The 72,089-nt window shown below is 35.8% G+C and overlaps 1 protein-coding gene across 1 annotated transcript; it reads right to left on the reverse strand.

Moving 5' to 3' along the window:
• Positions 1-35,220: 35,220 nt before the first annotated feature.
• LOC129875852 (putative ABC transporter C family member 15) lies at positions 35,221-41,473 on the reverse strand. The gene is made up of 10 exons (XM_055951078.1): positions 40,470-41,473; positions 38,923-40,346; positions 38,749-38,835; positions 38,073-38,654; positions 37,795-37,959; positions 37,318-37,612; positions 36,604-37,124; positions 36,454-36,517; positions 36,114-36,353; positions 35,221-35,798 (listed from the first exon to the last, which is right to left on the reverse strand). Exons 1-10 carry the CDS (start codon positions 41,302-41,304, stop codon positions 35,695-35,697), a joined length of 4,317 nt encoding a protein of 1,438 aa, XP_055807053.1. The 5' UTR covers positions 41,305-41,473; the 3' UTR covers positions 35,221-35,694.
• Between the last annotated feature and the right edge of the window lie 30,616 nt (positions 41,474-72,089).

Genomic DNA, 72,089 nt, shown 5'->3' on the forward strand with positions numbered 1-72,089 from the left:
GTACACAAAATAGGTATAACTACCAAGGATGGGAACCAAGAATCGGCGATGTCAGGAACTAAAGTACTGTATCATTTCCAAACCTAGAATCTCCAAGAGTCAACGAACTAGGGGTGCCTTAGGGGTCGAAGCCGGTACTGGGAACTAGATACTTGCCCGAATGTTCAAAGTGGCCAAGAACGGGACTGAGTACCTGGATGATTGCCATAATACATCAGTGCTGTCTAGTTTGGGACTGGGTACCCATATGTTCGCCGTAACACATTGATATGATTGAGGCCAAGATGAGGTACCCGAATTCTCTTCATACTAGCAAGATGATAGAGGCCAAGGCTGGGTACCCGAATGCTCTCAAATAATTTAGAACGGAGGTCAAGACTGGGTACCTAGATGCTCATAAATAATTCATCCCTTGGTACCGAATATTCTCATTTCCAACTAGACAACAACAGTTCCGATAATCTCCTCCCTAATGTGTCAACTCATATGTCACCAAAACTTAAACTGGAGCCGAAGCCAAACAATCACGAAATATAGTATTGCTGATATATCTCGACAGCTATGACTATGCTAAGTGATGGATGATGGTGTTCTTAAGAGCAAGGGTATCACCTAACTTAGGCAAAACTACCAAGCACTAGCCTGCTATACCATTTTATAAGAATCCTAGTATGGTGTCCAAAGTAATATCCAGAATTAGAGGATGACATACCAAAATCCTAAGTTATGGGGGGAGAGCTGCTCTTGTGAAGTATGTGTTGCAGTCCCTCCCAATTCATCTCTTATCTGCTGTGATTCCAACTTCCACTATACTCAAACAAATAAAGTCCCTTATAGCAGACTTCTTTTGGGGATGGGACAAAGAAAAAAGAAAATACCATTGGGCATCATGGGAGACCCTCAGCTACCCAACAGATGAAGGAGGTGTTGGCATGAAAAATCTGAAAGATGTCTACCTAGCAATGCAATATAAACAATGGTGGATTTTCAGGTCTAAGAAGACTCTATGGGGGAGCTTTCTGAGGGCTAAGTATTGCCAAAGGGCAAATCTAGTAATCAAGAAATGGGACACTGGTCAATCAATTATGTGGAAACACATGATGACAAACAAAGCTGAGATTGAGCCTCATATACAGTGGCACCTTAACTCAAGCTTTTGCAGTTTTTGGTGGGATGATTGGCTAGGAATTGGCCCCCTAGCTTATCACAAAGACTGTCTACCTAGACTTAACAATACCACTGTCTCCAAGTTCCTGAAGAATGGAGAATGGGATGAAGAGAAGGTGAGGTAACATACACCACAGCATCTGATACAGAAGATTCTCAGTTTTTCCTTCAAGTATCAACCTAACATCCCAGATACAGCCTACTGGAAGCTGACCTCAGATGGAAACTTCACTTGTGCTTCAGCTTGGAACAAGATCAGGCCAAAAAGGAACAAAACCATGACTGACACTTATGTATGGAATAAGAATATACCTTTTAGGATATCCTTTCTTATTTGGAGAACTCTCAGAAGCAAGTTGCCCACTAATGAAAGTATCGAGAAATTTGGTCATGCACCTGTTCAGTGCTCTTTTTGCTACAGGTCAGGATGGGATAATATAGATCATATATTCATCTCAGGACACATGGCTAGACATATATGGAATTATTTCTCTGATTGTTGGGGTATACATCACAGCAGCAGCCTCATGAGGAGCACTCTGATGAAATGGTGGTTGGTTAAACCAAATAATGAAGTCCATAAACTATTAATGCAAGCTACCCCCATATTCATCTGTTGGAACCTATGGAAGAACAGATGTGCTAGCAAATATGGAGGAAAAATGTCAAGCAGTACTAGAGTGAAGTTCTCAATTATCAAAGAACTTTACATGCTGATCTTCATAGCTTTCCCTTACCTTATCTGGCTAAGTGACTGGAAGGAGCTAATAATTATGGTGGAAAGCTGCAGTCAGGAGCTGAAAATCACCCAAGTTAGTTGGCACAAACCAACTTACAATGTGGTTAAATTTAACACTGATGGAAGTGCTTTGAATAATCCTGGGAAAATTGGAGCTGGGGGCATCCTAAGAGACCACAAAGGAAACCTCCTTTATGCATTTGCTGCACCACTTGGAGTTGGTTCTAACAACCAAGCTGAGGTACAGGCTGCACTTCTGGGCATCACTTGGTGCATTCAACATGGCTACAACAAGGTCCTACTGGAGGTTGACTCTGAATTACTTGTGAAATGGCTAAAACAAGAGATTACACCACCCTGGACTATCAGGAATTACATCACAGACCTGTAGGAGCTGATCATAATGCTGGATTTCTTTCAATGCAAGCACATTTATAGGGAAGCTAACTTTGTTGCAGATACACTTTCCAAGCATAGCCACAGTGTAGACAGCATGGTTCAATTCTACAGTGCTCAACAGCTTCCTAAGGAAACAAGAGGATACTACATCCTAGACAAAAATGGGGATGCCAAATTTTAGGAGGACAAAACTGAAGAGGATCAAACAACCTCCTTGAATTATATACCATTAATAGTAGTACAGAACTCCCTATGTATAAATTCATAGTTAGGAGTTTTGTAAAGGGGAGAGTCTCCCTTGTTTATTGCCTTCCTAGAGCAATCAACCTACCCCTAGAGGTAAGGATTAGAGTAGATAGTTTCTTTTTTCTTTTCATTCTTGATTGTGTAGGTACCAGCAGATTTGGAAAATAGGAACAAACAACTGCAAGCCAGGTGAGGTTTGCTTCTTGGCATAGCAGCTGCAAAATGAACCAATGGATAACTTGGAGATGGCCTTGGAGCTGCAAGAATGCTGTAGAGATGCAGCACAGGAATCAGCAAAGGGATTTTTCCTTTTGTTTGTTTATCTGGTGCAGGTATCATGAAGCTTTGAGCCTGGTATTGGAGTTTCAGCAGCTGAGATTAGAATTCTTGGACCAACAACCTACCATAGACCTGCAGCATCTCAGCAACATCACTTGCATATGCTACATTACAGTAGCAGCAGTGAATGTAACTGAGCCACAGCAGCAGCAAATCAACAAATGCATCATGACACATCAAAAAGCCTCCAAACTTTGCAGGATTGCAGAAAATACTATAGGGATAAGGCCCAAGAAGTTTCATCACAAATGGACAATTGGAGACGTTAGGCGAGCGACCTTGAAAAAGTTAGCCGACTTAAGTCTCCAAATGGAGCACTCCACAACTTGGAGCCTCCAGCTTGTCAAACAGGCCTCCAAATGTTGCAAGAACATAGAAAATACTGTAATTACAAATCCCAAGAAGTTTCATCCCAAACGGATAATTGGAGACGTTAGTCGAGCGACCTTGAAAAAGTTAGCCAACTTAAGTCTTCAAATGGAGCAATTCACTACTTGGAGCTTCCAGCTTGTCCAAAAGGCCTCCAAATGTTACAAGAACACAGAAAATACAGTAACTACAAGGCCCAAGAAGTTCCACCTCAAATGGATAATTGGAAACGTTAGTCGAGCGACCTTGAAAAAGTTAGCCGATGTAAGCATAATGAGGAGGTTGGTGTCTATTTGTTTTTGGTCTTGTTGGCTTGTCTCTATGCATTTGCAGGTATCTGGAGATACATTAAAGCATGTTACAGTTGGGGACATGTTTACAAGCCACAACACACAAAAACTCCAACAACATGTAGCATACAAGGACAAACTACAAGTCCACAATGGACCTGCAGAACCACAGCACAGTGTTTGCTGTGCAGGAGTATTGGAGGTACTTTTCTTCTTGTTCTTTTACTTGTGCAGGTACAATACACAACTACAATCCCCAAGAACAAGTACTTCAGCATACAACCACTCACTAGAACATAAAGCAACATCAAGACAGACCTGCAACAGATGGGCTACAGCTGTAGCAACAGCAGTGGCAACAGGGATGTTTTTCTTTGCAGATGCAGGGATTACAAAGTGCATGGTTTCACTTGTAGATACAGCCAACAGCTACCATGCTATAACACCTGCAACAGCCCTCCTAGATTCTGTGCAGGCACACAAGAACCCTCCAATATCCAAGGCACCATCTGTTAAACCTCCTGGCAGCAGCAACACCCATCAACACTCATTATGGGAGTCTAATCTGGGAGGCCATTGTTCTTGTTTGTGTGGTTGTTTATTTGTGTATGCAGGCTTCTGGAACATCAGAAGATGCAAAATCCATGAAGCTGCAGTTGCAGATATCATGCCACAGAGTGCTGAAGCTAAATTTTCAACAAGAGGAGTTGCAACCAGCCACAGCACCTTGGAGCTCAGAAGATACAGCAGCAACCTTACAACTACAACAATCCAACACCAACAATCTTCAACTTCCATCTACTTACAATTGAGGAGCCCTCCAATGGGCACCACAAAACCCCCACACACTGGTTTACTTCCTTGGCTATTTCCTTGTACTGGTCCACAAAGAACCAAACAAAGGGAGACAGCAACCATTCATGCAGGGGCCTTCTTGCAGCAGCTCCAAATCATGCAAAATGCAAGGAAAAACACCCAAGCAACTGCTCATGCCATGGCTGCATCATCTACAAGTTACAATTTGCTGCTCTTCAGTCACTCTTTTTCTCAACAACAACTACAACATTGCTGGTTACTATAGCTCCATCCTCTTTAGCTGATAATCATGATTGCGATGTTGTTGCATATTTCCTTTGGACTTACTTGGTATGATAAGATGAAAAAGGGCAAAGATAAAAAGAGCTTCTTCACCCCATGCGAGATAGAAGGTTCATATACTTGTTCTGCTTCAATTTAGCTATGTATTATACGTAGTGCAGTTGAATAGGACTAGTGTAGGCTACTTTCTTGTTTTCTCATAGAAGGGGAGAGTCTTCCTCATTTATGCTTTCTTAGTCGACTTGTACTGGGAGGAGTCCTCTCATAGGTTTACTGCTTTCTAGTTATAGATAGCTCTTTATGCTATGGGGATGAGTTAGCCGACCTTAGTAGGTTAGCCGACTTATGAACCAACATAGGATCGGAGGTAAGGTTTATGCCCCCCTCTTTGTATTTTCTATTTTATTATTATGTTAAGGCTTGGGGGTGATGCTCAACCCCTGACTGTGCACGAGAGGTGGGAGCCTCGTGTAGGGTCTATTCCCATAAAAAAAAAAGTCTATCGGAGAGACGCCGGGGCATCTAAAACAAGTTTACATCCTATACTAAGTCCAACATACTCTACAGTATCAACAACATGCTCATTCAACTCTTCTTACAATATTAACAAATAACGACAAGAAACACATGCTTCTAAATACCTGAAAAACCTGATAAAAAGCCTAAAGCATGATTTCTAACACCTAAGATATACAATTAAACTACCCAACCCAAATTCCAACTATTTCAACATATTTTTATATATTTCAGCTCAATCTAAAGAAAGGTAAACCGTAGCCTACCTGTAGGCTGAAAATGCGAGCTCTAAATCATAGTGCCAGAGCCTTTCCCTTCCGAGCAGTCTCAGAACACTGCCACACTGTCAAAAATAGAAATAAAATGTCGATACGGTCATTTAGACACTAATTTCTTAATTTTTGGAGATGGACTAATTTCGGAGTCTAAAACGGGGAATATGGGACCCGCATATGGAATTCTGAATTTGACCCCCAAAACAGATTCTAAATATCACCTCAAGCTCACAAATTAGATTTACAACACAATTCAAGGTGGAAAAATAACGCAAGAAGATCAAACAATCAATTTTCATATTTTCAAACTAAGAAAACAAACAAGGCAACCTCTTTACACGTCGATTTCTCAAAACTGAAACTTTCCCAATCAAAATAAATTAAATCATGACGTTCCTTGTGAAAATCCCACAATCTAACCTCAAGAATCACTCAAAATAGAGTTATATTGACCAAGATACACTCTTCCAAAATTCAACAAAATTTGATTCTGAAAAATACTAAATCTGCAGTTAAAAATTGATTTCTTACTTCGAACGACATGCCAAAAGCAGATTCCAACACATCCACGATGTGCTCCTAAAAATTATCACTAGCGCACCAGATTTCAGAAATTACCAACTCCTTGGTTTTGATGCTCTTGACTCATCCAGAGTTAGAAAAACACAAACTATATATGGAATCTAATTAGAAACGATAATTCGAACTCAACGTCATTGTCAAAATTCTCATTAGAGATCGTTACAACAAAAGTGGATCCCACCTCCGAATATTAAAATCCACCGAGAGGGTCAAAATGAAACCGGAAGCCTTAAGAATAGAATAAAAGGTCATTCTAGATTAAACTCAACACTCTGGAGCTAACCATGCTGTCAGAGTTTCCATCCAAGCGTGGTTTCTAAGAATGTTGACCAAAGTCAAACCTTGACTTAAAATTCCTCAAATTCTCAACTCAAGGCTTCAAATCTTCGTTACAACTCTAAAACTAATTCCATAAAGTCTCCCAAGACAATTTCGACATTTCGAAGCTGCTGAAATTGATGAAATTCTGTTCCGTGACCTATAGCTCTGATTGACCCCATCACTTTTGGTAACCCAGTGCTCTATTGCGTGTGCTCGAGGTAGAAGTTTTTTTTATACCACTTTTTAATACTTAAAGCTTATGAAAAACTCAAAATTTCCAAAGACTTAACTTTTTATAGGATTTTCTAAAAATGAACACCAGGTACCAATCAGAAACGACTTAGGACAACTAATGGGGGGAGGGGGGGGGGGGTAAAATGGTCATTTTACAAAAATTCCAAAAATAAGCTTCAGGGTCATTACAGCTAGGAGACTTTGTTTTGGGTGATGCGAAGTCCAGCGTGTTTGGGAAGTTTGTGGCTATGTATTGTAGTGTTCGAGGATAGTTGGTACTCTCTATTTAATGTAATTTCCGCGTTCTAGCTGCTGCCCTCTCTATTTTCTTAAGCTTTAATGGCTATTTTATTGCATGGGCTGTTTCCTTCAATTTTGAGCACCGAATTGTGTCACAGTTTGAAACAAAGTTCAGTAAACTCAAATGAATCTTTTTATGGAGTCGAATTCGAGGTTCCCAGTGCGGGTACCAGAAACCTATTTTAGATGCAATTTTGGGGTTATCTCTGAAAAATGCAATTTTGGTGACAAAAAATTTGTATTGACATCATGATTAATATTTTGTTTGCGTGGCGACAATTGTAGGTGATTCAGAGGTGGAGAGCATTAATATTATGGATTCAAAGTGTGTGCGATCAGCTTAGAGGTAGGTTATGATCTCCCACTTTGACTAATCTTTATTAGATATTGTTTAGTATAAATTGCATGTGACTTAGGTTGGTATTTGATGAAATTAGAGTTATCATCCTCCTATTCCGTTCTGAGATTCTTTTAGCCTGTATTTAACTATCTGGAGCGGCGTCTCCCTTTTCTACTTTGGCTTGGCTACTCACTATCCGGTGCTACTACGGGGATGCTAAATGTTTATGTAAGACCTGGTGTGGGCCCAGACAGTGTATATGGACTTTCTACATCCCTTATGGGCCCCTCTAACTTGTGCACCACTAGACTGGATGAGGGAGCAACATGGGTCCCACCTGGAAGATCGAGGTCTGGGTTGGGTCTATATATTTGTTATTTATAATTTTGAGAGCCACCAATGATGCCACTAGTTTTTACTAGAGACTTGCATTCGTTAGCATCGCCTATCACCTGTATATTTGTTTGCTGTGTGGTCCCCCAGTTTTATTGGGGCCGGGGGTATGTTTGCCGTTGTTTGTACCTTCTAGGGGTATAGGTGTCTGATCGATTATTATTCTATTATCCTTGTACCTATATTATGTTGTGATTGTAGTTGGTCTATATGGTGGCTTAGTCTGGGTTTGTTGTTAGTACTCTCAGTTAGGTTGAGTTAGATTAGTCCTTAGGTAGCTATGTGATTAAGGTGAAACTTAATATTCAATTCTTGATTAGTTAACTCCTATGGTGACTTCTTGTCATGTATAAATAAACCTACTTTTCTGATATGCTCGTGGAGTTCACTTCAAGGTGACTAGTTTGCTGATAAGCTCGAGAAGTTTACTCTGAGGTAGCCCACAAACTGAATTTTGGTTATGTTTCACTCGGACATCATTTGTTGGCAACCTCGAGGTATCATTTTCACCTGTGAGATGATTCTTCTAGGATTCTACTTTTAAGCACTTGGCCATTGCATTGCATTATCTTATCGTATTGTGCGGTTATGAATTGCATGTATTTGGATGATGCTTGATTATGTATGCTTTTCACTCTCCTCAGTGTTTATTATTATTCGTAGATTTGTGTGTGTATATTATATGAAATCTTTTTGATCTTAGTAGGCCTATAATGCCTAGTAAGAATCCCATGATTTTGTACTAACACTACATTTTTGTATCTTTTACAGATGCAACTCCTAGTCTGATCCACCTTCACTGAGCGTAGGATCTCCCATGCCTGTGACAGACATGGATCATGGTGAGATCCTAGCATTTAGAGACTATCTTCTTTTCCTCTTTTATATTGACTTATATTTTTTTATTTTGGATAGTCAGTTCTTATATATATATGTAGTAGCTCCTGTATAGGTGACACTACTTTCGAGGTTAGGTCTTGTGTTAGTTTGTCATCTTGTCACTTTCAGGCCTCTTTTGTATATTTGTATCGTACTACAAATCTATGCTATGGCCCATTTTTATATTTTACTCCTATTTTCACTTACTTCTTATAGATATTATTAAATTGTAATCTTCTGCAACTTTCTAGTTTGAGTTTTGGCTTGCCTTCTCAGAGTTATAGTAGACGTCATCAAGATCCAATTTAGGATCGTGACAAATAGATTTAACAGCAAGACTCTTCCAAGGTCAATACTTTGCGATCTAGACCAATTATTTCTTGATGAACTCGACATGCTGACCAACACAACAACTAGTCATGCCATTAATGCGTTGTTGAATTCCAATTTGGTATGGCTTTGGCAATCGAAAATAGAAGAAAACATCGGTCCTATGATTACAACATCTGGCAATTAAAAAATATTATTAGCGTGAAACTGAAAGTTATTGTATGTTTGAGCAATACCTAGAGTTAGTAAGTTTAGATCTGAAGGATTACTAATTCATATACATTGTAATAAAAAGTTAATTCTAATGGATATACTTAAAAACTAGTCGGTTCGATTGCATTTACCATTGAAAACTTTGATCCACCATATTTCGTAAGTTAAGATTCTAACAATTGTTTTATTTATAAAATCCTTAATAACATTGTAAACTTATGATTCAAATATTATTTGTGTTCACGAGTGAATAAGTAATACACTCAAAAATAAAGAGGGAGAGAGAGAGAGACACACACACATGGGGGGGGGGGGGGGAGGGAGAAACCAAATTTTTTATACCAATAAAGTGGCTAGGAGAAATCATAATATTGAGTCTTTCGCTATTTTTTGTGTAAAAAAAGACTTTATTATTATTTTTTGGCCTTTAACTAGTTCGTACTGTGAAATTTCATAAAGGCTAGTTCATCAAATACTTGTTATTTTCTGGTAAAAAGAAAATTTATAAATGTATTTCTCATTATGATTAAGAAAATTTATAAATGTATTTCTTATTATGACTCTTATGAATTTGTACTGATTCATATGGATATAGACAAATAGAATAATTAAAGCCTTAGACCAATATGATTCATGACTCAAATGGAATTTCTTTTAGCCCATAATTATTCTTAATATTCAAGATGTTTGGTAAGAAAAAAATATATTTTACAAAAATTTATCCGTAAGTAGAAAAGAATAAAAAAAGTTTTGCAATTGATGTAAGTTGAGATATAATGAGACTTCTCATAAACTCTTATCCTCTAATTTGTCTAACCTAAAAAGGTAAATCAGGTTAGGTTATGAATAATTTTATAACTTCTTATCCTCTAATATATCTAGCCTTAAAAGGTAAATCAAATAAGGATATGGATAATTTCATAAACTAATTAGATAAGGGTATGGACGATTTCATAAACTTTTATCCTTACATTTACCTAATCTTAAAAGGTAAATCAGATAAGAATATGGATAATTTTATGAACTCTTATCATTTTGTTGAGTTCCTACGGCTTCGTCTAACTATACTTTGGCTTCGTCATCTAACCTAAAAGGTAAATTAGATAAAGATATGAAAATCATAAGCTCTTATCATTTTATTTATCTAACCTAAAAAGGTAAATCAGATAAGGATACAAATGATTTCATAAACTCTTATCCTTTCATTTTTCTAACCTAAAAAGTAAAATCAGCTAAGGATATGGATATTTCCTTTGTGGCAATCCTTTATAATATATTATAACTATTATTTCCCTTTTTACCTCTAATTTGGATATAATTAGTATTCCTATTATGTAAATGTAGTGTTGACCATGCACTAGCTTTAAATTTATAAATTTGTTACTATTTGTGGTCTGGTGAACTAACATTCTAAGGTAGCACCCAAAAAGTTATAAAAGCCAAAGTATTGAAACTAACAAGTCACACTCTCACTTTTCCTTCTTTGTTTTATTTGTCCAATATTTTCTAAGTTTATTCAAATATGAGTTCCTGCAACAATAAAAGAGTTGGAAAGCTTTGTAATAAATTAACAAATCATAAGTCTATCCCCAAAACATTTGGGGTTGATGAGAGAAATGTTGGTGTTGTAGATTTAGGCATTAACTCTAATCAAAATGATGAATGTCTTGTTTGTGCTAGAAATTCTGAGAATTTGGGTGAAAAATATAGTACTCGATAGTTTCCATGGATTCCTTAGAATCCCATTTCAGGATATAGTACTTGTCGTCATGCAGTTGTTCAAAAATTAGAATTGGATAACAATGTTGGATCATCTAAGGAATTAGATTTTCCTGATAATGAAAGCGACGAAGATGGATTTTTTAGTGAAGATGAATCTTATGAGCACCAAAATATAAAAGAAATGAATTATGAGGAGCTCACAAAATATTGTTGGTTCAAGAAATGTTTTGAATGTCTTAACAAATTGACTATTGATATGATTCTTGATCCCCTGCGGCAATGGCATTGCCCTGCCTACAAAGGTAGCCCAGGTTCAATTAAGTATATTATAGGGTTGCACTCATTGATGTCCCATACAAAAATAAAAGGTGTATCAAGATTTAAATTACACAAAAAGATTGCTCAACTTTTGAAGGAGGAGTTGCCTCTGAGGAGCTACGTCTAAGAAGAATAAATATCTTTGAGATGGATCAAGGTTCATCATATTTTGGTCATTCTTTGTGAATAGTGTATTAATACTTATTTTCACCTATAATTTATTATTTTCATATGGTTTTTTTGGGAGCCCTCAAAATAGGTAAACTCATGTCTTTGAATTTGTGTTGATTAAATTGCATACACTATTCAGAATGATTGAATTTGTCATGATCAATTTTTCTTTCTATTTTTTACTCCATATGTTTAAGGATGCTTTCAAATAAAGTTTTTATCATTTCAGTGTCAGATTTTAGTATTTATGAGATATTCAGGTTATCATTATTATTCAGTTAATCATCATAAATTTAGTTGGGAGTAATACATAGCACAGAGCAAACATAGGGATGAAGGATCACCCATTAATTTAGACTGAAAGCTCTAGTAGCAAAATTCATATGAATGAAGGCTTTGTCACGATCCAAGCCTAGGGCCTAGACATGATACGGCGAATGAGGAATCCGAAAGTACCTCAAACAAGTCTCTTAGCATTTATTTAGCCTTTCATAGGTAATAATAAACAAAAATAAGCGAAAACCATAATAGTAAATCTTCAACTTACATATGTCACACAATACCTCTAACTTTTAGATTTAAAGGAGCTAAGACAAGTTCCTAACTCACCCTCAATCATAATAGAAAAAAATTTCATAGTAAGTGTCTAAAGATCTCAATATATCATAAGCAAGAAAGATAAAGGAATATTATTCCCGGAATATGGGAACTCACCAAAAGTAGCCTTCAAACAAAATCTCAACTAGCCACATGGAGGAGAACAAGGAGGAGCATCGGTCCGTACATGGTAATATCATGTAGGAAAAAGAGTATGCGTTAGTACTTTGAATGTACTAAGTATGTACGCATGCAACATCATAAAAACATTAAGACATTCATAAGGTAAAATACATGAGTGAATGTATGCATGAGTAATCAAGTATATTGCATTTAAATCATACATATGTGGAAAGATGACCATAACCGATATTTAAGACCATGCGAGCTATTACATGGAATCCAACATAACCCCTTACACTGTCCGAGGAGTCTACTTGTCTAGGGTAGAACTCTGTCAACTTTACATTCATTCTTTAACTTCAACTTTAAGGGCTTTCATGGATCCATTAGCCTAAGCCTACAAGAGCTCCTATGTTGACACATATTTAATGAGACAAGGGGTTGCTACTAGGATTCCCTTACCGAATTCCACCTCAATGACCCATTCGGTGCTAAGTCAATCCCACAGAATAATTTAATACTTTTAAATAGTAATAATATATAGCTTGAGAATTCAAAGCATCATATTCGGTAGAATAGCTCATTAAAACATATGGCAATTCAAATATGTAAGAATTGTCCTTATTGCATAAAGAATCCATCATTCATATTATTTCATCATTCTTTTATTTTATCATTCTTTTATTTCATAAGACTCCCTTTTAATCATAGACATTGCTTTCATAAACATTCATTTGGAATCAAAGCTTTCAAGTCAAACTTCATTGAAAATATAATAAAACTAGGTGGGTTTAAATCCCTTCAACTTTCAAACATGAATGCAAATGAAATTTTGCATAAATACTTTGAAATTCATCAATTAAAAATCATGTTTTAAATAGCCACCATGAATTTTAAGAACCTTTAAAGAGCTAAATAGATAAAATACTTGCAAACCATCAATTCATACATATGAAATCATTTAGCATCAAAATAGACCAATAATCATTGGTTTAACCATGATTCATGCTATTAAGTAGAAATAAGAATTATCCATAAGAAAATCTTACTTGAAATCAAGAGATTTAGTTGAAATAGTTTTGAACTACATGGGTGGAAGAATCCATGGATAAACACCCACATACCTTAGAGTAAAGCTTAAAGAAAATAAATATAATTTATCATATAATTAAAATACTTTAGGCATGAGAGTAGAAGGAATACTCTCATTGAAGCCTTACATACGCTAATATAAGACAGGTGATTAAACTTCAAATACTTAATAATCTATGCATTTGGAATCATGATATCAAAACCCATAAAGTTTTATACTTGAATTAAATAGAAGACTTTGCTAATTCATTTGGGCTAAATGGATGAAAGGATCTATGAATCAATACCCACACACCTTAGACTTAAAGAAAATATAATTTATCATATAATCAAAATGCTTTAGGCATGAGAGTGGAAAAAATACTCTCATTCAAGCCCTACATATCTGAAATCCAAAGCTTTACTCAGAATCGAAGGACTTAATAAACACTCTAGAATCCTAGCCTTTTCTCCTCTCCGAAGCATTTTGTGTACTACCTGGAGAATATGAATCACCGAAATAGTATTTCTACACTACTAAGAACTAAAACTATATTTTGAGAATGAGTAAAGAAGTGTATAGAGATAAAAGTTACTTGAGAAAGCTTGATGAACAAAATGATGAAATAAGATGGCTATTTATAGGTGTGAAGAAGGGACCTAACAATAATTAAAATAATTATAAAGAAAAATCTAAAAATTTAATGAAGGTTTGTAATGTCATGAGTGATGTCAAATGGAGGACTATTGATGTCATGAGTGATGTCAAATGGATCTAGATCTTTCATGGTTGGTAAGATGAATCTTCTTATTTATGGAATACCACTTTTCGGAGCTATGTTTGAATAAGATAACATACTAATTAGGATTTGATGTCTCACATGAATTGTAGCTCTAGAAATATTCGTTCATGTCGTTCAAGAATCAAATGATTTGGAGTACTCTAATATGAGATATGAGTTTTCTTCAATAAATACTCCATTTAGTCACAACACCAGGTCTTGCAAGGATTAGTTTATTTGACCTACCTAGCCTCCGAATATTAAGATATGTTCTTCAAAAAAGTTTTAGGTAATGATGTTGAGGTTATGCAAAAATTTGAATCACTTAATTTAGTCCATTCTATGAAAAGTTATGCCCAAAATATAAAAGCAGTGTCATTTTCATAGAGAATTGGAACACCATATACAATATTTTTAGGGGGTGTTACATTATCTCCCCCTGGGAAATATTCGTCCTCGAATGAAATAAGACTTAGCTTAAGTAGAGTAGAGTTTCAACCAACAACCCATCATTAATGCAATAGTGCAATTTAAAACATCGTTCGAAACATATTTTATAATTTTGCATGCACATGACAAGAAAAGTTGAAATGCAAGAATTTCAAGTAATTGAGCAAGGACAACTTAATACCTTAGGCTTGAGTAGAAGGAAAAAGATGAGGGTATCACTTCATCATATCTGCTTCCCATGTATTATTTCAATTTGTCTATCCCTCCCAAGGGCTTTGACGGATGCAACTTCATTGTTCCTCAACCTCTTGACTTGCCGGTCTAAAATCTCAATTGGGACCTTCTCATAGGTCAAGGTTTCTTCAACATTCACTCTTCCAAAGGCACAATGAAATATGGATCACCTACACACTTCCTCAACATAGACACATAGAATACCGAATGAACCGAGGCTAACTCCAATGACAAATCACGTTTATAGGCCACCTTAGAAAAAAGCCTTAGGGCCCTATATCTTTATACAAAATTCTATTCCAAGAGTACTACCCCTTACTACCATATTCAACAAACCACAAAACCAAATAAAGAAACACCCAATATATCATACATTCACCTATAGCTACCCAAGACCATACCTCAAATTAGAGCTCAATCTGAGCCTCAAAACGATAGTAAACAATCCAACAGAAATGTGACATTCCTTTTCAATAGTTTAAAGCTTAGGGCAACAACTAAATCATAGAATTTTACCTCAATGCAGTACCACCAGCAACATCAGAGCACAGCATGATGATCGACTCAAAATGTTATTCAATTTAGACCCAAAATTCACTGAAATTTGAGCCAAAATGACAAAGTTATCACATTCCAAAGTTTCCTACAAGAAAAATTCCAATCAACACCAGAAATGATCAAAATTACCTCGAATAACGTGCCAAAAAAAGTTTTTGACACCTCCATGATGTTCTCTCAAAATTCCATGGAAGGTAGCCTCCGGAATCACTCAAATCAGATCAAAATTAGCCTCAAAATCGCAAGCCAAAGTTGGGGGAAATGTGTGGGATAAATCTGAAAATTCACCTATATATATTGCTGCCATGTCATCATGATCATGCACCCGATTCAGCAAATAGTGAGTTTTTGGTTTCAATGCTCCGGACTCATTCGGAGTCTAAAAACACAAACCGTGTATTGAATTTGATTGGAAATGACATTCCAGACTCAACTATATAGTCGAAATTTCCATCAGAGGTTATTACAATCAAATATGGGTCTCACCTCTGAATATCGAAATCTACCGAGGGGTCAAAATGAATCCAAAAGCATCGAGAACCAAATAAAAGGTTATTCCAGACTAAAATTAACATTTCAAAGCCAACCGTGTTGTTAGAATTCCTATATAGGCACATTTCCCAAGAATATTGACTAAAGTCAACTATTGACCAGTTTTTGAAGCTGAAACACTAAACAAAATTTAAACTCGCACCGAAAGCCTTGTTTCTTGAGTTAAACCCCTCGCTAACCTAATTTGTCTCTTCCAGAGCTGATGAAACTATCAGAATACTTTTCTGAGGCTATTTACGTAGACTTTAACCCAAAATGGAATTTCAGTCTATAACGGGCCTCCCAACATGGAAAACTACACAAAACCTAAACGAATGACCAAGAGACCAAACTATCAATTACATAAAGTGATAAATAACCTAGGGTCACTATAGAAAAGCTCTAACCAACGTAAAACAAGTGAAAATATAGAAATGACCTGGAGGGTTATTATAACATCCATTACTAAAGAGAACTTTCATTCATGAAAGTAAGGATAAGGGCATACCTGAAAACTCAAATAAGCTAGGGAAATGCTCCCGCATGTCTCTCTCGGTCTCCTAGGTAGCGTCATCAACTGGTTGATGCCACCGCTGGACTTTAACCACATGTATATCTCTAGAGCGAAGCTATGTAACATCTCTGGCTAATATGGCTATCGGGTCCTCAATAAAGGTTAGATGGTCATCTAACTCAACCAAATCATACTAGAACACATGAGACTCATCTGGACCATATTGGCGTAGCATCGAGACATGGAAAACTGGGTGTATAGTTGAATATACTGGAGACAAAGCTAACTGATATGCAATGTTTTTATCAAAGCACACGCAAGTGTACACGGTCTTACAAGTAATACAATGACTCTTTTTTAGAACTGAATTATCGAACCCAAAGGACTTTAATCAGGCATGAGTACTATTTCCAATTGACTAAATTGTTTACATGTGTTACAAAAAGGATGATTTCAATTATAATGCCTACTAAATTATGAAAACTACTATTAAGAAACAATTCAGAAATTTAGTGAGTTGTGATCAAATGAGTAAATATTTTTGGGGTTGTAGCACTTGTAGATTTTAGGTCTAACATATTTCACTCTGGAATTTAATGGGTCTTTCAATTACTAATTTACAGGATTGATTTTTTAATTATGCTCTCTCGACCTCTAATTTCCTATCTATGTTGACAGCCTAACTACATCGTTGAGCGAAGATAGGCATAAACCAACACAGATGCTTTAATCCTGTCATCCTATCTAATAACCAAGAGTAGTGTATAAGTATTTTTCACGGGCATCCTACACGAATTATTCTAGGCAATTCTAGAAAAAACACACTTCTTATCTTCTAGTGTTCTATCTCCTTTCCATCTCTTGAGTTTTGGGTAGACAACTAGTGTATTTTAATGTTGATCAGGCATTAAAATTGTATAAATGAGAATAAAAGATCAATTATATTTAAGAAACCATTTTCAACCAGAGAAAACTATATTAAAACCTTCATCCTGTGGCTACAACCCTAGAACAAGGGATTTTAGCGACTTCTAATGTTTGAAAGAATCCAAAACATAATTAATATGAAAAACTCACTTAGAAATGAAAGAGAAGAAGAAACAAAACCCTAGATGAGTTCTCCTTTTCATCTTTCTTATCAAAACGTGAAATAAAAATTGAATATTTTAAAATAAAATACAAGTAGACTATTTATAGCCTCAAAAAATATGAAGTTTCAACCCCTATAGTGAAGTCCGCGATGCGGAGATGTTTCTGCATAGTGTAATTTTGCATTTTCTTCCTTGGCAGAATTCCTTCTATCTTGAACTAGGTCTGCGTTGCGGCTCCATGTGTACTCCTCTATTTGGCCAAATAACTTTCTAAGTGTTGGAATTAAATAGCTTAAGCCAGTTCGCAACACAGACACACTCTAGCATAGTGTATTTCCTTCACATTTGTTCCCAACTTCACCTTCAAGTTTCACTTTCAATCCAATCATCTTTTAGATGTCCATTATTCCTCATTAAGCCTTGAAAGTGTCTAATCATGTTGGTTAGCTATATTCACACACAAGTATTCTAAAAAAATAAACAAAACTATAGGAATTTTCTCTCAAACTCTACTATGAACATGAGTTATTTTAGCTATTGGATGCATAAATGCTCCAAAGATCACCACCCCACACTTATAGTTTTGTTCGTCCTCGAACAAACTCTCAATCCTACGTGCAAAAAAACAACATCATGCACATAAAGCCATCCTACCAAACCACAGTGATTTCACAAATAGTTTACTTTCATAGCATAGTGACTTCATTCAAATAACAGACTGACCCAAAATAACCTAACCTCCAGAGTTGACTCTGGCATGAAGAAAACTCACATGAATTGCTAAATCAAAACTCATTCAAGATGATCATTCTTCTACTAAACAATTTCCCCCACAAAGAAAGAATTACACATATACTCTCACAATTACATCCAATAGCAATGGGTATTAAGAAAAATTAGCTCACTCTCTCACACTAAGCCACAAGTTACTCAAGATAAACCATAGGCTTGACCTTAGTGTAATATGCAACTCAATTAAGGTATCTAAGACTTAAGAATCACTTAGTACTTTTTCGGGTTATAATGTAGGCTAGAGGACGAGTAGGTATTAATCTGGACATGTATAGTGACTAGGTTGCCTAACGCTTTTAATACACTATATTTATTCATTCTGTGCAAGTTCTTCATAACCTCATTCTTACCACTTTATTCTTTCTCAACCTTACCCTTTTTATTTTCAGCTCAATCATCCGTGTCAGGGAATGTCTTCTTATTCTTATTATATTTCTTTTTTTTCTCTCAACCACATTGTAGTTGGATTTATTTTCACTTTCAAAAATGTTTTTCTTCCCTAACACAATATTTCATTTTTTTCCTTGCACCAATGTTTTTTTTATTTAGTAACACAAGGTCATGACTTCCCTATTTCTTCACTTATTCTTTCCTAAAGAGCTTGGGCTTTTTGGATCAAAATTATTGTCTGAGAAAAACATGGGAATAGGCTTCAGACGAGGCTTCCAAATAATCAAGTCAAGGCTCAAAATGACTAACTATGGCTTTGCATCATGGTGGTTTGTCACATATAGTTCTTTTTGAACTGAGGCTACCAAAGAAATGCCTAGATCCCTTTCCTAATTCCAAACTTCGTTTGCTTTCGCTACACAAACTACCTGGGCAAGTTCGAGCAATCAAGAGTAACAAGGACTACACAAAATCAACCTCTCACACACATGGCACATGCTTAATTTAAGAATGACAACTTTCATGACATTTCAACCCAATCAATCACATGAATTCCAAATTAAGATTACATCTTCAAAGTCTAACAAAAGAGCTGTAGGTATCTTGACTCAGTCTATGCTTTCTTTGAATACATGTTTTTCAACTCATTTGCTAGTTATTTATGAAATAATGTGGTTTAGCAAAATACTTCACATACTCATTACCACGATAACAATAAAGAAAGAAAATATCATATATAAATAACATATTTTTTTTGTACGATTCAAGGGGTCTATCCATGGCCAAAGAATCGAAAATAAATGTCGTGAAACCCAAAATAAAACATCCAAACAATTCAACTATGATAAAAATAACTAAAGCAGTTCTACAAAATAACACATATGTACAAAAGTAAACACTCAATCCCCCACCCCACACTTAAAGAATTGACACTGCCCTCAGTGTCACACACATAAACATCCAAAATAAGTGAGGTAGGAGACTACCCTATCTACTCATCCATATCTCCTACAGCAACTAGATGGGAAAGAACCAATGGGGTGAAATCCTCCACCTTAAAATACAATTCAACATCTGAAACTACCCTCTTTTTGTCTTTATCAGTAGGGACATCATCCTGTTCATAAAAATCTAGCCCAAGTCTTAGTACAGCTAGAGCATGCTTATTGAGTGGATATTGGTTCTCTACCTCACGCAGTTTCTCCCCTGTCAAAGCGCCACCACCTATGAAGTGTCGGAGCATCTCCAGGACAAATATGTAGGCCATGATCATGTCATCGCGCTTTGCGTGCTCCAGTTAAGTGAGGATTGATCCATAAGTGGTGTTAGGCCCCTAAATCTTGGTCACATCATAAGCTTCAGAAGTAAGGGGTGCCATATAATCATGCGGGTCCTTGGGGACCCTAGCCTTACAGCATAACTCAGTGATTAGGCCTCCAAAGGCGTATCCTCGGCCGTGATGGACTCTATACTTACGAATAGTTGACTTGATCACCGCACCTATATTTATCTCTATACCCTTCATAAGGGCATACTCTAAACAAAATCTGTCCCTAGTCACATCGGTGTAATGTAAACCAGGAATAAGGCTATGCAAAAAAATATTAACCCATAATCGGACTTCCTTATTTAAATAGGCATATGTGAAAGCTTGATGGTAACCTCGGCGCCTGTGACAGACCCACTTAGCGGTTGATTTGGGCCCGCATAAGGTGTGGCGAATATCTTGGTAAGGCAGTCAAATATTGAGCTCCGTCAAGAGGGTAGTAGGAAACTCCAGAGTTCTGAATATCTTATTTATGGCCATAGGAGACAAAGGAACATCAACTCCCCGCACTGTGATATAATGAGTTTGAGTACCCGGCTGGTAGTTTGTGTAGAATTCCCTTACCACATGTAGGCTTTGGGTCAGGGAATAAAAAACTCACGTTGAGCTGCATTAATCTCCTCATAATCTGTGGGTACTCCCTGGTCAATCTCTCATCCTCCATAAACATATCGAAAATATAGCGAGAGTCAGTGTGCTTTTTGTACCAATTTTTTCCTGCTTGATGTACCGCCTTCAATCCAAATCTCCTCTTTCCCTTTTTCTGCTACTAAAAGCTACTAGTTCCTTACTGTGCCTTTGACTGGATGACATAATTTCCTGCACGCGAGCCACAAAAGAGAAAACATATAAGCGCCTACAAGTATATTTGCAAACGTAAAGCCTATAACATGAACCACCAACCCCACACTTAAACTTTATTGGAGCATGAAAGTTATGTGAAGGTACTCAGACTTCCCTTTATTCAAAAAATATATTCATACATGCTTTAACACCATTCCATACTTCAATCAATCAATAGGGTGAAATTGATACAATACGAACTCATAAAAGTTTCCCAATATTCTAGTATGCCACGCAAAAATATACATGATTAAACAACAGTGCATCATCCCAAGTTAATGCCCTATACTTCAAGTATACCTTCAACCCAAACATTAGGACAATAGAAGTTCACCCCACACTTCAACTCACAATTGAAACAAAATTTAACACAATATAACATAAATGCTTACTAAAGACATCACCACACATGATCAATCACAACCACATACATCCACTCCCTACAATATCAAAACTAGGCTTTTAGTTCAAGAACATAAAACCCATAAATAATCACCCACAATAATCAAGTTCTAAGAAAAACCTTTGTATCCACAACAATAAAATCGAAGAACAAAGCGAAGAATCAATAATAAAAGGGTAAAATTTAAGGCTCGTACTCATACCCATATGAAATTCATCTATCCATATCATAGAAATAATATAAGGAGACATAGTTTGTTTTGGAGATGAAGAAAATCAAAAAAATCTTACTTGAATTGCATTAGGGTGTCATGGATTTTTACTTGAGAAGAGCAAATTTTGAGATTTGAAGTGATTTATTTCAGTGAAGGGGTGGAAAAATAAAGGTTAAGGGGAGTTTTAAGGGTTAAAAATGAAGTAGGGTCGGGTTAAAAAGATAAAAATGGGTAAAGCCCATCTTTTTTTACTGAAACATCCCAAAAAATACCCAGGTCCGCGACGCGGAGATGTCGTGGACTCCACTATTTAGTGCACCAAATTTTAAAAATTAAATTTACGCAAAAATAAGCCAGGTCTGCGATGCGGAACAGGTGCACACTTTCCTTGGACATAACATTTTTTCAAAATTCTTGCGAGACATACCTGGGCCAAAGTTGATGTAACATCGTTCAAAAATGATTACAAGTACCTTAAGAATGCCTTGGGAATAGGCCGCTCAAGTAATGCATCATCCTTAATCTTTTTAGAAAATCTGAGTTCGGAATATTGATCAGGGGGTCCAAACCTGCAGAAAATTAGTCTCGGTGGATTTTTAGGACCCGTAGATCAAAAAATAAATTTTTCAAGGAACTGCGCGAAATAGTAGGATCTGCGACAGGTCTGCATCGCGGACCTGGGAGAGTTTTCTGGCAGAGTTGAGTTTTTTTAAAGGGTGTTTTAGACCTTTTCCAAATTATTAGTCAATGAACTTAGACATTTTTAGGACCTAATGCAACTCTATAAATTGACCTAAACCTCTAATTATATTCATTCTTCTACAATTCATCTATCAAATATTTCTCTCTCTACAAAAAGGCTCTAAAGGGTTTCCATTGAAGAATTCAAGTAATATACTCAATTTCTCCATCAAACTCTCAAGTTCTTCCAAATATTTGGTGTTCTCACTTAAGGTGTGTTGGTATTGATTCATGGATCCTTTGATCCATGAAGCCCAATCAATTTTTCAAGATTTTCTATTAAATTAAAGTATGATATTTTATGGTTTTTATGATCTCTATTCCTATTGCATGCATTATGATTCAAAATATGATCAATAGTCTATTTTAATATAAATTGATGGTTATTGTATTAAATTGAAGAGTTTTCCCATGAATTCTCCTATTTTGATCTCTACGGTTCATGATGTAAATTATGAGTATTTTGAATTATACTTCCAAAAGATATTATCTATATGAATTATGTATGGGCTGATATAAAGTTTATGATCATGCATGTTTCCAAGTCAATTTTATGATTTTCAAGTCAATTGATTATGCATTCAAGTTTTACCCTAATTTCCAAGTATGAATCATGTCTATGTATGTATGATTGTAATGATGAAATGACAATTCTCATATTACAAGTATGTTATGAAAATGAGATACTCTATGATTTCAAACCTATGATGATGACTATGATATATGAAATTATGGTTTCTATGTTATGTATGTATTCCGTGAGATTTGACTTAGCATCGAATGTGGACTTGAGGTGGGGGCTCGAAATACGGGGTCCTTATATAAAGTCTCTTGTCTCATAACTACGTTCCACTATAGGATTTCCTTTTTGTCCTAGCTAATGGATCCACAAATAGCACATGTTCATGATCAGGAGTCTACCTTGACAAAGTAGCCTCCTCCTTCTCGATGTGGGTATCATCGGATTCCATGTTATAACTCGCATAGTCTTATTTTCGGTTATGGTTCCTATCCCACATATGTACATTTATTTATGTTTTAAATGACTAGTCCTATCTTTTATTTCACATGATACTCTTATGGTTATTATGCATTGATCTTTCTTAAAGACTATTTCTGATTTTCGACTATTTCTCCTAACATGCTATTTCAAATGGTCATTGTTACAAATATGGTTTTTCATGCATTGCATTGCCCACATACTTAGTACATTCCAACGTACAAATATATACTTTTTGCCTATATTATCTCATAATGTAAGGGGTTGAGGTTGAAGATCCTAATCGTCCATGTAACTAGTAGGTGTTCCCTATTCAGCGGCGTTGGGGTGAGTCCTCATTTATTGAGGACTAGTTGTTGAGTTAGTTATTGTTTCCAAATACTTTTGGTATTTTTAATATTAAGGGTGAGATAGGGACATGTCTTAACCCCTTTCCATGTTCATGAGTAGAGGCATCTAGTTGGACAAATGTTTCGAGTCTATGTTGTCATGTGACATTCTTAAATTTCTATTCATAGTTTAGACTCTCTTATGATGTTTCAGCTTTTATTTTACCCTATGTATGCTTATTATATGTACAAGAGGCTTGGTTGAAGCTCTTCGGGGTTTCGATTGCTGTGTTACGACTAGGCCCTAGGTTGAGTTGTGACAAACTTGATATCAGAGTATAAGGTTTTTCAAGTGTCCTAGGGTGTCCAACATGCCTCGTCAAGCAGAGTCTTATTCATGGGTGTGAAGCATGACACACTTATGAGTAGGAGGCTATGAGGCATTTTAGGAATTTTCACTTCTTTCATGATCCATGTTGTGCGATAAAATGGTACTCTAAGACCTTTCTTTCTTACGATTGTTCCTTGCGATTTTTCAAAACATGCCTCCGAGAAGACAAATCCCTCAAGAAAATAGTCCTCTTCCTGATTAAGTAACTGATGAGGAGTTTTGGACCGCTATCACTATGCTAGCTCGCATAGTGATCAACCAAGGAGAAATGGCTCCTCCAAAGATGATCACACTGGCTTCAAGAGTTAGAGACTTCATAAGGATGAACCCTCTTGAGTTCTATGGTTCGAAAGGCGATGAGGATCCCTAAGACTTTGTTTATGAGGTATATAAGATTATGGATATTATGGGGATGTCTGCTAAAGAGAAGGCGGAGATGACGTCCTACCAACTTAGAGGTGTCGCCCGAGTGTGGTTTGGCTAATGGAAGGCTAAAAGGGTTGAAAGAGGCCATATAGGTTGGGAGGATTTCAAAGTTGCATTTCTTGATCGTTTCTTTCCCTTAGAGTTGAGAGAGACAAAGGTGATGGAATTTATCAACTTGAAGCAAGGGAGTATGAGTGTAAAGGAGTATGCCCTCAACTTCATAAAGTTGTCCAAGTATGCTCCGACTTTGGTGTTCGACCCTCATGCCCGAATGAGTAAGTTTATTTTGGGGGTGTCTGACTTAGTTGTTAAAGAATGCCGAGCCGCTATGCTTGTGAAAGAAATGGACATATCTCGGCTCATGACCTATGCTGAACAAATAGAAAAAGAGAAGCTAGAAGAGAGAGGAATGAAGGAGTCCAAGGGGTCTCGATTTGAAGACGGATTTTCTAATGCTAAGACCGGTGAGGATAATGGTCATTTTCAACAAGGCTAAAGAATCCAATGTCAAGGTTCCCCTCGAACTTTCGGCCAAAGGTTTGATAAGGATAAGGTACCATACACTAGGGCCAAGGTGAAGATGTGAATGCTAGTGGTACTACTCTCCTTATCTACACCAAGTGTAGAAGAAATCATGGGGGTATGTGTTTGATAGGAACGGGTGCTTGTTTTGAATATGGTAAAATGGGGCACAAGGTCTCCAAATGCCCTAACAAAAGGAGACAAGGACATCCTCAAGGGCAAGCTACTCAAGATGGAAAAGCTCAATGAGGTGGCGGCCTGCACCACAATAAGTTTTATGCACTTTAAGCTAGGCAAGATATTGGGGAGTCTCCTGATGTGGTTACGGGTAAGTTGCAGTTGTTTGACTTTGATGTTTATGTTTTAATTGATCCGGATGCCACATTATCTTTTTCTACTCCTTATCTTTCTATAAGATTTGATGTATGTCCCGAAATTGTGCTAGAGCCCTTTTTGATTAATACCTTTGTGTGACTCGGTATTTAGGGGTAAGTTTGAGTGATGCTAATGAGGGTGGTGTCCTTGTTTGAGATGGTTAGTAAATATGATGGGTAATGTATGAGAAATTAATGTTTGATGAGAAGATAAAGGTTCTCTCACAAGGGGGAGATGGAGTATTTCATTACCAAGGTCGATTGTGTGTCCCAATGTTGACAGCCTAAGAGAAATGATATTGAGTAAAGTTCATAGCTCTCAATGGATGACTTAGGCAAGATTGAGGGAAGAGTGGGTGTTCCGTATTATGATAATTATGGTATGCTTGGTCCATTTGAGGTTATAGATATAGAGGACGATCTAGATGATACCTTGTTATGTACAATAGATAGGTAAGAGTATATTGGTATGACCTTTGGTAGGAATGAATGCCAGTGAGGATATAGCGATGCTAGGGTAGACATGAAAATTATTAAGTGATGTTGACTTTAAGGGAGGCATAAAGTGATTAGAATGGTAGCGTTGAATGTGTGGTTATAGATATGTGAATGATATTAGTAGTCTATTGATGACTTCTCGTTAAGTGTTTCAAATAAGTATTTTAAAATGATTATAGAACTAGACTTGAATTTAGTGTTGATGGCATATGGGTGAATGTATGATGTATTGTGTGTTTCTTTATTAGGTCTCAAGATTTGTCAAATATGGTAGTAAGGTAGAGTACTCTTGAGATGAGCATTTTCCACTGATTGAGTTTGTCTACAACAATAGTTACCACTCTAGCATCCAAATGGCCTCTTTTGAAGCCTTGTATGGGAGAAGATGTAGGTCTCCGGTGGGGTGGTTTGAAGTTGGGTGAGATGACATTGATTGGTCCAGATTTGGTAGTTGATGCAATGGAGAAAGTAAGGCTCATTATAAAGAGATTGAAAACAGCTCAAAGTCGTCAAAAGTCCTATTCGGACACTAGGAGGAGAGAGCTTGAATTTGATGAGGACGATATGGTGTATTTGAAGATTTCACTTATGAAAGGGGTAATGCAATTTGGCAAGAAAGGAAAGTTGAATTGTAGATATATAGGACCCTATATGATATTGAAGCGCATTGGTAAAGTAGAATACGAGTTAGACTTACCACTTGAGATGGATTTGGTTCATCTGGTATTTTATGTGTTAATGTGAGGAAGTTTGTGGGTGATCCAAATTCTATTGTGCCAACGGGGAATGTAAGTATTGAAGAAAATTTGACTTATGAGGAGATTCCAATTAAGATCTTAGACCGTCAAGTAAAGAGGTTAGGAAACAAAGATGTTGCATTTGTCGATATCTTATAAAGGAACCAACAAGTAGAGAGTGCTACGTGGGAGGCGGAATCAGATATGATAAAGTATTATTCGTATCTCTTTCCTTCCACACAAGCCTAATAGTATTAAGTTGTTCATGATCAAATCCATTAAACTCCTATGTTTCAGCTCCATATGTGATTCACATGCATGCATGATTAATGAAAATGATTTTCACAAAGACTATGTTTTATGTTAAGTATGAAGTTTACATGTTCTATACGTTCTTTAAAGTGTCCTCATGTTCATGTTGGGTTGCTAGTCCTTTTTCCATGACCTTCCTCTATTAGGTGAATCTCATTCAAGGACGAATGTTCCCAAGGGACATCCAACAAAAATGATTACAAGTACCTTAAAAATGCCTTGGGAATAGGCCGCTCAAGTAATGTATCATCCTTAATCTTTTTGGAAAATCCGAGTTCAGAATATCGATCAGGGGGTCAAAACCTACAGGAAAATAGTCTCGGTGGATTTTTAGGACCCTTAGATCGAAATATAGATTTCTCAAAGAACTGCGCAAAACAGTAGGATCCGCGATAGGTCCGCATCACGAACCTGAGAGAGTTTTTTGGCCGAGTTGAGATTTTTTAAAGGGCATTTTAGATCTTTCCCAAATTAAGGTGACGCCTTCTAAATTTTGAGATTTGAATAAAAAAAAGTTTAATATACTAATTTTTTTTATATATCTTATATAGTCAATTATTATGACTTATTACAACTTTTATGGATTTTTCAAATATATTTAAAGATTTTATATTTGAATTTATAGTTAAAATTAAACTGTTTGACTATGGAAATTTGAATAGTGTCATGTAAAGTGATTCATGGGATTATATGTAACAACTATTCAAATAAGCTGCATTGTATGGAGCAGTGATATACCAAGTTTGGAAAGAAAGGAACTGAAAACTGTTTAAAGGCGTCATTGTAAATACAGATACAACCATGATATAAATTAAGAACGAATTTGTAGATAGACTTGAAGTAGTTAAACTGTCTAGAAAGGCAAATAGGTATAGTTAGTTATTGCAAAGATTTGGGTAACTAGAGCTCTATCGGAGGCTTAACTCTCTTAATACCCTTATTAATAAGGGTGATTAGGAGATTGAGTGCTCTTTAGCTGTATTGTTTTTAATTTGTCAATGATAATCAACATTGGTTACCAAAAAAACTATTCAAACAAGCTGTTAGCAGCTCTCCTTCTTCCCCTGGCCGGGAATTCAAGAAACATGTTTTCCAGCGAATATGTGTCTTCAAAGAAAACATCACCCACTCAATTTTTTGCAGCAAATTAAGGACAGATGGGGTAGTTACATTGTTAAAATTGACAAGATTCTAGATAAATTAATATAGCAACTTGGTAGGTGAAAGTTTGGTAAACTTTGACTTGATGTAACAACTTGGTAGGTGAAAGTTTGGTAAACTCTGACATCTTGACAAGAATGTGATGTCATGGATGACATCAAGAGCAAGAATTTATTTCAATAAATAGGTAGCTCTTGATTCATTTGAAACACGCCTCTCATCACATCTCTCTCTTATCTTCTCATATTCTAAGTCATTTGCAAAATACATTAGAAGAGTAGAAAATTGATAAAACAATTCTCTTAGATGTATTTGAGATCTCTCCCCTTTGTTTGTTAATATAAAGATAGTTGTTCTTTGGTGGACGTAGGATCATTATGATATGAACCACATTAAATATTGTTGTTTTTCCTTGTTCTTTATATTTTCACATTTTTGCTAAAAAATAGTATCAGAGCCAAGGTTCTATCTGAATATACTCTATGGTTGCAGCATAGTTTGAACTTCCACATCAGAAAAGAATTACTTTGGTTTCCTGTATTTCCAAATACTTTGTAATAGAAGAGGAAGAACAAGTAAAATGAGTTTCATAAAGTTTGAAATTGATAGATTTAATGGACGCAACAACTTAAATATTTGAAAAATCCAGATAATGGCGTTACTGCGGAGAAAAGGTTCAATTCATGCTATTGACAGAAAGTACCCTGATACCACATCTGCTTCCGACAAGGCAAAGATTAAGGAGATACATTGAGTTTAATCCAACTGTCCCTTGCACCTAACGTGCTTTGTGAAGTGAGTACAAGTACCGAGGAGACGGCCAAACAGTTATGGGATAGACTGGAAGGGCTTTACGAGGATCGTTCGATTATAACAAGGATGTTGTTACAATACATCTTCACACATTTAAGATAGAGTCAGATACTTTGTTGCAAGATCATCTAGATGCATTCAACAAACTTGTGATGGACTTATAGATTGCCGGAATTTAGAAGGATGAAGAGACGCTTGCATGTACTTTGCTATTTTCATTGACTTCAAAATATCGTGATATTGAGAATTCAATGATGTATACCAAGACACCTATCACTCTTCAGCAAGTGCGGCAAACACTTAATTCTTGTGATGCGCGGAAGCATTTTGAAGGAGACAAAGATGATGAAGCTAGTTGGCTCTTTGTGAGAGGTTGTACTAGCCAACAGGAAAGGAACAAATTAAAGCCCAAATCAAATTCTTGTGTGAACAAGAAGAATGCAGAGCGTTGGGGCTATCACAAAAAAGGACACTTTAAACGAGATTGTCCTACGTCAAAGTCCAAAAAAAAGCGAGTGCATCTATTGTTGAACAGGTACATGATTCTGATGATGAATATGTACTAACAATATCATGTAATAGTGGAGTCTATGACAACAAATGGGTGTTAGACTCTGCTTGTACTCTGCATATGATATTTCAAAGAGATTGGTTCAGCAGCAGATAAGACTACAACACTTGATTAACAAATTCTCCACCCTTATTTGACCTAAGGACTTTTATTTTTATTGAAAATTGAGTTTGAATCATCTTATGAAATAAGAGGAAGCATTCAAAAACATCACTTTTATTCTTTATTAGATAAATCCATGTCATACGATTAAAATTTTCAACAAAGATTACAAACTAATGATATCCAAATGAACCAGAAACTGGAGAAAGACCCCACACATCAAACTAAATCAATGCAAACGACTCAGTCACCTTACTAGTATTTAAAAGATAAGTAGTACAATGACTTTTAGCTAATACACAAACATCACAATGAAAATTAAAGAAATCACAATTTGAGAACAAAGTTGGGAATAAGTGTTTAATGTAGCCAAAAGAAGCATGACCAAATCTTTGATGCCACATTCATATTTGGTGTTTGTTAGCAGAATAGGAACCTTGAATGGTTAGAAAAATACCATAGTATACATCATCCACATAATAAAATTCTCCTCTTTTAGTAACACGTCCAATAATCTCCCTGCTGTTGAGGTCCTGAAAGATGCAAAAATGAGAATACATTAATACTAGACAATTTAATTATTGAGTTACTTGAGATATAGATAAAAGATTATTGGATAGTGAAGGAAAAAATAATGTATGCTCTAGAGACAAGGAAGGAGTCAAAACAATAGTTCCAACACTAGTAACTGGGGAGGATACACCATTTGCGTTGGACATATGTAAACGATGTGGTTTATTAGGAGCCTATAGAAGCGACTGATCAAAAGTCATATGATCAGTAGCTCTAGAGTCAATAACTCATTCAGTGTCTTTATTAGAATCCATATTAGTGAGAGTTAATCCAATATTGCCTAATGAGTGTGTAGGTATAGTTAAATCAGAATCACCGATTTCAATTGAAACTAAAGTCGTTCTAGCATTTGGCAGTGATATACTAGATGAAACCATAACACTAACTTTCCTATAATTTTTATCACCATCATTTCAACTTCGCCATTCCCTAGACTTTTTTTCATTTAAACTATCCCACCAATCTGGATATCCATGCAGCTTAAAATAATTTTCAAATGCATGTTTGGGATTACCACAATGAGTACAACCCTTTTCACCATTTCTACGAGATTTTCAATGGTAGATTCCATTCTGGAAAAAAGAAGTCTTTGCTTCCATAGCCATGCTGGAATCTGTATTAGTATTTAGTATTGTGTTCCTCCATTGTTCTTCATTTCGAACCATAGCAAAAGCAGATTTTGAATTGGGAAAAAGGGTTCACGAGAAGAATATCACTTTGGAGATGATCACAATATCATCCAGACCATCCTGGAAGGTATACACACGTTTTTCTTCAATTTCATTCCATCAGGCCTGGTCAACATCAGGTTGTGTGAAAGAAATGAGCTTACGATGATCGAGTTCGTTCCATATTTTGCGCCAAATCTATAAAGTATGCAAAAACTATTTCCCCCTCTTGTTTCATAGACATTGCTTGATAAGAGAGATTGTAAATCACTGATTTATCAACCCTTTCATAATATGTTTGAGACACAGTGTCCCAAATATTCTTGGTCGTTGAAAGATGAACAAATAAGCTCATAATGCCGGGTTCCATGGCACCAACGAGCCAATTTTTAATAACAACATTATCCATACTCCACTTTTCATAAGTGGTATAACTAGCAAGAGGCTATTTAATTGTTCCCCGACAAGTATCCCATTTTTCCACGACTTGCAATAAATATCTCAACAACTTGAGACCAAAGAGAATAATTCTTGCCATTGAGTTTCACACTGAAAAAAATGGCTATAGGTTCTAGAATAGTGTTTGTATTTTTAGAGGATTCACCCATGGTAGAATAGATTTAGTAAAAGAGAAGGTAATGATTAGAGGAGCAACCTTGCTCTGATAACAACTCAAAATGTGTGTAAAAGATGATTTTTATTATGACGTAACCTGTCACAATCCAAAAATCGAGGTCATGATGGCACACATCTCAAATCTCATCCCGATATGTAAGCCCAAAAAAGCATACGAGACTCCCAAAGGGAAGTTAGGCCACAATTAAACACAATAAACGAACAACAATGAAATTATCCCAAATTCTGGTGTCATAAGTATAAACAGCATCTAATACAAGGTTCGAGTTTGAAGATAGAACATAAGTCTTTGAATGATACAATAGGCTGAGAAATAAATATAGACTAATGACGATCCAAATTCCGGAACCTCACCATTAATCTTAGATCCCGATATGTAAGCCCAAAAAATCATACAAGACTCCCAAAAGGAAGTTAGACCACAATTAAACACAATAAACAAACAACAATAAAATTATCCCAAATTCTGGTGTCATAAGTATAAACAACATCTAATACAAGGTTCGAGTTTGAAGATAGAACATAAGTCTTTGAATGATACAATAGGCTGAGAAATAAATATAGACTAATGACGATCCGAATTATGGGACCTTACCATTAATCTGAGAATACACAATCCGCTAGAATATCAGCTGCCACATGAGTTACCCTGACTAGTATCTGCATAAAAAAGGGACACAGAAGTAGGAGTGAGTACAATCCACATGTATTCAACAGATTTTAGCCGATTGAGTATAAGGAATTAATCAAATATATGAAATAAACTAAGGAACGCTTCCACCTGCATACAGAAAAGTCTCACTTCGGCATTGGTGCCGCCAGTTTATATATATAATGGCCCTAGTAAAGTAAACCCATAATGACAGCTCATAATCACAATTAACTAGATAATTCAAGCAGTACAAATATCAATGCAATATGATGATGCAATGATGTGGTATCACAGACCATATACCTCAATCACAATATCTCATCATCCTTGACACCTCCTCATGGTCAAGGGATCACAATGTATCCACTACCCTGCCGTAAAACTGCCTTGGTCAGGGACTCAAGATATAAAGGTTTAAAGGTATTTCATTTTCTTTCTTAAAAAGAATTTCCATATTTCTCAACTTCCCATGTTTCATGACATGACGGATGAGGATGAATTCATCAAAACATGTAAGGCGTGGAATTAATATTAAACTCACATGTGGTACAAGGTTTACAGTTCTCAAAACTTAACCTAAACATGATATTCACCTCAATAAATAGTAATGAGAAGAAAATACTTCAATTTAAATATTCACCCCTTTCTCAATAATATTTCAATACTCAAGTATGCTCAAAACCCCCAACTCAACCCCTCAGGCGGGCATCACAAGTCAAATAATATACTCAAGCCTCTCTCTCAGGCAAATCACGAATCACATGCTCTCAAAGCAAATAAAATAACAAATAAGGCCCCCACACGGGCTATGTAATACAAATAAACCCTCACACGGCAACATATTAATAAATAAGCCCCCAAACGGGCATCAAAATATATATAACATTCTCAACTAATACTACAACCCTATCTCAAAGTCTATAACATATAAATGACTAATTACCCCTTTTTAGACTCAAAGAAGGATAGTCAAACCTACCTCAATTACCAAAACTGCACCCAAATACCTCCACCGGATAAACAACTCTCGAACTCAACGCTCGAAATGATAACCCACTATCAACAATGAAACATACATATCACAAGGGGTCCAATGACACCCATATTGATAGGTTTCAGAATTCGGGGTAAAATGATCCCAAAATTAACTATTTCTGAAAAGGATCAAATCTAGATTGGACAATCACATTCTACTGGTAATAAGAAACTCATGGTTGAAAAATCCATAAAAATAGAGCTCAAAATGAGTTAGAAATTACTATCTTCCTTAAATTTGAATTAGAGAAGAAACAAAGATTTTTGAGGTTTGAAACTAAGATTTAGGAGTTAAAATCATCAAATACTTAATGAAAAAAGGAAGGTTTTAGGTCAAAAATCACTTACCCAATACTTTGCCTCAAAAATCTCTTCTCAAATCGCCTCAAGAAGTTCAAGAACTCAAACAAATGGTGAAAAATATTGAAATGGGAAAAAAGGGGCATTTTTTGCCCAAACAGTTACTGTTCACGCATGTTACTGTTCACGCGTGTTGACTGTTGACCGTGTGTTGACCACGCTTTGACCGCGGTCAACTTACACCACCACCCTTCAAAACATGTTTTTGACCCTCAAAACTCATTCAGAACTCTATAAATATGAACCAATAGTGCAAATTGATCAGAAAATACATTTCGGAGTCAATGGAACTAACAGAATCACCACTCGACACTCGAAACTCAATTTGTTGACCAAAGTCAAACTTAACTCATAAAAATCAAACTTTTAAACTCGAGACCTCAAATCCATGTATTAACCTCAAATGTGATTCTGACAACTCTCCTAAACTAATTTTCATATTCCAAAGCTGATGGAATTGACGGAACCCCGTTTCGAGACCTGTAGCTCTAGTTGGTACCGAAAACCACTTTGTATCACTTAAAGCTTATAAGAACTTTAAAACTCACATAATTCACAACCTATTAAGATTTTAACAAAACCAACAACACAAACCAATCAAATAACACTCGGAGACACTAAAAATAGGGGTAAAATGGTAATTTTGCACAAAATTTTGAAAAATGACCCTCAAGGTCATTACATAACCATACATTATATAGAATTACAAAGATATGGACAGATCCGTAGATATTTACATACAAAAGAATATGCAACTAAAATCCCAAATAATATGCTATACAATCCCACAAGATATACTAATTGATTTATAACATGAACAATATAAATTTGTCTCTTGCGAAACTACTGAATGAATTGCAAGCGAAAAAATCCATTATCAAGCAACAAGCTCCTCTCTTTGTAGCATTCACACTAGACAAACATGTGGCCTCCTCTTCTAAGCCAGTGAAAGCCCATAAGAAGAAGTAGAAGTCCCACAAGGTTGTGGCACTTGGAGGTACTAGAGTTGGCGTGGCTAAGCCTAAAGGTAAGTGCTTCCACTGCAAACAACTTGGTCACGGCAATAGGCAATGCCCCGACTATCAAGATCAAATGAAGAACAAAGGTAATTCTTATTTAAATGTCATTGATAACTGTTTAACGACTGTTTCTATAGAGTTGTGGACTATAGATTTGGGAGCCACTAATCTTGTTTGCACTTCTTTGAAGAAGTTTCAGGAGACGTGGCGGCTAAGTGAGAATGAAGTTTGTGTTTTTCAAGTCAATGGGGAACCATCACCAGCCCTGGCTGTAGTTGTAGGAGATGTTTGTTTTTCATTTAGTAGTTTTAGAATTCTGACTTTGAATAATGTTCTTTACATACCTTCGATAAGAAGGAATTTAATTTCTAATTCAAAATTATGAATGATGGTTATACTGTTTACTTTGCAAATAACTGTGATGTTATTACGCATAATAACCGTTTTATCCATAGTGCTCCTAAAATACATGATTTGTTTGTATTTGAAGTCTCCCATAACATGCTACAACAAACTGAATTAAATAACATTGATATTTCTCATAAAAGAAAATAAGACTTATTAAATAATAAATAAAGATAAAATGAGAACAAAATATTAAACAACACGATCACACCGAATCGGTCATTAAAATGAGACTTTTTGTCATTACCTAACCATGAATTTAAACGATACGATAAGAAAAAATTAAGTTACAATCAAAACAAATATTGTATTTAAACTAACAATACAATGCAATACAATACAATACATTACAATGGGTAACAACCATCCAAACAAGGTGTTAGAGAAAAATTGATTTTTAAGTGACCATGTGAGATAATATCTCATGCTCCAAGTAAATCTATTCAACCTTCTACTTATAATATAGAATTTAGTTTTACTATTTCTATTAGCAATGCGATTGATGCTATGGGAATAGCAGGTTTCAATTTATCAAGGGAACTGACAGTCAGGCAAACTGATGGAGACAAACAAGGAATGATACAAATAAGAATACAAATGCAAACAGAGAGAAAGTGAGAGGAAGGGACAATAACAAGAAAAAGAGCGGAGAGAGCACAAATGATGAAATATTTTGGCGATTTGTACCTAGTGATGAAGCATAAACACAAAAAGGTTGAAGAAGTATCAAGAGGTTAATTGACCAGATATTCACTTTAATTGATATTTAATGCAGATTCAGACAGAATTCAGCTTACAATCAACTTGATCTAGTCAGTTAGGTGCCAAATGCACCATAGAAAACTCTAAGGTTAATTGTTACATCAAGAAATAACCTTCAGCAAAAAAATAATAAGAAAAATTCAAGAAGTAACTAATTTAGTGTATGAACTATTTGTTAAGGATTAAGAATAACCACTATAGATATCCTACAGGCTTTATGTCACTGTTGGTGGACAGTATGAGATATATACTTGTGACAAGTGGCTGCTGTAAAAGTAATTGAATTACTTCGTTATAGCTGCTTAACTTGCTCTTTTTCTTGATGTCAGCTTATGATTCTGTACTGTACAATGCCATATTAATCGTGGCATATTGGGTAAGTCATTCATTCCTTTAGAAGATTGAAACTATCACTTGTGCCTTGTGCTATGCTTTTAGGTTAGTAGTTAACCCTTGGATGATCTCCCCAAGAACTCTGCCACCAGATTTGAAAATGCAGAACAACTGTTCTTCAATAACTGGTTAGGAGTATCAAACTCGAGAATTTTTCCTGCATCAAACAAGACGGATTTTATCAGGCAATATAATCCATTTCGAATAATATGAGGTGTGTATTCTCAGATATTCTATGTCTTCATCTTTTTGATTTCTTAGCCTGTAAGCAGGTTAATGGTTGCACTATATTCGCCACTACTATTGTCATGCAGTTGTATACACTAGCTGATATATTAGTCATTCGAACTGTTACTATATCCTTACTTATCTTACCTGCTACACTTGAAACTTATCCTATTAACATGTATGCTTAATTTACTTGGTTGTGCTGTCTTGTGTGTGCTTGTGGTGCTAGGTCCTGTATCTTTACCTTCGCCAAGAACCAGAACAAGATCATTATCAATCACTGTGGGTATCCGATGTGCCACTGTTATAACTGTGCATCCATTTGTTTCTTCTCTTATAGTTTTCTGAATGACATTGTCTGTCTCTGTATCCACCGAAGCCGTAGCTTCATCAAGTACCAGTATTCTCCTTTTCTGTAGCAACACCCTAGCTAGGCACACAATCTGCCTTTGACCCACGCTTAAGTTCTCTCCGTCTTCTGCAACTGCAGCATAAAATTCTTTATCATTTGTTTCCCTTTCCAATTGTCTATGTATTTTGAAGTTCTTATATAGGTTGGAATACAAAAAACCTAGTATTTGTACCTGGTGCATCAAGAAGCCTTGGATCATGCTTTACTATATCAGCTAAATGACATTTGCGCATGACCTGAAATATGACATCATTCTTATAGTAAGTTACAAAGTCTCATACTTTGTCGAATAAAACCAAGAGAAAGAAGTTCAAAACATTACCTCCCAGATATCCTGATCTGTATGTTGTTGTAATGGATCAAGATTAGTCCTAATTGTTCCTTGGAACAAAGTTGGATCTTGTGGTATTATACTCAACTTAGACCTCAGGTCTTGCAAACCGATCTTCGAAATGTCTATTCCATCGACAAGAATGCATCCCTCAGATGGTTCCACAACCCTGAAGAGAGCTTGGATCAAAGTAGACTTCCCACTACCTGTTCTTCCAACTACACCAATTTTCTTTCCCTCTGGAAAGATGCAGGTTATACCTTTTAGAACTCTTGGGAGATCAGGGTTGTATTGTACATGAAGATCTTTAATTTCAATTCTTCCTTTTAGAGGCCAATCGGGTTTTGGCCTGGACTTTTCAATTATCAGTGGAGCTTCACTAGGAATGTCGCTGAACTGAAGTATTCTTTCAACTGAAATCATTTTGTTCTCAACATTGCAAAGGTTCCATATAACCCAAGCTTGGAGAACATTAAGATTTAAGCCATAGGTAGCTGCTAGTCCTGCTAAACCTGTACACAGATGAAACATGTGACATCACACACTGAAACCATTTATCACAGTGAGAAGAAAATTGTTATCACAGACTTTGACTTCCTCATTTTGTGTAAGTTCTTAATCTAAGATTTGTTTCTTATGTATAACTACGTGGGAACGTGTTAAACCAGAAGTATGGAATAGAAATGGAGAAGAATAAATGCTTACTGGTGTCTATAGCGTCCCGTGGAAGGTGCGCCAGGATGATGAGAAGAAAGAACAATATGAGATTGAAGAGAAAATTAATTCGAACACAGAGCCATTCCATTGTAGCAGAGTTGTGAAAGACAACACGAGAATAGTTATCGATGAGACTTAAATTCTTATTCAAGAATCGGTCTTCCTGATTAAAACAACGAATTGTTGCTACACCGGTGAGAGATTCAGAGAAATGATGCAGGATTGGAGATTTCTGAATGCCAATCATCCTGGCCAGTTCTCTAGCAGTGGTAATGTAATATGCCTGTAATAAGAATTGAATCATTAACACTAGGGCCATATTTAAGAGAAGTAAATACTCATTCTTTGCATTCCAATTTAGAAGTGATATAAAGAAAAAATGATTCATGCTCTTTCAGTCTACTTTACAGCAATCAGTAAGAAAGTGAATTTCTTTCAGTAACTTCAGGTTAAGTTTCATATTACCTGATACCACACAGAGATGGCAAGGATCATAAGGAAGAGAAAAATGATCTGCCAGGCAACGTTGGACATAAGGACAACAATGCTCAATAACTGAATAAGTGCAAATGCAAGTCCAGCCAACCTATATGGAATATCTGTGTCCACGGTGCTTTGGTCTGTAGAAGACTGACAAGCAAGAAAAAATATTAGAGGCCATCAGAAAGTCATGTATTGAGAAACAAAGAACAGAGTTTAGACACATTTTAAGACAAAAAAATCATTTCAGCTGCAAAACTCACCCTATTGAGAATTCTACTGGAAGGGGTGGAGTCGAAGAATGACAACGGCGCTCGGAAGAGTGATTTCATCATTCCAATGTAGAGCTTCTGAGAAGTCTCAATTGCGATAGTTGAAAGTATAACTGCTCTTCCTAAGATGAATAAAGAGCTTCCCCCTGACAGCAGTATGAATATTCCAATTAATATCTTGTTAGTAACCCTTCCTTCTTCTTCTGTTCCCCATGCAATCCAGTAGTTGCTTGCCATCTGCAGTCCCTGGAAGAGAACTTGACATAGAAGGACTGGAAGTACAAGGACCCCTTTATACGCTGAGGTCACAAAGGTCGAGTAGACTTTCCATTTGACTCGACCAGATACTACATCTTCCTGCTGAGTTCTTTCTAAGATCCTGTTGTCACAGGTAAGATCTTCAATTTGGCTTTTCTGATGCTTTCCCATGGTTAAGCTGCTGCCCTTTTGGGAAGGCTTCACCTGATCTAATGATTTATTGTGAGCCACCATATGCCTTAGGAGCTCACCATCAGGATCTGCAATCAACTCGTTATACTTTCCTGATTGAACAATTCTTCCATCTTTCATTACCTAAGCATATCAGGTAAACAGAAAAACTAAGATATACTTTTCTAGTTTGTTTCAATCAACTGAAAACCAATAGCTGAAAATGTTTTCAACTTACCAGGATGATGTCAGAAGCATCTAAAAATTCCAACTGGTGAGTGGCATAAACAACTGTTTTTGTATGTAGAAATTGGTTTAAGCATTTCTGCAATATGATAAAGGGTTGTAGCACATCAATAAGAGAAACTAGATTACTGAAAATAATTCTACAAAAGTAGGACCTAGTACTTACCTTGAATATATGAGCTCCAGTTTGTGCATCAACAGCACTGAAAGGGTCATCAAGCAGATAGATATCTGAATCACTATAAATAGCTCTGGCCAACTGAATTCTTTGCTTTTGTCCACCACTTAGGTTCATTCCTCTTTCTCCTACTGAATTTAAATCTCCGTCAGCCCACATCTCAATGTCATGTTTCAAAGCACATCGTTCCACGATGTCATCATAACGCGCCTTGTGCATTTCCTTGCCAAACAGGACATTGTCTCTAATAGTGCCCGTCTGGATCCAAGAACTCTGTGGTACAATTGCCTTTGAACCATTAAGCTTGATACTTGATCCAGAAATTCTAGGAATCTCTCCCATAATGCTACAGATTAAGCTTGACTTTCCTGATCCCATTGAACCACAGATTGCGACTTTCCACCCTTTCATTATCCTGATTTTCTCAGATATCTTAATTGTTGATTTCATGAACTCATTTGTTCCCCAAGCATACTCTCCTGGCTCAAGTTCGATCGCCACTTCAGAAGTGTCAGGAGTATGATAGCTTGTTAACTTCATTTGATCTTCCTCTCTCATGAAGTCTTGAATCCTATCAACTGAAACTTTTGTCTGAGCAACCATGGAAATGAGCTCGGGTAAGTTGTAAATTGGTTCTTGTAGAATCCTGAAAGTTGCTAGTGCTGAGAGAACTGCTCCTGAGGTTAATGGTGTTTTTAGGATGATACAAACACCAAAGGTTACAACTGAGACAAGTGTTGGTGAGGCCCAAAAGAGGAAAGCCACAGCAGAACATGTATAAAGGTATCTCCTAAGCCAACCTCTCTCATTTTCTCTGAGTTGAAACAGCTTCATCAAGAAAGTGGACTCCCATGAGTGCAGTTTCAAGACTCTCATGCTTTTCAAGGTCTCTGAAGTGGCTTTAATTCTCACGTCCTTCGCTTCCATTATCTTGGAGTGGAACTGCTCTTGCATTTTGGCAAGCGGTGTGTTGCTCACCATCACAAATATGGTCGAAAGAAGAGCAGTAGCAGAGGGACCAGCACCCAAATTCCTGTACAAGATATGCAGGGCAAATGTAACCTGAACAGGAAGCAACCAAACTCCATGAATATGCCAGCAGAAGTCCCCAATTCTCTCTACATCAACATTGATGAAGTTTACGATCTTTCCGTCTTTTGTACTTCCATACTTTATAGACAAAGTTCTTTTATATATCAATGCCATCAGAGCCGCTCTGACTCGAACACCAATCCGGTGAGCTCCAAAGTACCATTGCCTTTGGGATAGTGACTCTATTGTTTTGGCGAATAAGAAGATGAAGGCTAAGATCATTCCTTCTTGCCTATTGGACTCATCTTTCTTTTCAGACAAAAAATTCACAAAGCTTGTTATTAGCAAAGGACCAGTATAGGATGCAATTGTGTTGACTCCTGTGGAAAGAAAAAAACAACAACAAAAGCATGTAGTTAGTTTGTAAGCAGAGTCGAGGTACATGCAATCTAAACCAAACATAGCTTGTCTTCTTAATTGAATCTTGAAAAATCAAGAATTACCTGCAAAAACTGCATTATAGGCTAGCGGTCTCCAAATCATATGTAGTATGGCATCAGGGATGAAGAAAGTAGAAGCTTTGCTTTTCTGAAGCGCGTCTTCCAACAAAGAAGCAGCTTCATTAGAAGTCTCAGTGTGAGGAATTGAAGGTATGTGCTCTACTCTGAGCTTTTCCTCGTGGCCTTTCTTGAATAGTGGATTAAGCCACCTGAATGTGATTTGGCTCCAAATACCAGCATTAGAAAATGCATCATCATCATCATGTGTATTTGCCTGATCTTTGTGAAGGAATGGCTGTTCACTTTCACTGTATTTGTTGGGAGAACAAATACAAGCTGGTACTGGCAGGGCATTGAAACATAGGAGAATTGAGAGTGGTAGGGAAGCAAAATCAATTATATTTGCCTTTGGCAGAACATATGGGTCTTTTGTATATATATTATAATGGTTGAGAAGATGGAATGAGACTAAAACTATATCAAAAATACTTGAAAATAACCACCATATGATGAGTAATAATGGCCACCTTTTCTCTCTTTTTAATGAGTAGACTGCAATTACACTTGCTAGACTCCATGTCATAACAGAAAAAACAGACTCTTCAAACACAAAAGTTGTCAACTTGCAGAATTCATGGAGACAGAAACCCAAATAAGAAAGGGCTATTGAGAAATTCACTAAAATTGTAATCTTGGTGAAAATTGTGGATTTTCTTCTCTCCCTTATTTCTACAAAACCTTCTTCTTCTTGTCCATTTTTCTTGAAAAAATCTACCAAGAAACATATGAGTAAAATCAAGAAAAATGCCACATTGGTTACCCGCAGAGTAATGTCCATCTTAGCTTAGTTAAAACTAAAACTCAAGAAAATCTCTCTTTTCAACTCAGCCCTGAAAGCCTATAGAGAAGAACCAAACAATAAATACAATGTAGACTAGAAAAAGTAGAAATATTTCATCCAGAATCATATAAAATAGACCAGACCTATGAAAAGTATATGAAGAAGAAAGCACGTGCCCCTTTCAAGAGGAATCTGAGAATCTAACAGAATGGTGAATGTTTATACTGAGCACAATTCTATTTTAAGTAACTATTATTATTATTATTATTATTATTATAGTAAGTAAAGATTACAGTAACTATTATTATTCTTTAAAGAATCGGTCCAAAAATTTGTGTTTTTTAGTATTTTTTTTTACTAAATCTCTTCTGGAGTCGGCTAAATTTATGGAAAGAGTACGAATTTAAAAAAGCCTAAAATAGTTAGCCTTTTTGTTGTGAAGTTATTACCATATCTCATGAACATTTAAATAAAAAAAAATTCTTTTAAATAATTATATTTGAAATTTATTATGGGTATGACATTATTGATGAATATATAAATATTTTAATATTTTATTTTTATACATAATATATTCCTTACAAAACACTATTATATAATATTTAAATATGACTATTATAGAAGGATAATTTTACAAAGAATGTAATGTTATAATAATTGTCATTTTGTTGGAATTCACTTACTCTAAAGTTAAGAAAGATTTTGACTAAACTACCCTTAACAATAGTTTTTTAAAAAACTTTTTAGGTTGACAAAATTATCATTAAATTTGTACATTATTCCCTCCGTCCATGTCTTTTGTTCATGTTTAATTTGATACACCTCTTAAAAAATAATAAATTATTATATCAATACTAATTATTATAAGTAATCTAAATGTTGGAAAATAAATCTATCTATCTATCTATCTATATATATATATATATATATATATATATATAATAGGAGAGGCAAAATCGCCACCTGTCAACACCATAAAATTAGAAATTATTTTAGACTAAAAATGAAAAAAAGAGGCTAGTTATTTACTATTTATTAAATTTATTATTACATTTTCAAAAAACAAAAAACAAAACAAAAGATAAGAACAAAAAACTACGAATCCTAGAGAAAAAAATGTGTGTTATGAAAATAAATTTAACTTGGCAAAATAATAAAGGAAAGAGAGTAAGACAATATAGAGAGAGTAGAAATAATTTTTCTTTTCGTGTGTATTTTTCTGTTCTGCAACATCGCCTATATATAGGCAAAGAAGAAGGCAATTTGTTGCCAATTTTGATAAATTGGCAAGTGGGCGGGTCCCATTTGGATGGTGACATCCATCACTTGCATAATACTCCCCTTTGGATGTCCACGTGTACATAAAATTTTACAAGAAGTAATATACATAGTAATTCTTAACTCCCATAGATGTTGTGCCTCGTTAAAAACCTTACTAGAAAAAACCCAATGGGAAAAAACCTAGTGAAGAAAAAGAGTACACAAATCTGGTAATATGCCTTGAGTGCTGCCTCATTAAAAACCTTACCAGAAAAATTCAGTGGGACAAAACCTTGGTTAAGGAAAAAAGAGTGCAGCGCGTATTTTACTCCCCTGATAAAGACATCATTTAATATCTCGAAGATGACGCATTCCAATCTTGTATCTCAATTTCTCAAAGGTTGAAGTTGCCAATGCCTTAGTAAATATATCTGCTAAATTATCACTTGAGCGAACTTGTTGAACATCTATTTCACCTTTCTGTTGAAGATCATGGGTAAAGAAGAATTTTGGTGAAATATGTTTTGTTCTGTCTCCTTTGATGTATCCTTCCTTTAATTGAGTTATACATGCAACATTGTCTTCAAACAATATTGTTGGAACGTCTCTTCTCAAAGAAAGACCACATGTTTCTTGAATGTGTTGAGTTATTGATCTTAACCAAACACATTCTCGACTTGCTTCATAAATGGCTATTATCTCTACATGATTTGAAGAATTGACAATCATAGTTTGCTTTGTTGAACGTCATGATATAGATGTACCACCACATGTAAATAAATAGCCTGTCTACGATCTCGACCCTTATGGGGATCAGACAAATATCCCGCATCTGCATAACCAATCAATTGTAACGGGGATTCATTCGATTAAAACAATCCCATATCAATGGTCTGTCGGAGGTATCTGAATATATGTTTAATTCCATTCCAGTGTCTTCGCGTTGGGGAAGAACTAAATCTTGCTAACAAGTTTACTGAGAAAGCTATATTTGGTCTAGAATTGTTGTCAAGATACATTAATGCACCAATTGCACTAAGATATGATATTTCAGCACCAACAAGTTCTTTATCATTTTTATGAGGTCGAAATGGATCTTTATTAATATCAAGAGATCTCACAACCATTGGGGTACTAAGTGGGTGTGCTTTATCTATGTAAAATCTCCTTAAAATATTTTCTATATATGTTGATTGATGGACAAATATCCCATTTGCAAAATATTCAATTTGTAGATCAAGATAATTTTTTGTCTTTCCGAGATCTTTTATTTCGAACTCCTTTTTTAGATATTTTATTGCCTTTTAAAGTTCTTTAGAAGTTCCGATAATATTCAGATCATCAACATATACTGCTATTATGACAAATTCAGATCCAGACCTTTTCATAAAGACACAGGGGCAAATTGAATTATTTTTATATCCTTCTTTTAGCAAGATTCGCTAAGACGATTGTACCACATTCGTCCTGATTGTTTTTGCCCATATAAAGATTTTTGAAGTTTTATTGAACAAGTTTCTCGGGAATCTTTATATATTTTAGGCATTTTAAATCCTTCAGGAATTTTCATAAAGATATCGTTATCCAGAGAACCATATAAATAGGTTGTAACGACATCCATCAGATGCATGCCAAGTTTTTCATGAACTGCCAGATTTGTAAGATACCTAAAAGTGATTGCATCCACCATAGGAGAATATGTTTCCATATAATCAATGCTGGGTCTTTGCGAAAATTCTTGTGCCACAAGTCGTGCTTTATATATTACGACTTTATTTTTCTCATTTCTTTTTCGTACAAAGACCCATTTGTACCCCACTGATTTTATACCTTCAGGTGTTCGGACTATCGATCCAAAAACTTTACGTTTTTCAAGCGAGGCTAATTCAACTTGAATTGCATCATTCCATTTTGGCCAATCATTCCTCTGTCTACATTCATAGATAAATTTTGGTTCAAGATCCTCATTTTGTTGCATTAGTTCCATAGAAATATTATAAGCAAAATTATTGTCGACAATTATATTATTTTGGTTCCATATTTTTCCTGATGAGACATAATTTATTGAAATTTCTTTATCATTTTCAGGCGCTTTAATCTCTTCCAATATTTTATCAATTGTTATGTCTCCCCGCTCTTCTTGAGCAGGTTCTGTCATATCATGACCATCTTGATTATTTGTTCCTTTTCTTTTTTGAGGATTTTTATCTTTGGAACCGATCAGTCTACCACATTTTACATGTGGTTTAGACTTATTTGCATTATTTAATTATTCTATTGGGACATCAACTCGAATTGGAGCATTAGCAGTTGGGATATGAGATTTAGTAACTCTTGATAGGTTAGTGAATGCATTTGGCAGTTGATTTGCAATATCTTGCAAATAAATTATCTTTTGAACTTTCAGTTCACATTTATTTGTACGAGGATCTAAATGAGATAGTGATAATGCATTCCAATCTATTTCCCTTTTCAACTGTTTATTTTCTCCCCCTAATGTTGGGTATACTGATTCATCAAAATGACAATCAGCAAACCTTGTGGTGAATAAATCTCCAGTCATAGGTTCCAAATATTTTATGATAGAAGGAGATTCATACCCAATATATATCCCCAATCTTCTTTGGGGTCCCATCTTTGTGCGTTGTGGTGGAGCAATCGGAACATATAATGCACACCAAAATATTCTAAGATAGGAAATGTTCGGCTCCTGATCAAAAATCAATTGTAATGGGGAGATTTTATGATAACTTGTGGGTCTGATCCGCACAAGACTTGCTGCATGCAAAATAGCATGACCCCATAATGAAATGGAAAGTTTTGTTCTCATAAGTATTGGTCTAGCAATTAATTGGAGACGTTTAATCAATGATTCTGCTAGACCATTTTGAGTATGAACATGAGCAACCGGATGCTCAATTGTTATTTCAGTGGACAAACAATAATCATTAAATGCTTGAGATATGAACTCACCAACATTATCAAGATGAATTGCCTTTATTGCATAATCTGGAAATTGTGCTCTTAACTTGATTATTTGAGCAAGTAAACTCGCAAATGCCATATTATGAGTTGATAGTAAGCACACATGTGACCATCTTGTAGATGCATCTATTAAAACCATATAATATTTGAATGCTCCACATGATGGGTGAATGGACCCAAATATATCACCCTGTATTCATTTCAGAAATGTTGGGCATTCAATGCCCACTTTGATTACTGATGGTCTAGTAATCAATTTGCCTTGAGAATATGCAGCACAAGAGAATTCTTTAAACTGAAGAATCTTTTGGTTATTCAAAGAGTGTCCTGTGAACTCTCAATTATTTTGCGCATCATATTAGAACCGGAATGGCCCAATCGATCATGCCAAATAATAAAATCATTTGAGTTAGTAAACTTTTGGTTTACTATGGCATGTGTTTCAACCATGCTAATACTTGTGAAGTATAAGCCGGATGAAAGAGCGGGTAACTTTTCAAGTATAAACGTTTTACCCGACATCATTATAGTAATGTAAAGATATTCATTCTTTTCATCATTTGTAGTCTCAAAATGATAACCATTTTGACGAATATCTTTGAAACTTAATAAGTTTCTTTGAGACTTACTACAATATAATGCTTCATTAATTGTTAAATTTGTTCCCCAACAAGTACAACTTTAGCTTTTTCGGATCCTCAATTAACCTTGTACTATCAGATATTGTATTAATATTAGCTTCTTTCATAATCAAATAAGAGAAATATTTCTTATCTCTTAAAATAGTGTGTGTTGTGGCACTATCAATAAGACACATATCATCATAATTAATTTTGGATCCAACTGATGATTGGGGAATTTCCATATTCTTCATAAATAAAAGAGATACATTATAAGAACGTGAAAAACTAACAACATAAAAACTTTAAGAAATTGAACTGCTTTAAGAAATATTTTTACGAAGTACAACATAATATCAAACATAATTAAGAAAACAATAACTATTTTATAAGTTTTATCCCCCGTCAGATGATCAATTCATCAATCAATACTCATAAAGTCTTCTGCATCCAAATGAGTAATATTTGGAAGATCTCTGAAATCATTATCTTTATAAGCAATATTTGCCTCAATATTTTCATGTTTATTTGAGGGGGTTGCTTCATCATCATTATTTTAAAAATTCAAGTATGCCTCCACAATATTATCTCTTCTTTTGAGAGAGGCTTGATAACGTTTCACAAAATGATCGGGCATACGACATTCACGTGCTCAATGACCCTTCATACCACACAGGTGACAAATATTGGATTTACCCCTAGAAGAATTATTTTGAGAAACTTTATTGTTCTCATGTCTATTTCCAACATGATGACGACAATTATTTCGTCCTCGCCCACATCCACGACCACGACCATGACCGCGACCGTGATAATTATTTTGTCTTGATTCAGACTGATTATGCGCTGCTACAACATTCGCTTCAGGGAATGGAGCAGACCTAGTGGGACGGGCTTCATGATTTTTCATCAGCAAAGTATTATTTTATTCAGCCACAAGTAAGCATGTAATTAATTCAGAATATTTCTTAAATCCCTTTTCACGATATTGTTATTGTAGCAACACATTTGAAGCGTAAAAAGTGGAAAGAGTTTTCTCAAGTAAGTCATCATCAGTGATAAAATCTCCACATAATTTTAACATGGAACTTACCTTGTGGATATCAGAATTATACTCTGTCACAGTTTTAAAATCTTGAAAGCGAAGGTGAATCCAGTCATATCGGGCTTTTGGTAACACCGAAAGTTTTAGGTGGTGATACCGATCCTTGAAATTAGTCCATAATTCAAGAGGGTCTTTCACAGTTAAATATTCAGTTTTTAATCCTTCATGAATATGATGATGAAGAAAAATCATGACCTTTACTTTATCTTGATTTGATGCGTTATTATTTTGTTTAATAGTATCACCAAGACCTTTAGCATCAAGGTGAATTTCAACATCAAGGATCCATGATAAGTAATTTTTTCCAGAAATGTCAATTGCCACAAACTCAAGTTTTGATAAATTTGACATGATAAAACTAGGATAGAAATTAATTTTAGAAATAGAAAAGACAACTAAAATAAAATTTCTTTAGTAAATATACCTGATATAGAAGTTAATTTATTTGGAAAAAATTAGAGTTTCGTGTTGATAACGTGTTATAAAAATAAATTTAACTTGGCAAAATAATAAAGGAAAGAGAGTAAGACAATATACAGAGAGTAGAAATAATTTTGCTTTTCGTGTGTATGTTTCTGCAACATCGCCTATATATAGGCAAAGAAGAAGGCAATTTATTGCCAATTTTGACAAATTGGCAAGTGGGCGGGTCCCATTTGAATGGTGACATCCATCACTTGCATAATAAAGTCCCCCCCCCCCCCCCCATTTTTTTAATAGACATTTGTGATTCCATATATAATATATGTCAATCAAAATACCAAAAATAGAAACTTTCAAAAACTTCTACAAAATAAATTTTAATAAATAAATATATATCTATATATCTATATTCTATATATATATATATAATAGGAGATGAAAGAGTGCCACTGTCAGCACCATAAAAATAAAATATTTATTAGTTTTTTAAAATTAAAAAAATGGATCATTTAATTATTAGCTATTAGTTACTTTTTTTTAATTTAATTTTTTAAAATTTAAAATAGAATTTTGATAGTTATTATTTATCGTTGTACATCAACCATTTTTAAATAAATACTTAAATAATTTTGCCTCTCATTAATGATAATTTTCTTATCAAATAAGTGCACGTTGGTGTGAATTCTCCATGGAACTAGAACTTTGAAAGATAAAAATTTTAAACTTATATAATAATTTTAGGTAAACAAATGAACATCAACATAGGTTATTTTTATTTTGTTTTAAAAAAATTAAATTCAAAATTGAGAAGAGTGTTATACGTATTTTTGAAGATAAAGTGGTTACAACTTCTTAATTTTATCCTTTCCAATTTTATAGATAATTTATTATTATAAAATTAGTTCAAAAAAGAGTTTCTAAGACTCATAGTGGAACAATACTTCCATGGATAATGGTTTAAAATTTCCATCAACTGCTTTACAAAATTACAGTTTTGGTGGATAATAAATCAAAAATCAAAATTGGATTATAGAAAACATGGAAGAATAGTGTCAGCGGTCTTGAAAATCAAGTATGTCACGATCCAAAAATCGAGTTCATGATGGCACACATCCTAAATCCCATCCCGATGTGTAAGATAAAAAAAACCATACGAGACTCCCAAAGAGAAGTCAGGCCACAATTATACACTATAAACGGACAACAACGAAATTATCTTAAAACCTGGTGTCATAAGTATAAAGAGCATCTAATACAAGGTTCGAGTCTAAACATACAACATAAGTCTCTAAATGATACAAAAGACTGAATAATAAGAATAGACTAGTGAAAATACGAATCCTGGGACCACACCACTAATCTGAGAATATACAATCTGCTAGAATATTAGCTGCCACGTGAGGTACCCTGACTAGTATCTGCATCAAAAAGGGACATAGAAGTATTGGTGAGTACAATCTACATGTACTCAATAGGTTTTAGCCGACTGAGTATAAAGAATTAATCAAACCTATAAAATAAATTAAGAAACGCTTCCACCCGCATACAGAAAAGTCCTACTATGACATCGATGCCGCTAATTTATATAGAATGGCGCGAATAAATTAATGCCATAACAACATCTCATAATCACAATTAACCAGATAATTCAAGCAGTACAGCTATTAATGCAATGCAATGTAATATGATGATGCAACGATGTGGTGGTACGGTTGAATTAAGACTGTCGCACAACCTGCCGAGCTGTGCTACCAAGCAGGACCCATGGGGGTCTCGTAGATCATATACCTCAATTACAATATCTCATTATCCTTGCTACCTCCTCGTGGTCAAGGGATCATAATTTATCCACTACCCTGCTGTAAAACTTCCTCGGTCAGGGACTCAAGATACAAAGATTTAAAGGTGTTTCATTTTCTTTCTCAAAAGAATTTTCATATTTCTCAACTTTCCATGTTTCATGATATTATGAGTGAGAATGAATGCATCAAAACACATATGGAATGGAAGAAATATTCAACTCAACATGTAGTACAAGGATCAAAGTTCATATTATTTAACCTACATATGATACTCACCCTCAATAAATAGCAATGAGAAGGAAATATTTCAATATAAGTGTTCATCCCTTTCTAAACAATATTTCAATACTCAGACATGCTCAAAACCCCCCAACTCAACCCCTCAAGCGGGTATCACAAGTCAAATAACATCATCAAGAATCTCTTACAGGCAAATTACGAATCACATGTGGTAAAAGCAAATAAGATAACAAATAAGGCCCTCACACGGGCGATGTAATATAAATACGCCCCCATATGGGGATCACAATATGTATAACATTCTCAACTCATACTTCAACCCCATTCGAAAGTCTATAACATATGAATGACTAATTACCCCATCTCAGTCTCAAAGAAGGATAGTCAAATCTACCTCAATTACCGAAACCGCACTCGAACATCTCCACTAGATAAGAAACTCTCAAATTTAAAGCCCAAAATAACAACCCACTATCAACAATGAAACATACACATCACAATGAGTCCAATGACACCCATATTGATAGGTTTCAGAATTGGAGGTAAAATAGTCTTAAAATTAATTATTTTCAAAAAGGGTCAAATTTGGAATTTTATTTGAAAATTATGTTCTACACATCGAATAAAGTTTGTTGCTGAAAAACCCATTAAAATCGAGCAAGAATCGTGTTCCAAATCATAAAAATATAATTTTCTAACTTGGAAGAAAACCCCATAACCCACATTCAAAATCTTGATTTAAAGATATTTTGGAAGATAATAATTGCAGAAAATGATAAAGGATAATCTCACCACAATGTTCTTTGAGGAAAAACTCACAATTTAGATCCAAGAATTATTAAAACGGAGCTAAGATGACCAAGAAACAATCCTTCAAAATCCATTAAAATTCTAACTCGAAAATGATAAAGGCAGCAGTTAGATTAATGAATATATCTCACACGAAGCTCGTAATCAAGTTTTTGAGCTCAAAACTTTATTTATATGAAAAAACTACAAAATTTAGAGTTTTGAATCACTGAATTTGGATCTAAGATGGCTAAGAAGTCATCTTCCAAAGTTTACAAAAATCTGAATTCGAAAATGGTCGAGGCAGCATCTAAAACATCAAATATGACCTCCAACGAAGATTCTAATCAAGATTCCAAATTCACCAATGGACTCCTCATGAAATTCTCCTAAATATAGCTTTTTGAATCACCAGATTTGGACTTGAAAAGTTCAAGAAATAAAGGTTCAAAGTTGAGAGAAAAATCTAAAAAATCTAGACTTTTGCACCAGATTTTTTTGATTTTTGCATTATTTAAAGTCTCCGAACGGACCTTCAAAATTTGTTCGAAATCTGATAAAAATAAACCAGGTATGCTACCCACTAAATTCCACATTCCAGACTCAATAGAGCATTCAAAATTCCCATACGAGGTCATTTTAATGAAAAATAGGTCCCACACCCAAGTCCTATTTTAAACCAAATTCCACAATGGGCCTCGAGATTAGACCGGAAACTTTGAAAAGCAAACAAATGGTCGTCCTAGAACAAACTCGATATTACAAAACTAACCGCACTGTCAGAATTTTCATCCAAGTGCATTTTCCAAGAATGTTGATCAAAGTCAATCATATGCTAACTTTCAAAGTTAAAAGCGCCAAATGGCCCCAAAGTCATATCAATTGCCTCAATAGTCATGCCGACAATGCTACTAGCCTAATTTGGCAATTTCGGAGCTGATGGAACCATCATAATTCAAATTCAAGGTCTTCTAAACCCGAAACTCAAAAAGTCGCAACTAAACCAACTTAGGCATTCAAAATACTAAAATGGGCTCGGGACCTCTAAAAATTCAGCTAGCACTTCTTCTAAACCGAAAACCATCCCCTCAATCCAACGCAGTAGTTGGAATTCCATTCTAAGTATTGGAACTCCGAAAGTTGACCAAAGTCAAACCTTGGCCTAAAATTCCGCAAATTTCGAACCCAAGACCTCAAATCTTCGTTACAACTCCAAAACTAATTATGCAAACTCTCCTAGATCAATTTCTACATTTCAGAGCTGATGGAATCGATAAAATTCCATTTCGAGACCCATAGCTCCGGTTGGTAACAAAAATTACTTTTTTACCTCTTAACTCTATAAAACTCAAGAATTTGCACAATTTATAAATCATTAAGATTTTGATACTTTCAACTACACAAATTGATCAAATAATATTCAGGGGAACTAACGATAGGGGTAAAATGGTAATTTCACATAAATATTTAAAAATGACCCTCAAGGTCATTACAACATCTACCACTAAAAAAAATATTCGTCCATGTACATAAGATAAAAGAAAGTACCTGGGGTCTCAAAAAGTTAAGGGTACTGGGCTTGTATATGAGACTCTAACTCCCAAGTCACCTCTTTAACAGGACGATGCTGCCACTGTATGTTGACCGAAGCGATCTCCTTGGTCCTAAGTCTACGAAGCTGCCGACTCCTCCTCATAAGTCAAATCCGGACACAACTCTACCGCATCATATGAAATCACATGCAACTCATTCGGTATGTACTTGTGAAGCATGGAAACATGAAATACCGGATGGATAGTTGACAATCTAGGGGGTAAGACCAACTCATAAGCCACCCCACCTACTCTCTTCAAAATCTCAAATGGGCCAACAAACCTCGGGCTAAGCTTGTCCTTCTTATCGAATCTCATAACACCCTTCATGGGTGATATTTTAAGCCATACACAATCACCCACCATGAACTCTAAGGGACGAACCCTTCTGTTAGCATAACTCTTCTGACGACTTTTTGCTGCCAATAGTCGACCCTAAATCAAGCGTACCTGCTCTATAATATCTTTGAGTAAGTCAGTATCTAGTGCATTGACTGCAACAGAATCAAACCACCTAATGGGTGATCAACACCTATGACCATACAATATTTCAAATGGTGCCATCTAAAGGCTGGAATGATAATTGTTATTATAGGCAAACTCCGCTAAGGACAAGTGTTGGTCCCATCAGGCACCAAAATAAATCACACAAGCCCTAAGCATATCCTCTAACACCTGAATTATCTGCTTGGGCTTACCATTGGTTTGGGTATAAAATGTTGAACTCATCTCTAGCCGCATACCTAAACCACACTGTAATGCCTCCCAAAAGTGAGAGATGAACACTGAACCCCGATCCGACACAATAGAGATAGGCAACCCATGCAACCTAACAATCTCACATAGATAGATCCTAACTAACTACTCCACATTATAGCTAGCCTTCACTGGAAGAAAATAGGTTGATTTGGTCAATAGATCCACAATCACCCAAACGGAGTCATGCTTACCCAATGCCATGGGTAATCCAGACACAAAGTCCATAGTGATATGCTCCCATTTCCACTCGAGAATGGGCATCCTTTGCATAGGACCACCCAACTTCTGATGCTTATACTTCACTTGTTGGCAATTTAGACACTTAGCCGCAAAATCAACAATATCCTTCTCCATTCCACACCACCAATAATGTTATTTCAAGTCATGAAACATCTTTGCCACTCCTAGGTGAAATAAATACTTGGAATAATGAGCCTCCCAGATCAAGAGAGGCTGATTTTGCTTCACCACTCAACACTTTGTCTCGAATGGCCCTTAACTTTTCATCTTCAAACTGGTGTGTACGAATCTGATCCATCAAAGTAGACCTAGCCTCCACAAAAGCCAAAATGCCATGATGTGTAGAAATATCAACTCGGACCAACTATCTAGCCAATGACTGAACCTCCAAAGACAAAGGCCTCACTTCAGCCTTAAGAAATGCCATACTACCCATGCTAGGTGCTTTCTGACTCAAGGCATCCGCTACCATATTAGCTTTGCTGGATGATAAAAAATGGTGATGTCATAGTATTTCAATAATTCTAACCACCTACGCTTCCTCATGTTTAGATTCAACTGAGAAAAGATATACTTAAGGCTATGGTGGTCAGTAAAGACCTCATAATGCACGCCATAGAAATAGTGCCTCAATAACTTTATAATAAACACCATCGCCGCCAACTCTAAGTCATGAGTAGGGTAGTTCTTCTCATGTACCTTTAATTTTGAGAATCACAAGCTATAACTCTACCTTTTTGCATTAATACACCACCCAAGCCAAATTCAGAAGCATCACAAAACATAATAAAGGCCATGCCCTCCTCAAGTAAGGCTAGAATAAGTAGGTCAATAACTCCTTGAGCTTTTGAAAGATCGTGTCACACTCATTAATCTACTCAAATGCCACGGTATTTTGAGTTAGCCAAATCAATAGGAATATAATAGAAGAGAAACCCTGAACAAACCAACGGTAATAACTTGCCAACCCAATAAATCTTCGAATCTCGGTAACTGAAGTAGACCTAATCTAATCACAAACTACTGCAACTTTGACCAGATCAATCATAATACCATCCTTGGTCACCATTTGACCCAAGAATACCACAGACTCGAGCTAAAACTTATATTTGGAGAACTTTGCATACAACTTCTTCTCTCTCAATCTCTGAAGTATTGACCTCAAGTGACTATCATAGTCGGCCTCATTCTTGGAGTAAACCAAGATATCATTGATAAACACAATAAAAAATGAGTCCAAATAAGGCCAAAATACTCAATTTATTAACTCCATAAAAGCAGTTGGGGAATTAGTCAACTTAAAAGACATAACCACAAACCCATGATGCCCATAACGAGTCCTGAATGTAGTTTTTGGAATATCAGATTCCCAAATTCTCAACTGATGGTAACCCGACCCTAAATCAATCTTAGAGAACACTGATGCACCCTAAAGCTGATCAAATAAATTACCAATGCGAGGAAGAGGATACTTGTTTTTGATGCTGACTTTATTCAACTATCGATAGTCAATACATATCCTCATAGTACCACTTTTCTTCTTCACAAATAAAATTGGTGCACCCTATGGTGATACACTAGGTCTAATAAATCCCTTTTTTAACAAATCTTCCAATTGTTCTTTCATCTTTTTATATTCTGCTGGAGCCATCTGTGAAGGAAAAATAGATATAGGCTTAGCACTCAGTTCTAAATCTATCACAAAATCAATATCATGATCAGGAGGAACACCTGGCAAGTCTATAGGAAATATATCCATAAACTCTCTCACCACTCTCGTGGTCTCTAAAAGAGATGACTCTATATTAAGATCATGTACATGAGCCAAATAAGACAAGCAACCTTTATCCACCATACGACAGGAACAAATATATGATATCAACTCTTTAGGATACGAACTTGATTTACTTTTCCATACCAAGCAAGGAAAATCGAGGTAGACTAAGGAAACTATAACTCCTCAAAAATTTCTATGCAAAGACCTAAACCAATTTTCAAAGACGTATAGGCTTGAACTCATCGAATTCTAATTTTACATATGAACTAGGATCAATTCCTAAGTATTTAAAGTATATTAGATATATTTTAGGGTCATAAGGGATCTCTAACACCAAACCAAGTCTAAAGAATTTCCATCGACTAAGTTTTCGTATGAGTTTAGAATATGGTCAACTTCAAATACCCATATATCCTATTATATAAGGAATTAGGTGTTTCATGACATATCAAATTAAAGTTCTTTGAGTCCCCTTTCTAATGCCACTAAGTTGGCCTTATTCTGAGTTCAGAGTCAAAAGTTATGATTATTTTACCAAAGACTACCACTGTAGTAGTTTATTAGATTGGCGCGGCGTGCCAGCAGAGCGCTCAAAACTAGCTGCAATAGATTTTTCCTTAGTGCGGCGTGCTAGCAGAGCGCCTGAAACTACCTACAGAAGTTTGGCTTTTGGTGAGGCATGCTACTATCGCGCCTACAGGGTTTTGAGCCCATTTTCCATATTTTATTTATGAAGGGAATCTTAGACAATTACCTAATAACATATATACGAACTTGGACGCCTTTGGGATCATTTTTGCTGTGTTTTGCCTCCCCAAAACCCTAAACTTCAGCCTCTTCTCTCTCAAATTATCTCCAACACATTTTCTTAGCCATAGTAAGGTTTCAATATGAAAGAAAAATCCTCACGTTGAATCAAATAAAATTTTTAAGGTTATGATATGACATGTATGACATCCCTATATGCCGTCAATGTTGTTGAATATTTTTCAAAAAAAGGGTAGGTCCAATCAGCATGGTACCCGAAATACCATCACTGATTATAGCCTTTATTTTCTTATAAATCAAGGTTCATTAGTAGGATGGTAAATAGGGCATGGAATTCATAATGATATTATAAAACAAAGGTTTTAATGAGATATTCTACCGAATGTGATGTTTGAATTCTCAAGCTATATGATATGACTATTTTTGAAGTATTATACTATTCTGTGGTATTTGACTTAACACAGAATGTAGAATGTAGATGGAAACTCGACTGAAGGGGTACTTAAGTAAAGTCTCACGTTGCATTAACTATGTGACACCATAAGAGCTTTTGTCGGCTAGGCCTTTTGTAATGACCTTGAGGGTGATTTTCAAAAATTTGTACAAAATACGCGTGAACAGTAACACGCATGAACAGTAACTTTTTGGGCAGAAAATGCCGCTTTCTTCCCATTTCAATATTTTTCATCATTTGTTTGAGTTCTTGAACTCCTTGAGGTGATTTGAGAAGAGATTTTCGAGGCAAAGTGTTGGGTAAGTGATTTTTGACCTAAAACCTTCCTTTTTCATTAAGTTTTTGATGATTTTAACTCTTAAATTTTAGTTTCAAACCCCCAAAATCTTTGTTTCTTCCCTAATCCGAATTTAAGGAAAATTGTGATTTCCAACTTGTTTTGAGCTCTATTTTTATGGGTTTTTCAACCATGAGTTCCTTATTACCAATCGAATGGGATTGTTCAATAAATTTCCAGATTTGACCCTTTTCGAAAATAGTTAATATTTGGACTATTTTACCCCCGGTTCCGAAACCTATCAATATGGGTGTCATTGGACTCCTTGTGATGTGTATGTTTTATTATTGATAGTGGGTTATCATTCCGGGCGCTGAATTCGAGAGTTGCTTGTCCGGTGGAGGTATTCGAGTGCGGTTTCGGCAATTGAGGTAGGTTTGGCTATCTTTCTTTGAGATTGAGATGGGGTAATTAGTCATTCATATGTTATAGACTTTGGGATGGGGTTGTAGTATGAGTTGAGAATGTTATATATATTGTGATGCCCGTGTGGAGGCTTATTTATTAATGTGTTGCCATGACGGGGTTTATTTATATTACATAGTCCGTGTGGGGGCCTTATTTGTTATCTTATTTGCTTTGAGAGCATGTGAATTGTGATTTGCCTAAGAGAGAGGCTTGAGTATATTATTTGACTTGTGATGCCGCCTGAGAGATTGAGTTGGGAGTTTTGAGCATACTTGAGTATTGAAATATTATTGAGAAAGGGGTGAATATTTAAAAGAAAGTGTTTCCTTCCCATTACTATTTATTGAGGGTGAATATCATGTGTAGGTTAAGTTTTGAGAACTTTGAACCTTATACCACATGTGAGTTGATTATTACTTCCATGCATATGTGTTTTGATGCATTCATCCTCATTCATCATATCATGAAACATGGAAAGTTGAGAAATATGAAAATTCTTTTTGAGAAAGAAAATGAAACACCTTTAAACCTTTGTATCTTGAGTCCCTGACCGAGGCAGTTTTCCAGCAGGGTAGTGGATGCATTGTGATCCCAACCTTTGTATCTTGAGTCCCTGACCGAGGCAGTTTTTCGACAGGGTAGTGGATGCATTATGATCCTAACCTTTGTATCTTGAGTCCCTGACCGAGGCAGTTTTCCGACAGGGTAGTGGATGCATTGTGATCCTTTGACCACGAGGAGGTGGCAAGGATAATGAGATATTGTGATTGAGGTATATGGTCTGCAAGACCCCCATGGGTCCTTCTTGGTAGCACAGCTCGGCAGGTGTATACGACAGGCTGTGCGACAGTCTTGATTCCATCGTACCACCACATTATTGCATTATCATATTGCATTGCATTGCATTGATATTTATGCTGCTTGAATTATTCGATTAATTGTGATTATAAGTTGTTATTATGGGTTTACTTTACTTATGCCACTATATATATAAACTGGCGGCACCGATGCCGAAGTGGGACTTTTCTGTATGCAGGTGGAAGCGTTCCTTAGTTTATTTCATAGGTTTGATTAATTCCTTATACTCAGTCAGCTAAAACCTACTGAGTACATGTGAATTGTACTCACCCCTACTTCTGTGTCCCTTTTTGATGCAGATACTAGTCAGGGTACCCCACGTGGCAGTTAATATTCTAGCGGATTGTGTATTTTCAAATTAGTGGTGAGGTCCCAGAATTTGGATCGTCACTAGTCTATCTTTATTTTTCAGTCTTTTGTATCATTGAGAGACTTATGTTGTATCTTCAGATTCGAACCTTGTATTATATGCTCTTTATACTTATGATACCAGGTTTTGGGATAATTTCTTCATTGTTTTTTTTTCTTTTTATTTAAATCGTGGCATCACTTTCCCCTTTGGGAGTCTTGTATGAGTTTTATTTTTAGGGTTACACATCAGATTGGGTTTTGAGATGTGTGCCATCATGACCTCAGTTTTTGGGTCGTGACACCTTTATAGTCACCAAATGTTAAATAATTGAATGTAAACTGAATAGATTTCTACCCGGCAAGTATTCTCCCCGTGCCAACATAGGGGGTTATATTGGATACTATGTAATAGCTCGCATGGTCTTAAATGTCGGTTATAGTAATTTTTCCACATATGTATGCTTTAAATGCTATCTACTTGATTACTCATGCATGCATTCACTCAGGTATTTTACCTTATTAATGTCTTAATGTTTTATCATGTTGAATGCCTATATAATTAGTACATTCAAAGTACTAACACATACTCTTTTGCCTACATGATGTCACCATGTAGGGACCGGTATTCCTCCTCCTCTACGTGGTTAGTTCAAATGGTTTAAAGGACACTTTGGTGAGTTCCCATTATTTTGGGGACAATACCCCTCTCCTTTCTAGCATATGTTATGTTGAGGCATTAAAACACCTATTTTAGTACTTCATTATTAGTTTATTTGAGGGTGAGCTAGGGACATGTCTTATCCCCCACTAAGTTTATTAGTAGAGATATGTTTGGACATAAATGTATCATGATATAAGGTTGATAATGTTCTCCCTTAGTACCTATATCCCTTATGTTTCCGCTTGATTTGTTTATCATTACCAATGAAATGCTTAATGAATACTAAGAGGCCTGGGTGAGGTACCCTCGAGTGCCTCATTCGCCGTGTTACGTTTAGGCCCTAGGCTTGAGTTGTGACAAATTTAGTATCAGAGCATGAGATTTTGAAATGGTTCTTAGAGTCCAACATACCGAGTCAAATAGGGTATTGTTCGTGGTTGTGAAGCACACCACAATTATGAATAGGAAACTATGAGGCATTTAGGAAAGTTTCCTTTCTTTTGTGATTCATGTCGTGCCTTAGATTTGTCCTAAGACTTCTCTTATCTAACAAATAATTTCATATTATCTAGATGATGCCTTGAAGAAGAGTACCTCCACCTAAAGCAATGGATTCTCTGAAGGACTAAGTTCCTCCGATTGTTGAGGCTCTAATTCAAGGAGGGGTTGATGCTAATAAGGGATAGGTCCCTAATGATCCTCTAGCCGAATAAGTGACTAATGCAGAATTTTATGATGCCATCCTATTATTGGGTTGAGCTGTGATAGCTCAGTTGAATCAAAAAAAGGTGACTCATGTGAATGTGGGTAAAAAGAAAAGGAAATGGGAGAGTAAAATGAGTGCTATAAGGGAGAAATCTAGGGACTTCAAAAGGGCGCAGAATGATAGTGTTTCATCTTGTGCTAATTCCCCAGCGTCTAGGCCTAACAAAGAAGAACGTCCCTTTACCCCTTGCGAGAGGTCTGGTAGGACTCACCAAGGAGAATGCATGGCCGGTAAAGAGGGTTGCTATAAATGTGGTGATATGGGGCATAAGATGAGGGACTGTCAAGTTGCTTCTAGTAAAGGGAGGGATTCTAAGAGGGCTCGATGCAAAGGTGGTACTTCTCAACGAAACCCGGTGATGGTTTTAGTGCTACTCAAAGTTTGGGAAAAACCATAGGGGAGAGTTCTTAGCGGGGTTAGATGCTTGTTATAAATGTGTAATACTGGGTCATCATGCAAGGGAGTTTAAAAGGGGTACTAGACCTTTGGATCTTGCCCAGACTACAGGTCATCCAGCTCAAAGTGCTACTACGTCGGATGGCGGTCGATGCCAAGAAAGATATTATGCTTTTTAGATTCATCAAGGGTTAAAGTATTCTCTTGATGTTGGGATCGATAAGTTTATTGTCTTTGATTTTAAAGTGTATTCATTGTTAGATCCACTGCCAATTTGTGGTTTGTTGCTTTATTTCTTGCTAATAGGTTTGATGTATATCCTAAAATATTATTGGAACCCTATTTGGTGTCTACCCCTATTGGTGAGTCGGTTGTTGCTTTATCTTGCACAAAGTTGTTCCTTGTGATCTCATTGAGCTTGACATGGAAGATTCTGATATTATTCTTGAATGGAAGGGTCATGATTCGGTAGTAAAGGGGTAAGTTCATTTCCTTTCTTAAGGACCGAAAATTGATTTCTAAGGGTTAGGGATATCAACTCTGAAATTCCTTCTCTTGATTTGGCTCCCGTGGCTAATGAGTTTTATGACATGAGTGTGCATTCTTATCCGAGTAAGGACAATATGTGGCTGGTGCACTTAGTAGGATGTTTATAAGGAGCATGGCTTATGTTGATGAATGGAATAGTGAGTTGTAAGGGATGTTCATCGGTTGGTTAGATTGGGGGTAAGGTTGAGTGGTTCCGATTATGGTGGTGTAAATTGGGTCCGAATCATCTTTGGTAGTAGATGTTAAGTCAAAAATGACCTTGATTCATCATTGGTAAAGTTGAAGGAATTGGTGCGAGATAAGGAAGTAGAAGTCTTTTCCCAAGGGGGAGATGGAGTATTTTATTACCAAGGTTGGTTGTGTGTCCCAATGTAGATGGCCTAAGAGAAATGATATTGAGTAAAGTTCATAGCTCTCGATGGATGAGTTAGGTAAGATTGAAGGAATAATGGGTGTTCCATATTGTTATAATTGTGATATGCTTGGTCCATTTAAGGTTATAGACACGGAGGACGAGCTAGATGAAGATTTATCCTATCTCTTTCCTTCCACTCAAGCCTAAAGGTACTAAGTTATTCATGATCAAATCGATTAAACTTCTATGCTTCAGTTCCATGTCATTCATATGCATGTATGATTCATGAAAATGATTTTTCTCAAGGACTATATTTTATGTTAAGTATGAAGTTTACATGTTCTATGCATTTTTTTTAAAAGTGTCCTCATATTCATGTTGGGTTTCTAGTCCCTTTTTACATGTCTTTCCTATATTAGTTGAATCTCATTTGAGGACGAATGTTCCCAAGGGGGAGATATTGTAACACTTCAAAAATTTCTATGTCAAGACCCGAACCATTTTTCAAAGGTGTATAGGCTTGAACTCATCGAATTCTAATTTTACATATGAGTTAGGATCAATTCCTAAGTATTTGAAGTGTATTAGATGTGTTTTAGGGTCATAAGGGATCTCTAACACCAAACCAAGTCTAAAGAATTTCCATTGGCTAAGTTTTCGTATGAATTCGGAATAGGGTCAACTTCAAACACCCATATCTACTATTTATAAGGAATTAGGTGTTTAATTACCTATAAAATTAAAGGTCTTTGAGTTCTCTTTCTAAATCCACCAAGCTCGCCTCATTTCGAGTTCGAAGTCAAAGGTTATGATCATTTTACCAAAGACTACCGCTGCAGTAGTTTATGGGTTTGGTGCGGCGCGCCAGCAGAGCGCCCAAAACTAGCTGTAGTAGGCACCCAAAACTAGGTGTAGTAGTTTGGCCTTTGGCGTAGTGCGCCACTATTGCGTCTTTAGGGTTTTGAGCCCGTTTTCCAAATTTCTTTATCAAGGGAATCTTGGACAATTACCTAATAACATATATACGAACTTGGATGCCTTTGGGATCATTTTTGCTGTGTTTCCTCTCCAAAACCCTAAATTTCATCCTCTTCTCTCTCAAATCAACTCCAACACATTGTCTCTCAAACTCAAGGATTCAAGCTTCCTAATTAAAGGCCCAACATCAAGACTTCTCCAATTCCTCTTTAAGTTCTCACTAAGGTATGTGGGTTTTCATCCATGGGTCCTTCCACCCATGGAGCCCAAATATTTTCTCAATCTAGTATTTCCATTCAAAATGATGAAATCTTCTGGACTTTTACATGATGAATTTAAATACATAGATTATGATATATTTGAAGTTTCTTTACATATATGGATGGATATTGACTCTTGGTTTCATGAAGTTATGATGTTATTAAAGTGCCTATATGAAGGCTTGAAAAGAGTTTTAAGACATCTATGGTGGGTTGGTTTAAGAATGTGTATTTTATGCATTTCTATTACTCTCATGCATGCAAGAGTTCTTTAAAGGCATTGGAAGGTTTTTATGAAATGAACCCACCTAGTTTCTTATAATGAAGTAAAGTTGAAATGAAGTTTGACTCCAATGAATGTTATGAAGTAAATGCTTATGAAAGAGAGTCTTTATGGAATGATTGATTGATGAAAAAGGGCTTCTTAGCCAAAGTAAGGTTTCAATGTGAAAGGACAATCCTCACATTGAATCAAATAAAATGTTTAAGGTTATGATATGACATGTATGACATCTCTATATGCCGTCAATGCTATCGAATATTTTTCAAAAAAAAAAGGGCAGGTCTGATCTGCATGGTACCCAAAATACCATCACTGATTGTAGCCCTAATTTTCTTATAAATCAAGGTTCATTAGTAGGATGGTAAATAGGCATGACATCCATGATGATATTATAAACCAAAGGTTTTAATGAGCTATTCTACCAAATGTGATGTTTGAATTCTCAATCTATATGATATGACTATTTTTGAAGTATTATACTATTCTGTGGTATTTAACTTAGCACCGAATGTAGAATGTAGATGGAAACTCGACTGAAGGGGTACTTAAGTAAAGTCTCATGTTGCATTAACTATGTGCCACCATAAGAGCTCTTGTCGGCTAGGCCTTTGTAGTCACCAAATGTTAAATAATTGAATATAAACTGAATAGAGTTCTATTCGACAAGTATTCTCCCCGTGCCAACATAGGGGGTTATATTGGATATTATGTAATAGCTCGCATGGTCTTAAATGTCGGTTATAGTTATTTTTTCACATATGTATGATTTAAATGCTATCTACTTGATTACTCATGCATGCATTCACTCAGGTATTTTACCTTATTAATGTCTTAATGGTTTATCATGTTGAATGCCTACATAATTAGTACATTCAAAGTACTAACGCATACTCTTTTGCCTACATGATGTCACCATGTAGGGACCGGTGTTCCTCCTCCTCTACGTGGTTAGTTCGGATGGTTTGAAGGCCACTTTGGTGAGTTCCCATTATTTTGGGGACAATACCCCTCTCCTTTCTAGCATATGTTATGTTGAGGCATTAAGACACCTATTTTGGTACTTCATTATTAGTTTATTTGAGGGTGAGCTAGGGACATGTCTTAGCCCCCACTAAGTCTATTAGTAGAGATATGTTTGGACATAAACGTATCATGATATAAGGTTGATAATGTTCTCCCTTAGTCCCTATATCCCTTATGTTTCAGCTTTATTTGTTTTTCATTACCAAATAAATGCTTAATGAATACTAAGAGGCTTGGGTGAGGTACCCTCGGGTGCCTCATTCGCCGTGTTACGTCTAGGCCCTAGGCTTGGGTTTTGACAGTCATGGTCTTAGAATAGTAATCTAATATAGAATGATAGGGAGATAACCAGTCCATATCCAATATGACATCAAAGTCAAACATGTCTAATAAGAAAAAGTCATCTTGGGTCTCTCTACTCAAAAATATCACTACACACTCTTTGTATACCCTATCCACCACTAAAGGTTTGCCTACTGGGGTAGAAATAATAATAGACACAGCAAGGGACTCACTCATATAATCAATACCCACATCTAAATAAGTCGACACATAATACTAAGTATACCCTAGGTCAAATAATACGAACATAAAATGATGGCAAACCAGAACAATACCTGTAATAACCACATCAGAGGCCTCTGCCTCAAATCTACCCGGTATAGCCTAGCATAACTGATGGTCACCCTTAGCCTGTGAACTACCACAACCACCACCTCGAGTACTCTATGAAGTACCTTGAACAACTAAAACTGGTGTATCATGGAAAGCTTGTGACCCTGGTTGAATAGAAGAAAAATCACCCATTTGCCCCTTATTCAAATTCATCATAACAAAACAACCTCACTAAACTACTCCCAACTCATCATAGGAGGAATGATAGGTCTATGAGAAAAAACCAACCTCCATCACTCCTTAGCCATTCTCGCAACTGTAAAGAGAAATAAGACATTCCTTGTGCCTTCAAGATACCCAATTTTGAACAATCTGTCCTAACACTTGGTCAAAAAGATATAAGCCTGTCCTGACACTTAGTCAAAAAGATATAAGCCTTCTAAATAGTGATAACATCAAACTTGGGAGGCAATACCTTGACGAATCTCCCCAAAACCCTTTTGCTCCTAAGTAAATATAACAATGCTAGAAGGCATATGTGGAGCCACATATCTTGAAGGAATGCAAAGTGGGGCTAATTAGATATCCAAAATTTGAAATCCAACACTCGAAGTCTAACTAACCATTTCCCCACTTTTTTTTGTTTTTTGCTCTATATCTTCCTACTCATAATCAGGCTCGAATGGGGCATTACTAGATCATCCTCAAGCAAGAGCATCCATTTCAAACCCAATAGTTACTTTTCATGCGAAAGGAATAAATTGGATGTATACAACACTTGATATAAATAAATCGCATGAAAGAAATCAAGGGAAAAAGTTTCTCCTATTAAGTATGTTGTAGCCTCTCAAAGATAAGTACGAACATCTATGTATCGAGCCACAAGACTCAACTAGATACGCTGCTCTTTAACTTATGAGACCAGTAATCTAGTTGCTCTAATACCAATTTGTCACGACCCAAAAATCGAGGTCATGATGGCACACATCCCAAATCCCATCCCAATGTGTAAGACCCCCCAAAAAACCATACGAGACTCTCAAAGGAAAGTTAGGCCTCAATTATACACAATAAACAGACAATAATGAAATTATCTTAAACCCTGGTGTCATAAGTTTAAAGAGCATCTAATACAAGGTTTGGGTCTGAAGATATAATATAAGTATCTGAATGATATAAAAGACTGGAAAATTAGGATAAACTAGTGATGATCCGAATCTCGAGACCTCACCACTAAACTGAAAATACATAATCCACTAGAATATTAGCTGCCATGTGAAGTACCCTACCAAGTATCTGCATAAATAAAGGACACAAAAATAGAGGTGAGTACAATCCACATGTACTCAATTGGTTTTAGCCGACTGAGTATAAGGAATTAATCAAACCTATGAAATATATTAAGGAACACTTCAACCTGCATAAAGAAACGTTTCACTACGGCATCAGTGTTGCCAATTTATATAGAATGGTGCAAATAAATTAATTCAATAACAACAACTCATGATCACAATTAAATAGATAATTGAAGCTGTACAAATATCAATGCAATACAATACATTATGATAATGCAATGATGTATTGCTACGATGGAATCAAGACTGTAGCACAGACTGTCGTATACACCTAGCGAGCTGTGCTACCAAACAGGAACTATAGGGGTCTCGCTGACCATATACCTCAATCACAATATCTCATTATCCTTGTCACCTCTTCATGGTCAAGGGATAACAATGTATCCACTATCCTGCCATAAAACTGTCTCGGTCAGGGACTCAAGATATAAAGATTTAAAGGTGTTTCATTTTCTTTCTCAAAAATAATTTTTATATTTCTCAACTTCCCATGTTTAATGATATGATGAATGCATCAAAACACCTATGGCATTGAAGCAATATTCAACTCAACATATAGTACAAGTTTCAAAGTTCTCAAAACTTAACTTACACATGATACTTACCTTCAATAAATAGCATTGGGAAGGAAATATTTCAATATAAGTGTTCATCCCTTTCTCAATAATATTTCAATACTCAGGCATGCTCAAGACCCCAAATCAACCCCTCAAGCGGGTATCACAAGTCAAATAACATTATCAAACCTCTCTCACAGGCAAATCATTAATCACATATTCTAAAAGCAAATAATATAACAAATAAGGCCCCCACATGTGTTGTGTAATACAAATAAGCCCCCACACGGAAACATATTAATAAATAATCTCCCGAATGGGCATCAAAATACATATAAGATTCTTAACTCATACTACAACCCCATCCTAAATTTTATAACATATGAATGACTAATTACCCCATCTCAGTCTCAAAGAGGGGTAGCCAAACCTACCTCAATCGCCAAAATTGCACTTTAACACCTCCACTGGACAGACAACTTTCGAATTCAACCCTGAAACCTGAACCCTAAACCCAGAATAATAACCCACTATTAACAATTAAACACACACATCACAAGGAGTCCAATGACACCCATATTGATAGGTTTTGGAACCGGGGATAAAATGGTCCAAAAATTAATTATCTTTGAAAATGGTCAAATCTAAAATTTTATTTGAAAATTATATTCTATACATCGATTAGAGTTCATTGCTGAAAAACCCATTAAAATCAAGCAAGAATAGAGTTCCAACTAATGAAAATACAATATTGTAACTTGGAAGAAGACCCTATAACCCATATTTAAAATCTTGATTTAAAGATGTTTTGGAAAATAATAATTGCAGAAACTAATAGAGAATAATCTCACCACGATGTTCCTTTCAGAAAAACTCATAATTTAGACCCAAGAATTATTAAAATGGAGCTAAGATGACCAAGAAATAATCCTCCAAAATTCATTAAAATTGCAACTCAAAAATGATAAAGGCAGCGGCTACATTAGCAAATTTATCTCACACAAAGCTCGTAATAAAGTTTCTGAGCTCACCATTGCATTCATACAGAAAACATACACAATTTAGATCTTTAAATCACTGAATTCAGATCTAAGATGGCTAAGAAATCATCTTTCAAAGTTAACAAAAATCTGAATCCGAAAATGTTCGATGCAGCATCTAAAATATCAAATCTTAACTCCAACAAATTTTCTAATCAAGATTTTGACTTACCAATTGACTCCCCATGAAATTCTCCTGAATATAGCCTCTTGAATCGCCAGATTTGGACTTGAAAAGCTCAAGAAAAAATGTTTTAAAGTTGAGAGAAAAATATGAACAATCTACATTTTTTCACCAGATTTGTTTTTATTTTTATATTATTTAAAGTCTCCATACGGACATTCAGAATTCATTCGGAACCCGATAAAAATAAACCAGATTTTCTACCCCACTAAATTCCACATTCCAAACACAACGACACATTCGAAATTCCCATATGAGGTCATTTTAATAAAAAATGGGTACCACACCCAAGTGCCATTTTAAGCCAAAGTCCACAATGGGACTCAGGATTAGACCGAAATTTTTGAGAAGCAAATGGAGGGTTGTCCTATACCAAACTCAAAAATTTGAAACTAGACGGGTTGTTAGAATTTTCATCCGAATGCATTTTCCAAGAGTATTGACCAAAGTCAACCATACACTAACTTTAAAAGTCAAAAGCACCAAATGACCCCAAACTCATATCGATTGCCTTGATAGTCATGCCGATAATTCTACTAGCCTATTTGGCCATTCCATAGCTGATGGAATAATCAGAATTCAAATTCTAGGTTTTCTCGACTCAAAACTCGAAAAGTCGCAACTAAACCAACTTAGGCCTTCAAAATACCAAAATGGGCTCGGGGCCTCTAAAAATTCAGCCAAAACTTCTTCTAAACTAAAATCAATCCCCCAAATCCAACGGTGTCATTAAAATTCTATTTCGAGTATTGGAACTCCAAAAATTGACAAAAGTTAAGCCTTGAACTAAAATTCCTCAAATTCCCAACTGAAGACCTCAAATATTTGTTACAACTCAAAAACTATTTCCGTAAACTATCCTAGACCAATTTACACATTTCGGAGCTATCGAAATTGACCAAATTTTGTTTCGTGACCCGTAGTTCCGGTTGGTACCAAAAATCACTTTTACACCTCTTAACTCTATAAAACTCAAGAATTTGCACAATTTACAAACCATTAAGCTTTTGACACTTTCAACTATACAAACCGACCAAATAATATTCGGAGGCACTAAAAATAAGGATAAAACAATAATTTCACACAAATATTTAAAAATGACCCTCAAGGTCATTACAAAGTATCTTTCTAGAAAATTATTATTTAACAAAACATAGCTTTTTTTCTTGAGATCTTTCAATTTTTTTGCCTTCTCTGAAAATATGGATATGTTATATATTAATGGTCCAAATGGGTGAGTATTAATATCTTTTCAAATGCATAATATGCCTGTTCAAAATAAATGCATCAATGATAATCAACCCATGTTGAAAGTTCGGGTTATGTGATGATAGCATGTATTAAATCGTTAGTATTCATACAACTTATTCTTTGAATTCTTTACTCTATTTTTTCTTGTGTGTTAGAATTTTTTTTGCATGAATGCTACTCTTTTAAAAGTAATTTAGTCTCTATGAATAGAATTGAAATTGGACAAGGATTTTAGGAATCATATATTGCAACATTTAGGTTACTGAATTATATGATTTTACTTTATGTTCATACTTTAAACTTATCCTATTTTAAAAAATGTATCGCAGGAATAATGAAAGCTTGAAGACTCGATTTGGTTGGTAGATCCAAATGTGTATACCTATATATATATATATATATATATATATATATATATATATATATATATATATATATATATATATATATAGGTAGCTATTTCCCCAAGGCACTGATATGATGACTCTCTCAATTACACGTGTTTTAGGGAGTTGAACGTCTTATTCTTATGAGTGGGCTATGTGAATATAAGCCAAGAGCAAGAATTCTGGAAAGTCAAATTCTATATTGCAAGTGCAAGTCGACGTTCCTGATGTGAAAGTGAAAGCCGGCCCTAAGAAGGATCCAAAGACGTTTAAGTCCAGTTCCAATCTGGATATAAAAGCTAAGTTCAATCGTCGAAAGTGAGATCTCTTTTAGTCTGATCTTCTTTTCACTTTTGAGTCAGGTTCTTAAGACAGGAAATTGGGTTTTCTGAATATCTCTCTTCTGGTCTGGCCTATTAAGTAAGTTAGTTAGAGATTGAAACTGGACCTGAGAGAGACTAGACTTCTAGTAAGTGTTAGTGTGCCTTAAGTTGAGGAGAGATGTTCACAAGTAGTGGTTATGAGCTCTTTCTTGTTCCGGTTTAGAAGAGGTTGCGCACCTTCAGTTGCACTAGTGGATTGAATAACCTTTTTTTTGAGTGCCAACAAAGTGCATGTGTTTTTGGTTAATAAAAGCACAAGTATAGGCTGGAGGACTGATACTATAAGTAGGAAAAAGGCCTTCAAAGAGAAATGAAAGGATTTTTTGAGCATTTTTCCACTTATCCAAGGAATCCCTTTCTTGAAATTTGTATTTGAGAGAGAGAGCTATGCTTAGGTCAATTCCTTTAGTCAATTTTTTTGGTAAGTCAAAGTGCACTTTTGGTAAGTAAGTAGTATCGTATGAAATTCAGAAAACATTCATATCTGGCACTTGAGGAGGTCAATCTTAAGTATTGAAAGCTACTGTTAAGGGACTCCCCCTCATCTAAAAAGTATAAGTAATTGAGAGAGAATAGGGTGATAGCGACAGACACAGGAACTGAAATAGATTTAAAGTTTACTTTCATAGTGGAGAGGGGAAAGCTGCTTAGATATGGTGATAGCCCAGTTTTGATTGTTTATCCTTTCCTGCACTTGCTTGTATTGAGGTATACCAAAGAAATTCATAAAAGTAGGTAACATAAGGGGAGGGATTGATGTTTTTTATTAGTGAGGACAAGCTGCTTTCATTTTTGACAATCTAATGCCACACTAACCCTTTAAAGAGTAGGCGGTTCGTATCTTTCTATGATCCCCAGAATAAAAAGTAGGAGGTTAGGCAAAGTAAGATCTCTTGAAGTCTACCTAGGCATGCTTCTTTATTCATCCATTTAGGCCCGACTAGGAACACGTGGATCAAGGGAACCTAGCTTGGGAACAACTTCTTACTAGTAGGAGCTAATCACATTAAAAGAGTCCAATCTCTGAAATAGAGCTTAGTCTCTCCATAACAGTCTATTAGTAGAAGGCTTCGGTTATGAATTGATATAATAGAGTCAGAACACCTTTCTATCTAAAAGAAATGGTGATCGATGAAAGGATCTAGATTCCACACTATGCTGTGGGATGGGGAGAGAGATGCTCTATGAAGCTGGGCATTCAGTGTTCTTATGGAGGAAGTATACTAGAAAGAGAATTGAAAGTGCCTTCAAAAAGAGCGAGGGAGTGATGGGAAACCTTAGTCTAAATGTTGCTTGTAAGCCACCAAGTACCAGTCTCGAAACAGTATTGGCGCAAAAGGATCGGTCCTTCACTTGCTGATCATTTGCGAGTTGAATTTGCTCTCTTGCCACGCCTTTTACTAACTCGCTTTAGTCAGACTCAATCACTCTTTGAGTTTGGAGGATCATTCATTATTCACTCTCTTGCAATTACTCATAGGGAGTGCAACAACCAAGATGCATATTATCATATAGAAAGAGGCGAAGCGTAGTGATTTATACTATCGAAATGGTTTCACTAATCGGGAAGCAGTAGAATCAGCCGATAGGCGCAGGCAATCATAGAGAATCACATAGATTTGCCCCTACCTTCCATCATGCGGATGGATAGGGCAGGCGAAGCACAAAGGGGATGGATGTCTTAGCGGTTGAAAGATTCGGTCTTGAAAACTAAAGTATTTTGTGAAATACCAAGGGTTCGAATCCCTCTCCATCTGCGAGGTCATAAGTTCTCTCTTACCTTATCTATAGATAAGAATGAATCGGATTGACTCGACTAATATGATAGATGGAATGGTATATTATTTAGTACCTTGTCTCCCTTTTTTATCTTCCGCTCTCATTGTTTAGGTTAGGAAAGGGTCGAGTGGATTATCTTTGAGAGCTAAGTCGAAGATCTCGGTGGTCTTGTGAGTGGTTGATAAACTGGGATTGCAGTTTTCTTTAGGAAGTCCCATAATAGTGAGGCTTACCAGATAAAGAAAGGGTGGATACTTTTCAGGGTAGAAGGTGATAACCCCAATGAATTGACTATGAAGGTAGCTCATAGCTACATCAGTGCCCAAATTCCTTAATCGTTATTTCTTAGGCTTTGATGATCAACCCCTAACACATTTTGGTTTTGATCTTTGGACATCTTGGTCCTCAGGACCCAACACTATATTATTCAACTATATTTCCTTTCAAATGAAAAGATGCAAAATATGTTGATACGTCCTATCCACATAGAAATCTTACCCTCTTTCATATATTATCAGTGGATGCTACAACCGCTATCACTTTTGCTGCATGATGGGAATGAAGGTCGAGGATCCAGGGAAGAAAAGGTTATTACCTATTGGATTACCCTTATATCAGGCCTTGGTACGACCTATACATAATGGATGAAGGTTTTTTCAAGGTTAAGAATAGATGGTACCTATAATCATACCCAACCGTTGTAGTACTTGAGAAGAAAGAAAAAATTCTTCTCTTTTTATCTATCTTAAGGATGCTACCAATTCCTTATCTGTTATCCTGACGTCTTATATGGAGGGTTGTTAGAAAATCCCTTTGGAACTTTCTCGACATTCCTACTTTGTTCTGTAGTCTTTCAATTACCATATAGTTTCTATAATATAATAAAAAGGCTATAGGTCATTGGTTGTGATATTTACGAAGGTTCAACCCCTTAGATTTTTTAGTTCTTAGCCTCTATTCACACTTAAACATCATATGCTTGTGTGGATAGCTACTAAAAGGGTGTATGGCACAACGAAGCTTTGCGACTATGCCATTCTTGGCGGCAGTGATCACCGATGAGAAAGTGATGGCCACTTAGAATAATATATAGTTTCAGTGTACTATAACTATATCTAAATAAATGTCTCCCATTTGAAACATTCTTTATTATAAGTCATGGTTTGGAGTTTTCCAAATAATTTAAGAGCGAC

This window comes from Solanum dulcamara, chromosome 2 (assembly GCF_947179165.1).
Source record: "Solanum dulcamara chromosome 2, daSolDulc1.2, whole genome shotgun sequence".
Taxonomy (NCBI): Eukaryota; Viridiplantae; Streptophyta; class Magnoliopsida; order Solanales; family Solanaceae; genus Solanum; species Solanum dulcamara.

Coding starts and splice junctions, on each gene's coding strand:
- LOC129875852 (XM_055951078.1), bottom strand. CDS start 41,304: ATGGACATTACTCTGCGGGTAACCAATGTGGCATTTTTCTTGATTTTA. Junction 38,836..38,922: donor CTGGAGCTCATATATTCAAG/GTAAGTACTAGG, acceptor ATCATATTGCAG/AAATGCTTAAACCAATTTCT. Junction 37,613..37,794: donor CCATCTCTGTGTGGTATCAG/GTAATATGAAAC, acceptor TTCTTATTACAG/GCATATTACATTACCACTGC.